The 60,609-nt window shown below is 49.5% G+C and overlaps 2 protein-coding genes across 2 annotated transcripts in view; one reads left to right on the top strand and one right to left on the bottom strand.

Moving 5' to 3' along the window:
- Positions 1 to 29,369: 29,369 nt before the first annotated feature.
- LOC143973743 (cyclic nucleotide-gated channel alpha-4-like) lies at positions 29,370 to 51,619 on the bottom strand. The gene is made up of 5 exons (XM_077474585.1): positions 51,373 to 51,619; positions 49,657 to 49,764; positions 45,394 to 45,500; positions 41,205 to 42,200; positions 29,370 to 29,936 (listed from the first exon to the last, which is right to left on the bottom strand). The coding sequence occupies exons 1-5, from the start codon at positions 51,489 to 51,491 to the stop codon at positions 29,545 to 29,547; spliced, it is 1,722 nt and encodes a 573-aa protein (XP_077330711.1). The 5' UTR covers positions 51,492 to 51,619; the 3' UTR covers positions 29,370 to 29,544.
- Positions 51,620 to 58,679: 7,060 nt separating this feature from the next.
- LOC143973738 (FHF complex subunit HOOK-interacting protein 1B-like) overlaps positions 58,680 to 60,609 on the top strand; it is a 111,153-nt gene continuing 109,223 nt past the window's right edge. The window contains exon 1 of the mRNA XM_077474574.1: positions 58,680 to 58,740. The gene's annotated coding sequence lies outside the window, so the exon portion shown is untranslated. The remainder of the gene's footprint in view (positions 58,741 to 60,609) is intronic.

Raw genomic sequence — 60,609 nt, 5'->3', positions numbered from 1 at the left:
GGAGATCTGGGCATCGGCGGGCACATCGGGTAGCATTTAGGATCAAGGCATCACTGGGCACATCAGGCAGAGCTGGGGATTGGGGCATCAGTGGTCACATTGGGTAGAGCTGGGGATTGGGGCATCAGTGGGCACATCGGGCAGCGTTGAGGATTGGGGCATCAGTGGGCACATCGGGCAGCGTTGAGGATTGGGGCATCAGTGGGAACATCGGGCAGCGTTGGGGATTGGGGCATCGGCAGGCACATTGGGCAGTGTTGGGGATCAGGGAATCAGCGGGCACATCAGGCAGCATTGGGGATCGGGGCATCGGCAGGCAGATCGGGCAGCGTTGGCTATCAGGGCATCGGCGGGCACTTCGGACAGCGTTGGGGATCGGTGGGCACATTGGGCAGCGTTGGGGATCGGGGCATCGGCAGACACTTTGGCAGCATTGGGGATCGGGACATCGGCAGGCACATTGGGCAGCATTGGGGATTGGGGCATCGGCGGGCACATTGGGCAGCATTGGGGATTGGCGCATCGGCGGGCACATTGGACAGCGTTGGGGATTGGGGCATCGGCAGACAGATTGGGCAGCGTTGGGGATTGGGGCATCGGCAGGCAGATCGGGCAGCGTTGGCGATCAGGGCATTGGCGGGCACATTGGGCAGCATTGGGGATCGGTGGGCACATCGGGCAGCGTTGGGAATCAGGGCATTGGCGGGCACGTTGGGCAGCGGCTCCTGTTTCTTCTCCTCCTCGCTTCCACCATGCATTTCCTCCCCTCCTCCTAGGCATTCAATAGCATCGCCTGTCCTTTCAGCCAATCTGGTGACGGGTATCAGATTCACTTCCCGATTGGCTGGGAGGAGAATCAGTGTTGCACAACAGCGAATATTCATTTGCCTTTGCAACACAACTGAATGGGCTCCAGACACAGTGCTCTGTTCCGCCTACTGCCCTTGGCCTATCGGTGCCTCTGCTCCGCCTACTGCCCTTGGCCTATCGGTGCCTCTGCTCCACCTACTGCCCTTGGCCTATTGGTGCCTCTGCTCCGCCTACTGCCCTTGGCCTATCGGTGCCTCTGCTCTGCCTACTGCCTTTGTACTATCGGTGCCTTTGCTCAGCCTACTGCCTTTGGCCTATCGGTGCCTCTGCTCTGCCTACTGCCTTTGGCCTATCGGTGCCTCTGCTCCGCCTACTGCCTTTGTACTATCGGTGCCTCTGCTCCACCTACTGCCCCTGGCCTATTGGTGCCTCTGCTCCGCCTACTGCCCTTGGCCTATCGGTGCCTCTGCTCCGCCTACTGCCCTTGGCCTATCGGTGCCTCTGCTCTGCCTACTGCCCTTGGCCTATTGGTGCCTCTGCTCCACCTACTGCCTTTGTACTATCGGTGCCTCTGCTCCGCCTACTGCCTTTGTACTATCGGTGCCTTTGCTCCACCTACTGCCTTTGGCCTATCGGTGGCTCTGCTCCGCCTACTGCCTTTGGCCTATCGGTGGCTCTGCTCTGCCTACTGCCTTTGGCCTATTGGTGCCTCTGCTCCGCCTGCTTCCTTTGGCCTATCGTGCCTCTGCTCCGCCTACTTTCTTTGGCCTATCGTGCCTCTGCTTTGCCTACTGCCTTTGGACTATCGGTGGTCAAAGGTCATATTATTGTATTCCACCCCCTGGAAGGCGGAGTCTATGCACCAGCTGGTCTTCCCCTAGAGCTCCTGATGGTGGAGATAGGCCGGGACCCTAATGGTCCCCAGAGCTCTATGCTGCAGGATAGTACCCCCAGGATCGGCCCACCAATGCATGAACCGAAACAGAAAGGCTGTACACTACAGAGTAGTCAGGTCCAGGCAGGAGGCAAATAAGAGAGTAGTCAGGTCCAAACAGGGGTGGAGGCAGGGGGCAATCAAGAGAGTAGTAATTTCCAGGCAGGGGACGAGGCAGGGGACAATCAAAAGAGTAGTCAGATCCAGTCAGTGGAGGGATTAGTGGAGAAGGGTGGAGGACACTGAGCAGAGGCCAGTAGAGGGATTGGCAAAGAGGATACTTAAATCAGGAAGGCTGGCAACTTGGATGCTCTTGAATAAAAGTACTTTATTAGTTACATGGGTACACGGGTACAGGCTATAAGCTGAAGTGTTTTTGGCCAAGAAGAAAGAGTTGGGGTAACAATTTGTTTCTCACTGGCAGAGAGGGGTGGAGGACATTGAGAGAAGGCCAGTCTAGCGAATGGCAGAGAGGGGTGGAGGACATTGAGAGAAGGCCAGTCTAGCGAATGGCAGAGAGGGGTGGAGGACACTGAATGGAGGACAGTGGAGGGATTGGTGGAGAGGGGTGGAAGACACTGAGTGGAGGCCAGTGTAGGGATTGGCGGAGAGGGGTGGAGGACGCTGAGTGGAGGGCAGTGGAGGGATTGGCAGAGGGGTGGAGGACACTGAGTGGAGGCCAGGGAGTGGAGGCCAGGGATTGGCAGAGCGGGGTGGAGGACACTGAGTGGAGGCCAGTGTAGCGATTGGCGGAGAGGGGTAGAGGCCAGGGAGTGGAGGCCAGGGATTGGCAGAGCGGGGTGGAGGTCACTGAGTGGAGGCCAGTGTAGGGATTGGCAGAGAGGGGTGGGGGACGCTGAGTGGAGGGCAGTGGAGGGATTGGCGGAGAGGGGTGGAGGTCACAGAATGGAGGGCAGTGGAGGGATTGGCAGAGAGGGGTGGAGGACACTGAGTGGAGGCCAGTGGAGGGATTGGTGGAGAGGGGTGAAGGACGCTGAGTGGGGGGGGGCAGTGGAGGACACTGAGCGGAGGACAGCGGAGGAATTGGCAGAGAGGGGTGGAGGACACTGAATGGAGGACAGTGGAGGGATTGGCAGCGAGAGGTGGAGGACACAGAGTGGAGGCCAGTAGAGGGCTTGGCAGAGAGAGGTGGAGGGCACCGAGTGGAGGCCAGTGGAGGGATTGGCAGAGAGGGGTGGAGGACACTGAATGGAGGACAGTGGAGAGATTGGTGGAGAGGGGTGGAGGACACTGAATGGAGGCCAGTGGAGGGATTGGTGGAGAGGGGTGGAAGACACTGAATGGAGGCCAGTGGAGGGATTGGTGGAGAGGGGTGGAGGGCACTGAATGTAGGCCAGTGGAGGGATTGGTGGAGAGGGGTGGAGGACACTGAATGGAGGCCAGTGTAGGAATTGGTGAAGAGTGGTGGAGGACACTGAATGAAGGCCAGTGTAGGGATTGGTGGAGAGGGGTGGAGGACCCTGAAAGGAGGCCAGTGGAGGGATTGGTGGAGAGGGGTGGAGGACCCTGAAAGGAGGCCAGTGGAGGAAATGGTGGAGAGGGGTGGAGGGCACTGAATGGATGCCAGTGGAGGGATTGGTGGAGAGGGGTGGAGGGCACTGAATGGAGGCCAGTGGAGGGATTGGTGGAGAGGGGTGGAGGACACTGAATGGAGGCCAGTGGAGGGATTGGTGGAGAGGGGTGGAGGACACTGAATGGAGGCCAGTGGAGGGATTGGTGGAGAGGGGTGGAGGTCACTGAATGGAGGGCAGTGGAGGAATTGGTGGAGAGGGGTGGAGGGCACTGAATGGAGGACAGTGGAGGGATTGGTGGAGAGGGGTGGAGGACCCTGAAAGGAGGCCAGTGGACGGATTGGCAGAGAGGGGTGGAGGGCACTGAATGGAGGCCAGTGTAGGGATTGGTGGAGAGGGGTGGAGGACCCTGAAAGGAGGCCAGTGGAGGGATTGGTGGAGAGGGGTGGAGGACACTGAATGGAGGCCAGCAGAGGGATTGGTGGAGAGGGGTGGAGGACACTGAATGGAGGCCAGTGTAGGGATTGGTGGAGAGGGGTGGAGGACCCTGAAAGGAGGCCAGTGGAGGGATTGGTGGAGAGGGGTGGAGGACACTGAATGGAGGCCAGCAGAGGGATTGGTGGAGAGGGGTGGAGGACACTGAATGGAGGCCAGTGTAGGGATTGGTGGAGAGGGGTGGAGGGCACTGAATGGAGGCCAGCGGAGGGATTGGTGGAGAGGGGTGGAGGGCACTGAATGGAGGCCAGCAGAGGGATTGGTGGAGAGGGGTGGAGGACCCTGAATGGAGGCCAGTGTAGGGATTGGTGGAGAACACTGAATGGAGGCCAGCGGAGGGATTGGTGGAGAGGGGTGGAGGACACTGAATGGAGGTCAGTGGAGGGATTGGTGGAGAGGGGTGGAGGGCACTGAATGGAGGTCAGTGGAGGGATTGGTGGAGAGGGGTGGAGGGCACTGAATGGAGGCCAGCAGAGGGATTGGGGGAGAGTGGTGGAGGACCCTGAATGGAGGCCAGTGTAGGGATTGGTGGAGAGGGGTGGAGGGCACTGAATGGAGGCCAGTGTAGGGATTGGTGGAGAGGGGTGGAGGGCACTGAATGGAGGCCAGTGTAGGGATTGGTGGAGAGGGGTGGAGGGCACTGAATGGAGGCCAGTGGAGGGATTGGTGGAGAGGGGTGGAGGACACTGAATGGAGGCCAGCAGAGGGATTGGTAGAGAGTGGTGGAGGACACTGAATGGAGGCCAGTGGAGGGATTGGTGGAGAGGGGTGGAGGACACTGAATGGTGGAGAGGGGTGGAGGGCACTGAATGGAGGCCAGTGGAGGGATTGGTGGAGAGGGGTGGAGGACACTGAATGGAGGCCAGCAGAGGGATTGGTAGAGAGTGGTGGAGGGCACTGAATGGAGGCCAGTGGAGGGATTGGTGGAGAGGGGTGGAGGACACTGAATGGTGGAGAGGGGTGGAGGGCACGGAATGGAGGCCAGTGGAGGGATTGGTGGAGAGGGGTGGAGGACACTGAATGGAGGCCAGCAGAGGGATTGGTAGAGAGTGGTGGAGGACACTGAATGGAGGCCAGTGGAGGGATTGGTGGAGAGGGGTGGAGGACACTGAATGGTGGAGAGGGGTGGAGGGCACTGAATGGAGGCCAGTGGAGGGATTGGTGGAGAGGGGTGGAGGACACTGAATGGAGGCCAGCAGAGGGATTGGTAGAGAGTGGTGGAGGGCACTGAATGGAGGCCAGTGGAGGGATTGGTGGAGAGGGGTGGAGGACACTGAATGGTGGAGAGGGGTGGAGGGCACTGAATGGAGGCCAGTGGAGGGATTGGTGGAGAGGGGTGGAGGACACTGAATGGTGGAGAGGGGTGGAGGGCACTGAATGGAGGCCAGTGGAGGGATTGGTGGAGAGGGGTGGAGGACACTGAATGGAGGCCAGTGGAGGGATTGGTGGAGAGGGGTGGAGGACACTGAATGGAGGCCAGCGGAGGGATTGGTGGAGAGGGGTGGAGGACAAGTAGATAAGTCTGGCAGCAGTGTTAATGATAGACTGGGGAGGAGCCCATGGAAAAGTCAGCCAATGAGAAGGGATTTACAATAGTCAAGGTGAGAGATAACGAGGGAGTGAATGAGGGTCAATGAAGGGGTGAATTTTAGAGATGTTACGGAGACGGAGGTTATATTATGTTGTAGGAAGATTGCATTTTTAGGACTAGGCAATGAGAGGACAAAGGTACCACCCCGATAGGTAAATGGTTTTCATTGAGGAAAAGCAAACGGGACTTTCAAAGGCACCAAATCATCAAATAAATGTGTTAAAAAGATAAAAGTTTCTTTTAAAATAACAATAAATGTTCACGAGAATGAGATATCATTCCGCATGTCATGTACAAACATTTCTTACTCTACATGTTTCGCTCAGTAGAGCTTCCTCTTTTGAAAGAGATTTTGAAAGTGTTGCATGAAGTATAAATACTACAAAAGAAACAAAAGTCATAAATAATTATATTTAAAAAAAAAAAACTGCCATAAGAAAATGTCACAAAATCACATAACATATCATAGATGATAAATATACACATTTTATATGGTGGGATGGTGAACTGAGGACGCATGCCTGGATTGGAAGGCTGAGTTTAAGGAAGTGATGTGACTTCCATGCCGATAGGATAGTTAGTAAGTTATTATTAGTAATGTGAGAGGAGATTGAAGGGTGAGGTGAGGAGTAGAGAGATAGATTTGTGTGTCATCAGCATTGAGGTGGTCCTGGAAGCCATAGGAGGCCATCAACTGACCAAAGGAGGAGGTGTAAATGGAGAAAAGGAGGGGTCTGAGGACAGAACCTCGGGGGACCCCTAAAGAAAGAGGAAGTGGAGAGCAGGAGACGGAGTTGTAGCCAACACTGAAGGAGCACTATGATAGGAGGAGGAACCAATATGAGTTGGAGTAGTGGATGTAATGATCAGGACCCTCATACCTCCTGTTCTCTATTAGATGTAATGATCGGGACCCTCATACCTCCTGTTCCCTATTAGATGTAATGATCAGGACCCTCATACCTCCTGTTCTCTATTAGATGTAATGATCAGGACCCTCATACCTCCTGTTCTCTATTATATGTAATGATCGGGACCCTCATACCTCCTGTTCCCTATTAGATGTAATGATCGGGACCCTCATACCTCCTGTTCTCTATTAGATGTAATGATCAGGACCCTCGTACCTCCTGTTCTCTATTAGATGTAATGATCAGGACCCTCATACCTCCTGTTCTCTATTATATGTAATGATCAGGACCCTCATACCTCCTGTTCCCTATTATATGTAATGATCGGGACCCTCATACCTCCTGTTCTCTATTAGATGTAATGATCGGGACCCTCATACCTCCTGTTCTCTATTAGATGTAATGATCGGGACCCTCATACCTCCTGTTCCTTATTAGATGTAATGATCGGGACCCTCATACCTCCTGTTCCCTATTAGATGTAATGATCGGGACCCTCATACCTCCTGTTCTCTATTATATGTAATGATCAGGACCCTCATACCTCCTGTTCTCTATTAGATGTAATGATCAGGACCCTCATACCTCCTGTTCTCTATTAGATGTAATGATCAGGACCCTCATACCTCCTGTTCTCTATTATATGTAATGATCAGGACCCTCATACCTCCTGTTCCCTATTATATGTAATGATCGGGACCCTCATACCTCCTGTTCTCTATTAGATGTAATGATCAGGACCCTCGTACCTCCTGTTCTCTATTAGATGTAATGATCGGGACCCTCATACCTCCTGTTCTCTATTATATGTAATGATCGGGACCCTCATTCCTCCTGTTCCCTATTAGATGTAATGATCAGGACCCTCATACCTCCTGTTCTCTATTAGATGTAATGATCGGGACCCTCATACCTCCTGTTCCCTATTAGATGTAATGATCAGGACCCTCATACCTCCTGTTCTCTATTAGATGTAATGATCAGGACCCTCATACCTCCTGTTCTCTATTATATGTAATGATCGGGACCCTCATACCTCCTGTTCCCTATTAGATGTAATGATCGGGACCCTCATACCTCCTGTTCTCTATTAGATGTAATGATCAGGACCCTCGTACCTCCTGTTCTCTATTAGATGTAATGATCAGGACCCTCATACCTCCTGTTCTCTATTATATGTAATGATCAGGACCCTCATACCTCCTGTTCCCTATTATATGTAATGATCGGGACCCTCATACCTCCTGTTCTCTATTAGATGTAATGATCGGGACCCTCATACCTCCTGTTCTCTATTAGATGTAATGATCGGGACCCTCATACCTCCTGTTCCTTATTAGATGTAATGATCGGGACCCTCATACCTCCTGTTCCCTATTAGATGTAATGATCGGGACCCTCATACCTCCTGTTCTCTATTATATGTAATGATCAGGACCCTCATACCTCCTGTTCTCTATTAGATGTAATGATCAGGACCCTCATACCTCCTGTTCTCTATTAGATGTAATGATCAGGACCCTCATACCTCCTGTTCTCTATTATATGTAATGATCAGGACCCTCATACCTCCTGTTCCCTATTATATGTAATGATCGGGACCCTCATACCTCCTGTTCTCTATTAGATGTAATGATCAGGACCCTCGTACCTCCTGTTCTCTATTAGATGTAATGATCGGGACCCTCATACCTCCTGTTCTCTATTATATGTAATGATCGGGACCCTCATTCCTCCTGTTCCCTATTAGATGTAATGATCGGGACCCTCATACCTCCTGTTCTCTATTATATGTAATGATCAGGACCCTCATACCTCCTGTTCTCTATTAGATGTAATGATCGGGACCCTCATTCCTCCTGTTCTCTATTATAGGAATGATCGGGACCCTCATACCTCCTGTTCCCTATTAGATGTAATGATCGGGACCCTCATACCTCCTGTTCTCTATTAGATGTAATGATCGGGACCCTCATACCTCCTGTTCTCTATTAGATGTAATGATCAGGACCCTCATACCTCCTGTTCTCTATTATATGTAATGATCAGGACCCTCATACCTCCTGTTCTCTATTAGATGTAATGATCGGGACCCTCATACCTCCTGTTCTCTATTAGATGTAATGATCAGGACCCTCATACCTCCTGTTCTCTATTAGATGTATTGATCGGGACCCTCATACCTCCTGTTCTCTATTAGATGTAATGATCAGGACCCTCATACCTCCTGTTCTCTATTAGATGTAATGATCAGGACCCTCATACCTCCTGTTCTCTATTAGATGTAATGATCGGGACCCTCATACCTCCTGTTCCCTATTAGATGTAATGATCGGGACCCTCATACCTCCTGTTCTCTATTAGATGTAATGATCGGGACCCTCATACCTCCTGTTCTCTATTAGATGTAATGATCAGGACCCTCATACCTCCTGTTCTCTATTAGATGTAATGATCGGGACCCTCATACCTCCTGTTCTCTATTAGATGTAATGATCGGGACCCTCATACCTCCTGTTCTCTATTAGATGTAATGATCAGGACCCTCATACCTCCTGTTCTCTATTAGATGTAATGATCAGGACCCTCATACCTCCTGTTCTCTATTAGATGTAATGATCAGGACCCTCATACCTCCTGTTCTCTATTAGATGTAATGATCGGGACCCTCATACCTCCTGTTCCCTATTAGATGTAATGATCGGGACCCTCATACCTCCTGTTCTCTATTAGATGTAATGATCGGGACCCTCATACCTCCTGTTCTCTATTAGATGTAATGATCAGGACCCTCATACCTCCTGTTCTCTATTAGATGTAATGATCGGGACCCTCATACCTCCTGTTCCCTATTAGATGTAATGATCGGGACCCTCATACCTCCTGTTCTCTATTAGATGTAATGATCGGGACCCTCATACCTCCTGTTCCCTATTAGATGTAATGATCGGGACCCTCATACCTCCTGTTCTCTATTAGATGTAATGATCGGGACCCTCATACCTCCTGTTCTCTATTATATGTAATGATCGGGACCCTCATACCTCCTGTTCTCTATTAGATGTAATGATCAGGACCCTCATACCTCCTGTTCTCTATTATATGTAATGATCGGGACCCTCATACCTCCTGTTCTCTATTAGATGTAATGATCAGGACCCTCATACCTCCTGTTCCCTATTAGATGTAATGATCAGGACCCTCATACCTCCTGTTCTCTATTATATGTAATGATCAGGACCCTCATACCTCCTGTTCTCTATTAGATGTAATGATCAGGACCCTCATACCTCCTGTTCCCTATTAGATGTAATGATCAGGACCCTCATACCTCCTGTTCTCTATTAGATGTAATGATCAGGACCCTCATACCTCCTGTTCTCTATTATATGTAATGATCGGGACCCTCATACCTCCTGTTCTCTATTATATGTAATGATCGGGACCCTCATTCCTCCTGTTCCCTATTAGATGTAATGATCGGGACCCTCATACCTCCTGTTCTCTATTATATGTAATGATCGGGACCCTCATTCCTCCTGTTCCCTATTAGATGTAATGATCAGGACCCTCATACCTCCTGTTCTCTATTAGATGTAATGATCAGGACCCTCATACCTCCTGTTCTCTATTATATGTAATGATCAGGACCCTCATACCTCCTGTTCTCTATTAGATGTAATGATCAGGACCCTCATTCCTCCTGTTCTCTATTATATGTAATGATCGGGACCCTCATACCTCCTGTTCCCTATTAGATGTAATGATCGGGACCCTCATACCTCCTGTTCTCTATTAGATGTAATGATCAGGACCCTCATACCTCCTGTTCTCTATTATATGTAATGATCGGGACCCTCATACCTCCTGTTCCCTATTAGATGTAATGATCAGGACCCTCATACCTCCTGTTCCCTATTAGATGTAATGATCGGGACCCTCATACCTCCTGTTCCCTATTAGATGTAATGATCAGGACCCTCATACCTCCTGTTCCTTATTAGATGTAATGATCAGGACCCTCATACCTCCTGTTCTCTATTAGATGTAATGATCAGGACCCTCATACCTCCTGTTCTCTATTAGATGTAATGATCGGGACCCTCATACCTCCTGTTCTCTATTATATGTAATGATCGGGACCCTCATACCTCCTGTTCTCTATTAGATGTAATGATCAGGACCCTCATACCTCCTGTTCTCTATTAGATGTAATGATCGGGACCCTCATACCTCCTGTTCTCTATTATATGTAATGATCGGGACCCTCATACCTCCTGTTCTCTATTATATGTAATGATCGGGACCCTCATACCTCCTGTTCTCTATTATATGTAATGATCGGGACCCTCATACCTCCTGTTCTCTATTATATGTAATGATCGGGACCCTCATACCTCCTGTTCTCTATTAGATGTAATGATCGGGACCCTCATACCTCCTGTTCTCTATTAGATGTAATGATCAGGACCCTCATACCTCCTGTTCTCTATTATATGTAATGATCGGGACCCTCATACCTCCTGTTCTCTATTAGATGTGATGATCAGGACCCTCATACCTCCTGTTCTCTATTAGATGTAATGATCAGGACCCTCATACCTCCTGTTCCCTATTAGATGTAATGATCAGGACCCTCATACCTCCTGTTCTCTATTAGATGTAATGATCGGGACCCTCATACCTCCTGTTCCCTATTAGATGTAATGATCAGGACCCTCATACCTCCTGTTCTCTATTAGATGTAATGATCGGGACCCTCATACCTCCTGTTCCCTATTAGATGTAATGATCAGGACCCTCATACCTCCTGTTCTCTATTATATGTAATGATCGGGACCCTCATACCTCCTGTTCTCTATTATATGTAATGATCGGGACCCTCATACCTCCTGTTCTCTATTATATGTAATGATCGGGACCCTCATACCTCCTGTTCTCTATTAGATGTAATGATCGGGACCCTCATACCTCCTGTTCTCTATTAGATGTAATGATCAGGACCCTCATACCTCCTGTTCTCTATTATATGTAATGATCGGGACCCTCATACCTCCTGTTCTCTATTAGATGTGATGATCAGGACCCTCATACCTCCTGTTCTCTATTAGATGTAATGATCAGGACCCTCATACCTCCTGTTCCCTATTAGATGTAATGATCAGGACCCTCATACCTCCTGTTCTCTATTAGATGTAATGATCGGGACCCTCATACCTCCTGTTCTCTATTAGATGTAATGATCGGGACCCTCATACCTCCTGTTCTCTATTAGATGTAATGATCGGGACCCTCATACCTCCTGTTCCCTATTAGATGTAATGATCAGGACCCTCATACCTCCTGTTCTCTATTAGATGTAATGATCGGGACCCTCATTCCTCCTGTTCCCTATTAGATGTAATGATCGGGACCCTCATACCTCCTGTTCTCTATTAGATGTAATGATCAGGACCCTCATACCTCCTGTTCTCTATTATATGTAATGATCGGGACCCTCATACCTCCTGTTCTCTATTAGATGTGATGATCAGGACCCTCATACCTCCTGTTCTCTATTAGATGTAATGATCAGGACCCTCATACCTCCTGTTCTCTATTAGATGTAATGATCAGGACCCTCATACCTCCTGTTCCCTATTAGATGTGATGATCAGGACCCTCATACCTCCTGTTCTCTATTAGATGTAATGATCAGGACCCTCATTCCTCCTGTTCCCTATTAGATGTAATGATCGGGACCCTCATACCTCCTGTTCTCTATTAGATGTAATGATCAGGACCCTCATACCTCCTGTTCTCTATTATATGTAATGATCGGGACCCTCATACCTCCTGTTCTCTATTAGATGTAATGATCGGGACCCTCATACCTCCTGTTCTCTATTAGATGTAATGATCGGGACCCTCATACCTCCTGTTCTCTATTAGATGTAATGATCGGGACCCTCATACCTCCTGTTCCCTATTAGATGTAATGATCAGGACCCTCATACCTCCTGTTCTCTATTAGATGTAATGATCGGGACCCTCATACCTCCTGTTCTCTATTAGATGTAATGATCAGGACCCTCATACCTCCTGTTCTCTATTAGATGTAATGATCAGGACCCTCATACCTCCTGTTCCCTATTAGATGTAATGATCAGGACCCTCATACCTCCTGTTCTCTATTAGATGTAATGATCGGGACCCTCATACCTCCTGTTCTCTATTAGATGTAATGATCAGGACCCTCATACCTCCTGTTCCCTATTAGATGTAATGATCAGGACCCTCATACCTCCTGTTCTCTATTAGATGTAATGATCGGGACCCTCATACCTCCTGTTCCCTATTAGATGTAATGATCAGGACCCTCATACCTCCTGTTCTCTATTATATGTAATGATCGGGACCCTCATACCTCCTGTTCTCTATTAGATGTAATGATCAGGACCCTCATACCTCCTGTTCTCTATTAGATGTAATGATCGGGACCCTCATACCTCCTGTTCTCTATTAGATGTAATGATCGGGACCCTCATACCTCCTGTTCTCTATTAGATGTAATGATCGGGACCCTCATACCTCCTGTTCCCTATTAGATGTAATGATCAGGACCCTCATACCTCCTGTTCTCTATTAGATGTAATGATCAGGACCCTCATACCTCCTGTTCCCTATTAGATGTAATGATCAGGACCCTCATACCTCCTGTTCTCTATTAGATGTAATGATCAGGACCCTCATACCTCCTGTTCTCTATTAGATGTAATGATCGGGACCCTCATACCTCCTGTTCTCTATTATATGTAATGATCGGGACCCTCATACCTCCTGTTCTCTATTATATGTAATGATCGGGACCCTCATACCTCCTGTTCTCTATTATATGTAATGATCGGGACCCTCATACCTCCTGTTCTCTATTAGATGTAATGATCGGGACCCTCATACCTCCTGTTCTCTATTATATGTAATGATCGGGACCCTCATTCCTCCTGTTCCCTATTAGATGTAATGATCGGGACCCTCATACCTCCTGTTCTCTATTATATGTAATGATCGGGACCCTCATACCTCCTGTTCTCTATTAGATGTAATGATCGGGACCCTCATACCTCCTGTTCCCTATTAGATGTAATGATCGGGACCCTCAGTATAGTAATATTGGAGGATGAATCCATTGTTAGGATCGGATGTGGCTCTGGGAGGATGTTTTATTATTTAGGGGGATCTATCTTGAAGTCATAGGGTCTCCCCTGTGATTTGTACCGTCCGTCTGTCAGAGAGTGGGGGAGGGGGAGATTTCACGGTGTAGATTGTGAGGTTTCCACTATTGCGGCCCCCAAAGTTGCGCGATTGACAGTGCGGCTTTTCAATGCGATTTTTGATGCGATGGCATGCGGCTGGTGAGAATCACGGGACAACCAGCCGCACCGACATCAGAACAAAGTAGCACAAAAACCTCTTTTGGAGTGGCACCAATTAGAACGGAGATCACTGAAATACATGAATTCTCATGTGTCAAGTCGCACAACAACAACTCGCAGTAGTGGGAACAGAGGAGGAGGAAGTGTCTGTGCAGAAAAAGGGAAGAGAGATGACAATGTGGGGGGAAGAAGATAAGGAACCATCTGCAGGGCTCCAGAAAGGGGAAGGAGGACGGGCACACGAGCACATAATCACACACATGTTGGTGTGAAAGTTTAATGCTTGTTTTTGTATAAAAAACATAAACATTCCTACCAGTCCATGGAGTCCAGAGTCTGCAGATCTACCCCATAGTGAAGGTCCACTTCATTCCCATTTCAGAAGATTAATCTTTTTATATTCACAGCTGTCATTATAATATAGTATGCCTGCAGTCTCTGATCATCTCCTGTACTATGTCTGCAGTCTCTGACCATCTCCTGTACCATGTCTGCAGTCTCTGATCATCTCCTGTACTATGTCTGCAGTCTCTGATCATCTCCTGTACTATGTCTGCAGTCTCTGACCATCTCCTGTACTATGTCTGCAGTCTCTGACCATCTCCTGTATTATGTCTGCAGTCTCTGATCATCTCCTGTATTATGTCTGCAGTCTCTGACCATCTCCTGTATAATGTCTGCAGTCTCTGATCATCTCCTGTACTATGTCTGCAGTCTCTGACCATCTCCTGTATTATGTCTGCAGTCTCTGATCATCTCCTGTACTATGCCTGCAGTCTCTGATCATCTCCTGTACTATGCCTGCAGTCTCTGATCATCTCCTGTACTATGCCTGCAGTCTCTGATCATCTCCTGTACTATGTCTGCAGTCTCTGATCATCTCCTGTTCTATGTCTGCAGTCTCTGACCATCTCCTGTATTATGTCTGCAGTCTCTGATCATCTCCTGTACTATGTCTGCAGTCTCTGACCATCTCCTGTATTATGTCTGCAGTCTCTGATCATCTCCTGTACTATGTCTGCAGTCTCTGACCATCTCCTGTATTATGTCTGCAGTCTCTGACCATCTCCTGTACTATGTCTGCAGTCTCTGACCATCTCCTGTATTATGTCTGCCGTCTCTGATCATCTCCTGTATTATGTCTGCAGTCTCTGACCATCTCCTGTATTATGTCTGCAGTCTCTGATCATCTCCTGTACTATGTCTGCAGTCTCTGACCATCTCCTGTATTATGTCTGCAGTCTCTGATCATCTCCTGTACTATGTCTGCAGTCTCTGATCATCTCCTGTACTATGCCTGCAGTCTCTGATCATCTCCTGTACTATGCCTGCAGTCTCTGATCATCTCCTGTACTATGTCTGCAGTCTCTGATCATCTCCTGTATTATGTCTGCAGTCTCTGACCATCTCCTGTATTATGTCTGCAGTCTCTGACCATCTCTTGCAGTATGTTACCAGCTTCTTTATTGAAATACAAACAACAAGATGGACTTGTGTCTTTTTTCAACCAGACTAACTATGTAACTCCCGGCCGTGATTTGTGTCAAAAGAACTTTGAAGCATTTCGCAACATCTCGCCATCTTATCTCAGGCAGGCAGCGGTAAATGCCATGTCTGGCCGGTCTGAAAATTAATTTTTAAAGTCTGGCGGAATTAAGCTGCGGACATGGTGCAGGAGGAGATGGTCAGAGGCTGCAGACATGGTGCATGAATGAATGAATGAATGAATGAAATACTTATATAGCGCACAATGCGAACTGAATCGCCTCTAGGCGCTGTGGCGAGCTTTGATCATCTGCTAAAAGAGGAAGGTCTTGAGTTTTTTCCTAAAAGCCAGGTGATTTTCTTCCAGGCGGATGTTGATTGGTAGAGCATTCCATAGCCGAGGCCCTTGGACAGCGAATCTCCGATCCCCTTGGATTTATACCGGGCTTTGAGCACGAGGAGGAGGTTTTTGTTGGCTGATGGAAGACTGCGGTTTGGTGTGTAATGATTTATTTTCTCCATTAGGTATTGCGGAGCTTCTCTATGCACGCATTTGTGGGTGAGGCAAAGGGTCTTGAACGTGATACGATTTTTTACGGTTAGCCAATGTAAGCTCCTCAGTGAAGGAGAGATGGATTCCCAGGGTTTTTTTCCTGTTATCAGCCTTGCCGCCGTGTTTTGGATCAGTTGTAATCGCGCAAGTTGATATTGTGGTAATCCTATGTAAAGCGAGTTTGCGTAGTCCAGTCGTGAATTAATGATTGGTCCAACTACCACTGCTTTGTCATTCTTTGGGATAAAAGGGATGAGTCTGCGAAGCATGCGCAGCAGATGGTGAGATCCACTGACTACAGATCCTATTTGCGCATCCATTGACATTTGTGCGTCTAAAATAACCCCGAGACTCTTCGCTTTGGTCTTTGGGGAGATAGTCTGCCCAAAGACGGTTGGTGGAGACCAGGAGGTTTTGGTTGCGGGCTTATGATTTGGGTGTAAGATAAGAAGCTCTGTCTTTGATTGGTTCAGCTGGAGGGAGTTGGTGGTCATCCAGTCCTCTATTGATTTGAGGCAGTTTTCAAGTTGTTGTTGGTGATCTTTTTTTCCATTGATCCGGAAATAAAGTTGCGTGTCGTCAGCGTAAGAGTGGAAGCAGAGATCTGAGCATCTGATGATTTGAAGGAGTGGGCGAATGTAAATGTTGAAGAGAACGGGTGACAACGGAGAGCCTTGAGGGACTCCGCAGGTGACTGCCCGAGTTTCGGAGAGGAATTTTCCTAGTTTTATTGTCTGTGACCGATTTCCTAGGAAGGACGCGAACCATTGGAGATCTATGTCTTGGACTCCGGCTACTTCTGTGAGGCGGACGAGTAGAGTATTGTGATCTACTGTATCAAACGCTGCACTTAGGTCTAGCAGTACGAGGAGACACGGCTCTCCGTCATCTGCTGCTTCGAGGGCGTCATCCCAAATCTTGAGGAGGAGATGTGAGAGGCTGCGGACATGATGCAGGAGGAGATGGTCAGAGGCTGCGGACATGATGCAGGAGGAGATGCTCAGAGGCTGCGGACATGGTGCAGGAGGAGATGGTCAGAGGCTGCGGACATGGTGCAGGAGGAGATGGTCAGAGGCTGTGGACATGATGCAGGAGGAGATGCTCAGAGGCTGCGGACATGGTGCAGGAGGAGATGGTCAGAGGCTGTGGACATGGTGCAGGAGGACATATCAAAGGCTACCTACATGGTGCAGGAGGAGATGCTCAGAGGCTGCAGACATGGTGCAGGAGGAGATGCTCAGAGGCTGCGGACATGGTGCAGGAGGAGATGGTCAGAGGCTGCGGACATGGTGCAGGAGGACATATCAAAGGCTACCTACATGGTGCAGGAGGAGATGCTCAGAGGCTGCAGACATGGTGCAGGAGGAGATGCTCAGAGGCTGCAGACATGGTGCAGGAGGAGATGGTCAGAGGCTGCGGACATGGTGCAGGAGGACATATCAGAGGCTACCTACATGGTGCAGGAGGAGATGCTCAGAGGCTGCAGACATGGTGCAGGAGGAGATGTCAGAGGCTGCAGACATGGTGCAGGAGGAGATGGTCAGAGGCTGCGGACATGGTGCACGAGGAGATGGTCAGAGGCTGCAGACATGGCGCAAGAGGACATGTCAGAGGCTGCGGACATGGTGCAGGAGGAGATGGTCAGAGGCTGCAGACATGGCGCAAGAGGACATGTCAGAGGCTGTGGACATGGTGCAGGAGGAGATGGTCAGAGGCTGCGGACATGGTGCAGGAGGAGATGGTCAGAGGCTGCGGACATGGTGCAGGAGGAGATGGTCAGAGGCTGCGGACATGGTGCAGGAGGAGATGGTCAGAGGCTGCGCACATGATGCACAAGGAGATGGTCAGAGGCTGCGGACATGGTGCAGGAGAATAACAGGAGGTAGTCAGAAGCTGCAGAGGGCTCTTCTCCGGCCATGACGCCACCTCCGAGACTACACATAGGTGACATTGCTGCTTTACATTTAAAAATGGCGCCATTACGTCACTGCACCTACCTACCCAAAAAGGGCCAAGCGTATACAGGCTTTTCTGAGCAGCGGTGGCGCATGCGCAGTTGACATGTATCCCGGTAGGCCAGTCTGGCCCTGACCACTGCACTCTGTAAGAGACTTGGGGCTATGGGCCCCAGAAGCCACCTCCTAGCGACGCCACTGCCTACTCCTATTGACCACCAACCCTGAGGTCATATTTATTCTCCCCCATGCCTGGCCTGTGACATTTTCTACCCCTGATGACCACAATCTGGCCCTCCTCAAGTCTGAAGGAAAATAATCTGGCCCTTTTACTTGAAAAGTTTGGAGACCCCTGCCTTAGAAAAACAGAAAAATATCTTCTTTGTTATATTTTCATTATGCCTTTGTCTTGCAGGTGTAGGTTAGGTTAGGTAGGTTATTTTTTTTTTATTATTATTTAAATGTGTTTACAACCACTTTAAAGCTGAGCTCCTGGCAGATTAAAGGTGAGATCTTATTGGTTGATATGAGCTACTGCAAACAATCACCCTGTATATGATTAACTGCCCCCCGGGGGGGAGGGGTGCTGAACAGACCTTCTTCCCTGGGAAATCTCGTACCTCCTTCTTTTAGGGCTCCATTCACACCACGCCGGTGCGATGGAGCGTGCATGCGATTCCTGAGGTGTAGGCAGTACCGGGGCACCCAGGGCAAGGATGCAGAATTGCAACCCCTTCCCTGCTGCTAATGAGTGCCCTGCGCCCATTCTGTGCCCCCCATTCTGCAGCCTATGGTTGGCATGGAGTGCGCACTGCACATTCAGAGCCAATTGCACTAAAATGCAATAAAAAAAAATTGTCATTTAAAATATATATATATTTTTTTTAAATGACCCTTTAAGAGCTATGGGCGGAAGTGAGGTTTTGACGTCGCTTCCGCCCTGCGGTGATATGGAGAAGGGTGGGGGGCCATCTTCCCCTCACTCGTCTCCATACCCAGGCAGGTGACAGACGCAGACGGCTCCGGGAAGAGGGGGAGGAGGTGGGGGCCCTCTCAGGCCTCCCATAAAAGTGATCTTGCGGCGAATCCGCCACAGAGACCACTTTTATCTTAAACAGGACCCCTCCCTGAAGAAGAGGATACCGGGGTTATAGCAGCTAGCTGCTGCGATAACAACGATACTCCTCCTTCAAAGTACCGACGTATAACGACGGTGGGAGCGGTCCGGAAGTGGTTAACCACTTGCCGACCAGCCGCCATCATTATACTGTGGCAGGTCGGCTCGTTCCTGCAAATCGTCGTAGGTGTAGGTCGGCTCCTTTAAGAGTCATAGCAGGTGCGCGCGCCCGCTGCACAGCGGGGGACCCGATGCGGGTGGTAAGGTTTCCACCTGTCCGGGATTCACCCGGACAGTCCAGGTTTTGACATCATGCGTCCGGGTTTCAGGCGGACTAAAACCCGGCTACATTATTCAGGCCAGGCTGGGGCTCCCTGAGTAACCAAGATAGTCACACTCAAATCTGTTTTCTTCTGGGAGCTGCAGGCGGCTATCTTGGGGCAGGTTTGCCATCTGTGGGGGGGGGGGGGGCAGGGTGGTGATGTCAACAAGGGCAGTGTGGCCACACCCGCGGTCTGCTCCGGCACCCTATGTGCACGCATTACCACTCTCCTTGGAGCACCCAAAGGTTGCTAAAGTGTTCAGGTTTGGTTTGAGGAAAAGGTGGCAACCCTAGCGCGTGGCCAGCGACCGCAATGTCCGCCGGCCACCCGCAATTAGGGTGCCCACATGTCCCGGATTGCCCGGGATCGTCCCTTAAAATAAAAAAAAAAATAAAAAAATAAGGAGTCAGTAGCTGCATGAAGAAGTACGTCATCTTGGCACAAGGACGTAACGCGTAGAGGGGGGCATTAAACCGACTGGTCACCCAGCACACAGCTAGCTGGCTCGGATGAAAAACTGCTGCTTCAATTAACTGGCAGCATTTGCAGATTTTCTTTTTAAGAAAAAATAAATAAAAAATAAGGAGTCAGTAGCTGCATGAAGAAGTACGTCATGTTGGCACAAGGACGTAACGCGTAGAGGGGGGGCATTAAAGTGATGGGTCACCCAGCACACAGCTAGCTGGCTCTGGTGAAATGCTGCTGCTTCAGCATTTCTTAATTTTCTTATTAACAATAAGGGAGTCAGTAGTTGCACATGGAACTAAAAATTAAATTGGGGTCTGTGCTTGTTTTTTTTTGGGGGGGGGGGGGGGGGAGGTGCTCTGCTTGGACATCCCGACATCCAGCACTCACATTATGTCTGCAGGACGTCAACCAGCCTGTAAAACTGAGGACATCTAGTGGCAGAAAGCAAGAACTGCACAAGGACCTTAAGCCTGTAGTATTATTATTATTATTATTATACAGGATTTATATAGCGCCAACAGTTTGCACAGCGCTTTACAACATGGGGGCAGACATTACAGTTACAATACAAATCAATACAGGAGGGATCAGATGGGATTTAATAAAGAATTCCTCCTTTTGTAATAAATAAATGCAATAATAGCACAAAAAGCAAAGATTTACCTTTATTATCATTTTTTTTTTTATATATATATATATTGGTGTCTGGAAAGCATTGAAAAAAAATTGTGATTGGAGGATGACGGGTGTAACGCTCAGTGTCCTGCAGATTTTTCTTCCGGCTCAGGTCTGTATTACATTTCGGACCTTCAGCTTCGGGGCTAGAGGATATGTGGTGAGGTCGTTGGACTTGGAATGGAGCTCCAATGGAGGAGCACGAGTCCCGGAGGAGGAGAGGACACAAAGCATTTAAATAGGATAGGAGCTGGTTGGGAAATGGGGAGAATGGGGGGGGGGCAGACTGTGATCCTATAAATGGGGGGGCAGACTGTGACCCTATAAATGGGGGGCAGACTGTGACCCTATAAATGGGGGGGGCAGGCTGTGACCCTATAAATGGGGGTAGACTGTGACCCTATAAATGGGGGGCAGACTGTGACCCTATAAATGGGGGGTGGCTGTGACCTTATAAATGGGGGGCAGGCTGTGACCCTATACATTGGGGGCAGACTGTGACCCTATAAATGAGGGGGGCAGGCTGTGACCCTATAAATGGGGGCAGACTGTGGCCCTATAAATGGGGGGGGGGCAGACTGTGACCCTATAAATGGGAGGAGGCAGGCTGTGACCCTATAAATGGGGGGGTAGACTGTGACCCTATAAATGGGAGGAGGCAGGCTGTGACCCTATAAATGGGGGGGGCAGACTGTGACCCTATTAATGGGGGGAGCAGACTGTGACCCTATAAATGGGGGGCAGACTGTGGCCCTATAAATGGGGGGCAGACTGTGACCCTATAAATGGGGGGGGCAGACTGTGACCTTATAAATGGGGGGCAGGCTGTGACCCTATAAATGGGGGGGGCAGGCTGTGACCCTATAAATGGGGGGGCAGGCTGTGACCCTATAAATGAGGGGGGCAGGCTGTGACCCTATAAATGGGGGTAGACTGTGACCCTATAAATGGGGGGGCAGACTGTGACCCTATAAATGGGGGGGCAGACTGTGGCCCTATAAATGGGGGGAGCAGACTGTGACCCTATAAATGGGGGGAGCAGACTGTGACCCTATAAATGGGGGGCAGACTGTGACCCTATAAATGGGGGGGCAGACTGTGACCTTATAAATGGGGGGCAGGCTGTGACCCTATAAATGGGGGGGCAGGCTGTGACCCTATAAATGGGGGGGCAGGCTGTGACCCTATAAATGAGGGGGGCAGGCTGTGACCCTATAAATGGGGGTAGACTGTGACCCTATAAATGGGGGGGCAGACTGTGACCCTATAAATGGGGGGGCAGACTGTGGCCCTATAAATGGGGGGGGCAGACTGTGACCCTATAAATGGGGGGGCAGACTATGACCCTATAAATGGGAGGAGGCAGGCTGTGACCCTATAAATGGGGGGGGGGCAGACTGTGACCCTATAAATGGGGGGAGCAGACTGTGACCCTATAAATGGGGGGCAGACTGTGGCCCTATAAATGGGGGGCAGACTGTGGCCCTATAAATGGGGGGGCAGACTGTGACCCTATAAATGGGGGGCGGCTGTGACCTTATAAATGGGGGGCAGGCTGTGACCCTATAAATGGGAGGAGGCAGGCTGTGACCCTATAAATGGGAGGAGGCAGGCTGTGACCCTATAAATGGGGGGGCAGGCTGTGACCCTATAAATGAGGGGCAGTGTGTGACCCTATAAATGAGGGGGGCAGGCTGTGACCCTATAAATGGGGGGGCAGACTGTGACCCTATAAATGGGGGGCAGCTGTGACCTTATAAATGGGGGGCAGGCTGTGACCCTATAAATGAGGGGGGCAGGCTGTGACCCTATAAATGAGGGGGCAGACTGTGACCCTATAAATGGGGGGCAGACTGTGACCCTATAAATGGGGGGGCAGACTGTGACCCTATAAATGGGGGGCGGCTGTGACCTTATAAATGGGGGGCAGAGTGTGACCCTATAAATGGGGGGGCAGGCTGTGACCCTATAAATGAGGGGCAGACTGTGACCCTATAAATGAGGGGGGCAGGCTGTGACCCTATAAATGGGGGGGCAGGCTGTGACCCTATAAATGAGGGGCAGACTGTGATCCTATAAATGGGGGGGGCAGACTGTGACCCTATAAATGTGAGGAGGCAGGCTGTGACCCTATAAATGGGGGGGGGCAGACTGTGACCCTATAAATGGGAGGAGGCAGGCTGTGACCCTATAAATGGGGGGGCAGACTGTGACCCTATAAATGGGGGGAGCAGACTGTGACCCTATAAATGGGGGGCAGACTGTGGCCCTATAAATGGGGGGCAGACTGTGGCCCTATAAATGGGGGGCAGACTGTGACCCTATAAATGGGGGGGCAGGCTGTGACCCTATAAATGAGGGGCAGACTGTGACCCTATAAATGAGGGGGGCAGGCTGTGACCCTATAAATGGGGGGGCAGGCTGTGACCCTATAAATGAGGGGCAGACTGTGACCCTATAAATGAGGGGGGCAGACTGTGTACCTATAAATGGGGGGCAGACTGTGACCCTTTAAATGAGGGGGCAGACTGTGACCCTATAAATGGGGGGCAGACTGTGACCCTATAAATGGGGGGCAGACTGTGACCCTATAAATGGGGGGCGGCTGTGACCTTATAAATGGGGGGCAGGCAGTGACCCTATAAATGAGGGGGGCAGGCTGTGACCCTATAAATGAGGGGGCAGACTGTGACCCTATAAATGGGGGGGCAGACTGTGACCCTATAAATGGGGGGCGGCTGTGACCTTATAAATGGGGGGCAGGCTGTGACCCTATAAATGAGGGGGGCAGGCTGTGACACTATAAATGAGGGGGCTGACTGTGACCCTATAAATGAGGGGGCAGACTGTGACCCTATAAATGAGGGGGCAGACTGTGACCCTATAAATGAGGGGGGCAGGCTGTGACCCTATAAATGGGGGGGCAGACTGTGACCCTATAAATGAGGGGCAGACTGTGACCCTATAAATGAGGGTGGCAGGCTGTGACCCTATAAATGGGGGGGGCAGGCTGTGACCCTATAAATGAGGGGCAGACTGTGACCCTATAAATGAGGGGGGCAGGCTGTGACCCTATAAATGAGGGGGCAGACTGTGACCCTATAAATGAGGGGCAGACTGTGACCCTATAAATGAGGGGGGCAGGCTGTGACCCTATAAATGGGGGGCAGACTGTGACCCTATAAATGGGGGGCAGACTGTGACCCTATAAATGAGGGGGCAGACTGTGACCCTATAAATGGGGGGCGGCTGTGACCTTATAAATGGGGGGCAGGCTGTGACCCTATAAATGAGGGGGCAGACTGTGACCCTATAAATGGGGGGGCAGACTGTGACCCTATAAATGGGGGGCGGCTGTGACCTTATAAATGGGGGGCAGGCTGTGACCCTATAAATGAGGGGGGCAGGCTGTGACGCTATAAATGGGGGGCAGCTGTGACCTTATAAATGGGGGGCAGGCTGTGACCCTATAAATGAGGGGGCAGACTGTGACCCTATAAATGGGGGGCGGGTGTGACCTTATAAATGGGGGGCAGGCTGTGACCCTATAAATGGGGGGCAGACTGTGACGCTATAAATGGGGGGGGGCAGACTGTGACCCTATAAATGGGAGGGGCACAAATCGTGGCCAGGAAGATGGAGTTTGCTTTTGGGTACTGCTACATCAATGTCAGTATAACCAAGCAGACTATATTATACTATATAACATATATTTACTTATTAATAATATATATACTGTACATATCTTTATATATATATATACGCCTGCTGGGCAATAAATACATATTGTACAAAATGTATAACAAAAAAAACACGATATATACACTATACCTGGTGATCATCCATCTGTACAGCACTATAGAATATGTTAGAGCTATATAAATGTATAATAATAATAATAATAATAATAATAATAATAATAATAATGATGATGATAACAGTGTGTGATTGTTGGGGGAGGGGAGATTAGAGTGTAAGCTCCTCTGGTACAGAGACTGATGTGACTGGGGGGGGGGGCGGATATTAGAGTGTAAGCTCCTCTGGTACAGAGACTGATATGACTGGCTCAGTGTTATCTGTACAGCACTGCGGTATATGTCAGAGCTATATAAATGTATAATAATAATAATAGTGTGCGACTGTGGGGGAGGGGATATTAGAGTGTAAGGTCCTCTGTACAGAGACTGATGTGTCTGTGGGGGAGGGGAGATTAGAGTGTAAGCTCCTCTGGTACAGAGACTGATGTGACTGTGGGGGGAGGGGACATTAGAGTGTAAGCTCCTCTGGTACAGAGACTGATGTGACTGTGGGGGGAGGGGACATTAGAGTGTAAGCTCCTCTGTACAGAGACTGATGTGACTGTGGGGGAGGGGACATTAGAGTGTAAGCTCCTCTGGTACAGAGACTGATGTGACTGTGGGGGAGGGGACATTAGAGTGTAAGCTCCTCTGGTACAGAGACTGATGTGACTGTGGGGGAGGGGACATTAGAGTGTAAGCTCCTCTGTACAGAGACTGATGTGACTGTGGGGGGAGGGGACATTAGAGTGTAAGCTCCTCTTGTACAGAGTCTGATGTGACTGTGGGGGAGGGGACATTAGAGTGTAAGCTCCTCTGTACAGAGACTGATGTGTCTGTGGGGGAGGGGACATTAGAGTGTAAGCTCCTCTGGTAGAGAGTCTGATGTGACTGTGGGGGAGGGGACATTAGAGTGTAAGCTCCTCTGGTACAGAGTCTGATGTGACTGTGGGGGAGGGGACATTAGAGTGTAAGCTCCTCTGTACAGAGACTGATGTGACTCTGGGGGGAGGGGACATTAGAGTGTAAGCTCCTCTGTACAGAGACTGATGTGTCTGTGGGGGAGGGGACATTAGAGTGTAAGCTCCTCTGGTAGAGAGTCTGATGTGACTGTGGGGGAGGGGACATTAGAGTGTAAGCTCCTCTGGTACAGAGTCTGATGTGTCTGTGGGGGAGGGGATATTAGAGTGTAAGCTCCTCTGTACAGAGTCTGATGTGTCTGTGGGGGAGGGGATATTAGAGTGTAAGCTCCTCTGTACAGAGTCTGATGTGTCTGTGGGGGAGGGGATATTAGAGTGTAAGCTCCTCTGTACAGAGTCTGATGTGTCTGTGGGGGAGGGGATATTAGAGTGTAAGCTCCTCTGTACAGAGTCTGATGTGACTGTGGGGGAGGGGACATTAGTGTGTAAGCTCCTCTGGTACAGAGACTGATGTGACTGTGGGGGGAGGGGACATTAGAGTGTAAGCTCCTCTGTACAGAGACTGATGTGACTGTGGGGGGAGGGGACATTAGAGTGTAAGCTCCTCTGTACAGAGACTGATGTGACTGTGGGGGGAGGAGACATTAGAGTGTAAGCTCCTCTGTACAGAGACTGATGTGACTGTGGGGGGGGGGGGGGGGACATTAGAGTGTAAGCTCCTCTGGTACAGAGACTGATGTGACTGGGGGGGGGCGGATATTAGAGTGTAAGCTCCTCTGGTACAGAGACTGATATGACTGGCTCAGTGTTATCTGTACAGCACTGCGGTATATGTCAGAGCTATATAAATGTATAATAATAATAATAGTGTGTGACTGTGGGGGAGGGGATATTAGAGTGTAAGCTCCTCTGTACAGAGACTGATGTGTCTGTGGGGGGAGGGGACATTAGAGTGTAAGCTCCTCTGGTACAGAGACTGATGTGACTGTGGGGGGAGGGGACATTAGAGTGTAAGCTCCTCTGTACAGAGACTGATGTGACTGTGGGGGAGGGGACATTAGAGTGTAAGCTCCTCTGGTACAGAGACTGATGTGACTGTGGGGGAGGGGACATTAGAGTGTAAGCTCCTCTGGTACAGAGACTGATGTGACTGTGGGGGAGGGGACATTAGAGTGTAAGCTCCTCTGTACAGAGACTGATGTGACTGTGGGGGGAGGGGACATTAGAGTGTAAGCTCCTCTTGTACAGAGTCTGATGTGACTGTGGGGGAGGGGACATTAGAGTGTAAGCTCCTCTGTACAGAGACTGATGTGTCTGTGGGGGAGGGGACATTAGAGTGTAAGCTCCTCTGGTAGAGAGTCTGATGTGACTGTGGGGGAGGGGACATTAGAGTGTAAGCTCCTCTGGTACAGAGTCTGATGTGACTGTGGGGGAGGGGACATTAGAGTGTAAGCTCCTCTGTACAGAGACTGATGTGACTCTGGGGGGAGGGGACATTAGAGTGTAAGCTCCTCTGTACAGAGTCTGATGTGTCTGTGGGGGAGGGGATATTAGAGTGTAAGCTCCTCTGTACAGAGTCTGATGTGTCTGTGGGGGAGGGGATATTAGAGTGTAAGCTCCTCTGTACAGAGTCTGATGTGTCTGTGGGGGAGGGGATATTAGAGTGTAAGCTCCTCTGTACAGAGTCTGATGTGTCTGTGGGGGAGGGGATATTAGAGTGTAAGCTCCTCTGTACAGAGTCTGATGTGACTGTGGGGGAGGGGACATTAGTGTGTAAGCTCCTCTGGTACAGAGACTGATGTGACTGTGGGGGGAGGGGACATTAGAGTGTAAGCTCCTCTGTACAGAGACTGATGTGACTGTGGGGGGAGGGGACATTAGAGTGTAAGCTCCTCTGTACAGAGACTGATGTGACTGTGGGGGGAGGAGACATTAGAGTGTAAGCTCCTCTGTACAGAGACTGATGTGACTGTGGGGGGGGGGGGGGGACATTAGAGTGTAAGCTCCTCTGGTACAGAGACTGATGTGACTGGGGGGGGGCGGATATTAGAGTGTAAGCTCCTCTGGTACAGAGACTGATATGACTGGCTCAGTGTTATCTGTACAGCACTGCGGTATATGTCAGAGCTATATAAATGTATAATAATAATAATAGTGTGTGACTGTGGGGGAGGGGATATTAGAGTGTAAGCTCCTCTGTACAGAGACTGATGTGTCTGTGGGGGGAGGGGACATTAGAGTGTAAGCTCCTCTGGTACAGAGACTGATGTGACTGTGGGGGAGGGGACATTAGAGTGTAAGCTCCTCTGGTACAGAGACTGATGTGACTGTGGGGGAGGGGACATTAGAGTGTAAGCTCCTCTGGTACAGAGTCTGATGTGACTGTGGGGGAGGGGACATTAGAGTGTAAGCTCCTCTGTACAGAGACTGATGTGACTGTGGGGGGAGGGGACATTAGAGTGTAAGCTCCTCTGTACAGAGTCTGATGTGTCTGTGGGGGAGGGGATATTAGAGTGTAAGCTCCTCTGTACAGAGTCTGATGTGTCTGTGGGGGGAGGGGACATTAGTGTGTAAGCTCCTCTGTACAGAGTCTGATGTGTCTGTGGGGGAGGGGATATTAGAGTGTAAGCTCCTCTGTACAGAGTCTGATGTGACTGTGGGGGAGGGGACATTAGTGTGTAAGCTCCTCTGGTACAGAGACTGATGTGACTGTGGGGGGGGGGGGGACATTAGAGTGTAAGCTCCTCTGGTACAGAGACTGATGTGTCTGTGGGGGAGGGGACATTAGAGTGTAAGCTCCTCTGTACAGAGACTGATGTGACTGTGGGGGGAGGGGACATTAGAGTGTAAGCTCCTCTGTACAGAGACTGATGTGACTGTGGGGGAGGGGACATTAGAGTGTAAGCTCCTCTGTACAGAGACTGATGTGACTGTGGGGGGAGGGGACATTAGAGTGTAAGCTCCTCTGTACAGAGACTGATGTGACTGTGGGGGAGCGGATATTAGAGTGTAAGCTCCTCTGGTACGGAGTCTGATGTGAACGGCTCAGTGATCTCTGTACAGCACTGCGGTATATGTCAGAGCTATTAAAAAAAAATAGTATAATAATAATGATAGTATGTGACATTAGAGTGTAAGTTCCTCTGCCTTGCTCAGTGTTCTCTGTACAGCACTGCGGTATGTGAGCCGTCCCCACCGTATTCCTCTGGCTTCCTCTCACAGACAGGGTCCTGTCCATTCTATAGTCCTGTGACCTGTTAATATTATATATTACATATATCTTTTTCATCGTTTAATAGCCTCCACAGACATTATCTCTCCTGAAGAAGCTCCGCCGAGCGAAACATGTTGAGAAAGTGGTAGCAACTATGTATAATCTGCAGTGAATTATTGACTATTTTTTTTTTTTTTTTACAGTTATTGTTTTTATGTACAGTGTAATTTCTCTATATTCATTTATGTATATACTTTTTTTTTTTTTGTAAAATAAAAATGATATTTGTGTTTTTACTATACCACTTTGGTACTACTATTCCTTTGACATAGACACCTTTTAAAGTCCAGAGGTATGTGGCCTCCGGTCCTTTTCTTTTTTTCAGTTTAATTGGGGGATGTGGTGTCTTGTTTTGACTCCTCTTTTGTAAAAATTGTTTTACCTGTGGGAGCAGACCCACCAAGACCTATCTGACAATTAAATTACGTGTCAATTAATGTGTCAATTAAATGACAAGGGTGTACTGGGTTGTGTAAAAATTAAAGGGGTTGTAAAGGTTTGTTTTTTTATTTTCTAAATAGGTTCCTTTAAGTTAGTGCATTGTTGGTTCACTTACCTTTTCCTTCGATTTCCCTTCTAAATTTATTTTTTTCTTTGTCTGAATTTCTCACTTCCTGTTCCTCCCTCAGTAAGCTGTTCTGGCTGACTAAACACCGCTCAGATGATGGTGTGAAGTTTACTGAGGAGAAACAGGAAGTGAGAAATTCAGACAAAGAAAAAAAAAAAACATTTAGAAGGGAAATCGAAGGAAAAGGTAAGTGAACCAACAATGCACTAGCTTAAAGGAACCTATTTAGAAAATAAAAAAACAAACCTTTACAACCCCTTTAAGATGAAGAGGTCTATTTATAATTAAAAAAAAAAAAAAATTCTTGCGCGAAGGCCTTATTCACGCAAGCAAATAATCTCCATAATGTGTCTAAAAATGCCTCTTCTCATCAGCTCCATCTAGTGGCACGATGTGGTATTGTCCCGATTGCATTTTTTTCAGGAAAATTCCCCATTAGGGCCACTAGATGGAGCCGAGGATTATAGAAAATAAACATATTAAACACATTACAGGGAAAAATTTTTGAATTTTTTTTTTTTTTACTAATGGACCCTTCGAATCATTAAGTTGACTTGCTAACTTCCTATTGATATCAGAATCTCCTGGATTTAGTAGTTCCTATCCAGTGGCTCCTTGGAAGTCTTGTAGAGCGGTCATATTACTCCCTCACCCCCCCAGGTTAGTCTTCCACAGGGATGGAGGCCCACCACCTGGGTTTCTAGTGTCTTCCATCATTGGGTCACTCTTCGTCAGCGGGTTTGTCCTCCGTCGGCTCCTCCTCCCACAGGCTGATCTCCCACTCCATGCGTTTAATGCGTTGGAGGATCTTCCCAGCGCTGGACTCCAGCTCGGCCAGGAGCCGGGCCAGCTTGGTCTGCATGGACTCCAGGTTGGCCTCCAGCCTCAGCACCTTCTCCTCCATCTCCTGCTGCTTGGCCTCCAGGTCGGCCGCCAGCTTCTCGTCCAGCTTCTTCATCTTGAGTAGGATCTCCCGCCCCTTCTCCTCCAGGATGGCTTTGGCGTCGGGGTACACGGTGAGGACTTCCTTCAGGTCCTCCTTCGAGAGGCAGAAGAGGTCGGAGTAGCCGATGCTTTTTATATTGGCCGTCCTGCGGTTCCCGGAGGTGTTGCCTGGATCAAATGAGCACAGGAGGGACATCGCTGGTTAGTGCATCTCTAAGGGGTTGGGGGAGGGGGGGAGGGGCAGTTTGTCTTTTCATTAACGCTAATCTGCTTATATTTATCTTGACTGCCCTGGTTCCCCCCTCCCCCCCTCGTCAACATGTTAAGGACTTTTTCATTACATACCATATATTAGAGAATCACAAAGGCCCAGTCATAGGTCTATGTAATGAAGTAATGAAGGTGTCACGTCATGTTCGGCTACCCATCACATTTTGCTACCCACTGGAGTGCGCATGCGCATGCGCACCGCCGCCATATGCGTTCCAATGCAGGGCCGCGCGGCATGACTATAATCAAACTCTATGTCCACTTGGATGGTGGGGCTTGAGGGGTGGAATGCATATGGTGGCTTTGCGCATGTGCAGTCCAGTGGGTAGCCAAATACGATGGGTTGCCATAAGTGACGAAACACCGGCAGATCATGGCTGGGGGAGGGGGGGGAGGAGCTGGCAGGATGCTGTACATACCGTCCTAAAAACCATCACAGCCCCCTTCCTGAATGCTCCCTTTAAGAGCCCTCAGTCCCGATGCAGGCAGTGGGCTGGCTCGTGGGAGGAGTTATGCAAATTCAAATGCCTTGATGGTAGACATGTGCACTGACAAAAAATTAGTTCATTTTCGTTTCATTCGTTTTTTGACTTTTTCAGAAATTCAGAAAATCGAAAATTCGGAAATTTCGGGAACTTTCACATTTCAATTTTTCCGATTTCCGAATTTCAAATTTCCGAATTTCCAAAAAATCAAAAAAATATATTTTTTTGTTTTTCTGATTTTCCGAATTATAGATTTTCCAACATTTTTCACTTTTCTGATTTTTTGATTTTCGAAATTTCGGATTTTTGGAATTCCGAATTTTCAGATTTTAATATTTTTGGACTTTCACATCTTTGAATTCCTGAATTCCGAAAATCCGTAAATTCGGAGTTCCGAAAATACGAATTTCAAATTTCCGAATTTCCAAAAAAAAAAAAAAATTTTTTTGGTTTTTCTGATTTTCCGAATTTCTGATTTTCCAAAATTTTTTGTTTTTTTGATTTTCCGAATTTCTGATTTTCCAAAAATTTTTGTTTCCTGACAGACTCCATGGCAGCAACGTGTGGCTTAAGTCCCGCCTCCACTACCCATAGGACACCACTCCCATAAATCTTTGCTCCCTGCCCCTGTCCGTGTTCTTTTTTTGTCCTCCTCCAAAGGACCCAGAGGTGGTCTTTCTACCTGAAGATTTATCATCCCCACGATCGAGGTCGGCCGGTCTGCGACTCTGGGTCTGGAAAGTCGCATTACTCCGCTAAGCCCTAGCTATTAGCAGGGTATGGAGTGGGCAGTGGAAGAGGCGCTGTGAAGAAGCCCATGTCCTGGCCACTGGCAGGGCAGGCTGCGCATTGGTCGGATAGCCAGCTATTAGCAGGTGACCTGTTTTGCCCCCTGGAAAGTCCGGTGTCATCTTACCTTATCTTCGGCCGAGTGATCGATCGTGGTGGGAGTGGTGAGAGGTTCTAAAAGTTCTTATGGCAGCAGTTTTTGTTTTTTTTATCTGTCTTCGTTTGTTTCTGTTTGTTTGTATGTGCAGGCATGGCGGCTGGTTCTTCCGCGTTCCAGCCGCCGTTCTACTTCCGGGTTTGCGTTTTCGGCCGCACTGCGCATGCGCGAACGCGGTTGAGATCGAGGCTTGGTTTCGCGCATGCGCGATAGCGGCAAATTGCCGCTGTTTCACGCATGCGCACAGGCACGGCGGTGACATCACAGGGGCGGGCTATTTAAACGGGGAATTTGTCTGCAAGCTTTGGGAATGCTTGCGGGCTGTTGCGGTGACTTCCCCCTGCCTCTGTGTTGCATCTACTGGTAAGTGGCATTCTGGGACAGGGTGGCTATCCCTTCCCTGTCCCTTGCACTGATCCCTTGTCATCTTTTCAGCGCGTATGGATATCGCTGAGGACATGGATTCCTTACCGCCTGCTTGTGGCCAGCCCTCTCATAAAAGGTATTTCTAATGATCACCTGAAGGTCTGGTGGGGGAGGGGTATTTATCTGTTAGCTCTGTCCTGATGTCTTGTCTCTTGTGGTTTCTTGTCTTGTTCCTGTCTCAGCCCTTCCAGGTCAGAACAGCATCGCAGCTCTCATAGAGGGAGCGACTCCTCCAAGTCGCATCACCGGCACTCCTCTTCCAAATCTAAACATTATGGTTCCTCCTCAAGATCAGGACACCGTGGTGAGGAACGGTCGCACTCCTCGAGGACTCAATCTAGTCACTCAGCTAGTGCCTGTTGGGGGTGCAGAGCTCTTGTACCGGCAGGAAAATCTTTATGCGATCCTTGCTACGCCAAGGCTTCCAATGAAAGGGGTGACGCGGATCAACAACTTAAAACCCTGGTGGAAAAAGTTGTTAAGGAGTCCCTCAGAAATATTGAGGGCCAGTCCTATGTTCCCCCGGCAGAGCCGCCACTTTCTCCAGGAAGGGAGACTCAGTTGCAGGATACTTGGGAATCCTCTGCGCATAGCCACCCCTCAGCTGCCATATCTGACAGTGACTCTGATGAAAGTGATCCCTGTGTGGGCTTTGATTTCGCTCTACTGCCTCCTCTGGTCAGAGCTGTTAGAGAGACACTGAACTGGGAAGATTCTGTGGCTGCTCCTTCCAAACAAAGGAAATTCTTTAAGCAATTAAGGAAGGATCGGATTAATTTTCCTTTTATCTCTGAGCTAGGTGAGATTATCACAGATGAATGGGGCAAGGTGGAGAAGAAAAATTCCATGCTATCAAAGGTTTCGAAACTCTATCCTTTCAATGAAGAAGAGGTGAAGCATTTGGAGTCAGCGCCGTTGGTAGACGCAGCAGTCATGAGGCTGGTGAAACATGTCACACTTCCCTTAGAGGATACCGTGTCTTTTAAGGACGTTCTGGACAGACGAATTGATGCTGATTTGAAGAGAGTGTATCTCACAGCAGGAATGGCCTGTAAGCCAGCGTTGGCTCTGGCCGCTATGTCCAAAGCAATGGAGATATGGACAGATAGTGTAGATGAGACACTTAGAAATATCTCTGAAGATACAGCTAAGAGCTCGCCTATCCAAGAGCTTAGGCTGGCTTCCGCCTTTCTTGGGGAGGCCTCTATCGTCATCATACGCCTGGTGGCTCGGGTGATGCTTTCTTCTGTTACGGCTAAACGGGCTCTTTGGCTCCGCCCTTGGCTGGCAGACCCAGCCTCAAAACAAGTATGGTGCCGCATCCCCTTTGAAGGGTCCTCCCTTTTCGGCAATAAGTTGGATGAGGCTATTACCCGAGCCACTGGTGGGAAGTCGGGGTTCCTCCCCCAGGACCGGCGTTTGCAAGCCCAGAGAAGGTCTTTTCCAAAGAGACAGTACCAGGAACGAGCCAGGGAAGCTCACAGTTACAGACCAGGCCGTGAATTTTCCAGGTCCTGGAAATCAAGACAATCCTCTTTTAAAAAATCTACAAAAAGTGATTTGAAGGGAGAGAGGGAACCAACTAAATCCTTTTGAGGTTGGGCCCGCTCAGACAGGGCAGGTGGGGGGCTCGTCTTTTCCACTTTCGCCATGTCTGGGTGGCCTCGATCCAAGACTTCTGGACCATCAAGACCGTCTCCTCAGGTCATGTTTGGACCTTCAAGGAATCTCCCAGACTCAGATGGGTCCCCACCTCTCTCCCGGCCTCAGACGAAAAAAGGCTAATTCTACTAGCCTACGTGGAATCTTTGTTGGCTCAAGCGCCATTATCCATGTTCCAGTCATTCAGCGAGGCATGGGAATCTACTCTCCTTTGTTTATGGTCCGGAAAAAGAGCGGGGCCTGGAGGCCGGTCATAGATCTAACCCACTTGAACAGTTTTATCAAAAAAGAAAAATTCAAGATGGAGTCATTATCCACAATCTGTCCAAGCAGGGGACTGGATGGTCTCCATAGACCTCAAGGACGCCTATTTTCATGTCCCAGTTGCAGAAAATTACCAGCAGTATCTCCGCTTCTCCGTGGGCGAAAGCCATTTTCAATTTACTTGCCTTCCCTTCGGGCTATCAACTTCTCCTCGTGTTTTTTCAAAAGTACTGTTGGCAGTGGTAGCTCTTCTGAGAACCAAAGGGATTCGTCTACATCACTACCTAGACGACCTTCTGTTGTTGGCTCAAGACAAGGATCAACTTCTGGTACACAGAAAGCAGGTCATCTCCACCCTACAGGAATTCGGGTGGATCTTGAACTTGGAGAAGAGCCAGCTGGTCCCATCTCAGCGGCTGGTGTTCTTAGGGGCCCTATTCAACACTGTCAGAGGCACCATCTCATTACCAGAAGAGAAGTTGTCAGTGGTCAGGGACAGAATCCGTCCAGCCCTCTCTGCCTCTCATCTCCAGGCTCTCCAGTGCCTGAAAATTATAGGCACTATGGTAGCGACAATTCCGATGGTGAGGTGGGCACGGTGGAGGATGAGGCCCTTTCAGAAGGGTTTCCTTCATCAATGGTCAGGCAGCAAAACCCAGCTGATTCGGATCACCTTATCCATGAGGAATTCCCTTCTGTGGTGGCTCCAACGGGAAAATCTCTGCAACTGCCATTCCATTCTCCCCATCTCATGGGTCACCATAACAACAGATGCCAGCAACAGGGGTTGGGGCGCCCACTGTCTGGCGGAAGTGGCTCAGGGCACCTGGATTCTCCCCTCCAGAGGGACGGTGTCGAACATCCTGGAGTTAAGGGCAGCCTTTCAAGCTCTGCTAGCCTTTCGGCATCTGATTTCAGGAGCCTCGGTCTCACTCAGGCTAGACAATACCACAGCAGTGGCGTACATAAGAAGGCAAGGGGGTACCCGAAGTCTATCCCTTCTCCAGGAGGTGGAATCATGACCTGGGCTCAGAGGAACCTGAAGGATCTGACAGCATCCTATGTCCCAGGGATTCAGAACGTTCAGGCAGACTTTCTTTCCCGGATACTTCTGGACAACAACGAGTGGTCTCTCCACGAGGAAGTGTTCAGCTGGATCCTGACAATGGGGCTCTCCCCAGAAGTCGACCTGTTTGCCTCCCCTTGCAACAAAAAACTGGAGAGGTACTATTCAAGGTACAGGGATCCTCAAGCCTACGGGGTGGATGCCTTGACAGAGAAATGGTGGTTCCACAAGGCCTATGCCTTTCCCCCAACTCCTATTATTCATCAGTTCCTGAGGAGACTCAGGTCAGAGACAGCAGAAGTGATAGCCATAATCCCTTATTGGCCCAACAGACCCTGGTTTCCGCTTCTGATGCTCCTCAGTGTCAGGGATCCAATACCTTTACCATCCAGGCCAGACCTTCTGTCTCAAGGGTCGAGATTACATCCTTGCCCGGATCACCTGCGCCTAAAGGCTTGGTTTTTGAAAGGGGACGGTTGAAGGCTTTAGGCTGTCCTGAAGAAGTCATTCCCACTCTTCTTAGTGCTCGAAGAAGCAGTACTAACCGGGTATATGAGAGAATTTGGGCGAAGTTTGCAGATCACTTGTCTTCAAGGTCCAGTTCCTGTAATACCCTGACAGTCCGGGACGTTTTAAGCTTTTTGCAATCAGGATTGGATATCTCCCTTTCGGTTAGTTCTCTCCGGGTCCAGGTTTCGGCAATTTCAGCTTTTTCTGGAGTCGCATGGGCCAATCATCCCTTGGTCCAACAATTCTTCAAAGGAGCAGTCAGGCTTAGGCCACAAAGGAAGCCTAGATTCCCCAAATGGGACCTTCCATTGGTTCTAGATTTCTTCTCTCAACTTGACAAAACGCTCTCAATCAGAGAATTAACCCTTAAAACCTCTTTTCTGGTAGCCATAACTTCAGCGAAGAGAATCTCCGAAATTCAGTCTCTAGGCGCAAAGGAACCTTTTCTCACCTTCTTTCCAGATAGGGTAGTCCTAATTCCGATGTTGGGGACAAATCCCAAGGTAACCAGGAAATCACTCTTCCTACCTTCAATTCTGCTGGAAGTCAGGATACACATCCACTCGATTTGGGAGTTGCTCTAAAACAATATCTGGATATTACAGCTTCTTTTCGTCAATCTGACTTCCTCTTCGTGCTATTTAACGGGAAAAGTAGAGGCGCCAAGGCCTCCGTTAGATCCATCGCTGCTTGGGTGGTCCAGGCAATTCAATGGGCTTATAGAGAGAAGGGCTTGGCTCCTCCTGAGGCGGTTACAGCTCACTCTACCAGAAGTCTCTCAACCTCATGGGCGGCTTCGCGTCACGTTGCACCTGATGTAATCTGCAGAGCGGCCTCCTGGTCTTCTATTCATACTTTCATGTCTCACTATTGTGTTGAGCCAGCATCTTTATCCTCTGTTGATTTTGGTTTGAAAGTCCTGTCGGCCGACAGTGTTAAATAAATTTTTGTTCAGCATTTTGCCCACCCGGGTGTGTTTGGCGAGTTATTTCCCACACGTTGCTGCCATGGAGTCTGTCAGGAAAATGGAAAATTCCTATCAAAATACTTACCGTAATTTTCCTTTCCTGATGGACTCCATGGCAGCAGGAGTTCCCTCCCGTGTGGGTTAAGTCCCGCCTCCACTACCCATAGGACACTACTCCCATAAATCTTTGCTCCCTGCCCCTGGCCGTGTTCGGTAACTATCCTACTCCAGCCATTTGGGAGGGAACTCCTGCTGCCATGGAGTCCATCAGGAAAGGAAAATTACGGTAAGTATTTTGATAGGAATTTTCCATTTTTTCTGATTTCCCGAATTTCAGATTTTCCAAAAATTTTGGTTTTTCTGATTTTCCGAATTTCTGATTTTCCAAAATTTTTAGTTTTTCTGATTTTTCGAATTTCAAAATTTCGGATTTTCGGAATTCCGAATTTTCTGAATTCCGAATTTTCAGATTTTAACATTTTGGACTTTCACATCTTTGAATTCCTAAATTCTGAAAATCCGAAAATTCGGAGTTCCAAAAATAAGGAATACCGAATTTTCGGATTTTCGGAATTCAGGAATTCAAAGATTTGAAAGTCCAAAAATTTTAAAATCTGAAAAAAAAAGAAAGAAAATCAGTTTAATTAATAACTAACTATTAAATTAACGAGTACGAATTTATCCGAAGTTACGAATTATCTGAAATAACGAATGCCGCATCTAAACAAATGAAACGGAACAAATTAATAATAAACAATTCATAATAAATAATAATAATAAAACTTTTTTATTATTATTATTAGAACGTTATGTTCCATTTGGTTAGATGCGGCATTTCCAATTTTGGAAATTGAAAAATTTTGAAATTCGGAATTAACGTTTATTCGTTAAAAAAATTAATTTGGAACCAAACAAATTGCACATGTCTACTTGATGGCTGGGTGTCAGCCCGGAGGAGTGGACGCTGCATTTGCAATTTGACCATTCTAGGTAACACCCACATGTAGTGCTGAGCCTCCGTGATCAGAAAAACTGAAAGCCAATGAAAGAAAGGGGGCGGGGACAGACAGGCAGGGGAGGAAAGGGTTAGATGATGCTGGACAGGGCCATCTTTAAATATTGATTGGACCCCAGGCAAACGTTTTCTTGGGCCCTACCCAGTGGAGTCGGCGGGGGGGGCAGGGCTAACGGTGGCCCCCGAACGCTGCCGCCAGCTAGCGGGGACCGATCTGACCCTAGCGAGGCCGAGTGTAATAGCAGGTCCCGTCTTCTGGAGCCTGCAGTGCTGATGGACGGCCCACTGGGGTCCAATGCGGGGACCGCGGGACGTGTGACGTCCATCAGAGGCGCTGCAGGCTCCAGAAGGCAGGAATTACAATGCGGTCGCCGCGCCACTGTGAGAAGATCCCGACCACCACTTGGCATTCGGCTCTCCTCTCCTCATCATGGCTCTGGTTGCCTGGAGTCTACTCTACTGTGTGATGGGCTGAGCTGCAGGAGGACACCTGAAGTCTGGTCAGGTAGGTCAGTGTATGTGTCTCAGGTAGGTCAGTGTACGTGTCTCAGGTAGGTCAGTGTATACGTCAGGTAGGTCAGTGTGCGTGTCTCAGGTAGGTCAGTGTATACGTCAGGTAGGTCAGTGTATACGTCAGGTAGGTCAGTGTGCATGTCTCAGGTAGGTCAGTGTATACGTCAGGTAGGTCAGTGTGCGTGTCTCAGGTAGGTCAGTGTATACGTCAGGTAGGTCAGTGTACGTGTCCCAGGTAGGTCAGTGTATACGTCAGGTAGGTCAGTGTGTGTGTGTGTGTGTGTGTATGTCAGGTAGGTACTATCCCCCCCCCCACCCCACTTGGCTCTCCTCTCCTCATCATGGCTCTGGCTGATTGGAGTCTACTCTACTGTGTGGGGGGTGCGCTGCTGAGCTGCAGGAGGACACCTGAAGTCTGGTCAGGTAGGTCAATGTCTGTGTGTGTCTCAGGTAGGTCAGTGTGTCTCAGGTAGGTCAGTGTGCGTGCCTCAGGTAGGTCAGTGTGCGTGCCTCAGGTAGGTCAGTGTATATGTCAGGTAGGTCAGTGTGCGTGCCTCAGGTAGCTCAGTGTGTGTGTCTCAGGTAGGTCAGTGTGCATGCCTCAGGTAGCTCAGTGTGTGTGTCTCAGGTAGGTCAGTGTGCATGCCTCAGGTAGGTCAGTGTGCGTGTCTCAGGTAGGTCAGTGTGCGTGCCTCAGGTAGCTCAGTGTGTGTGTCTCAGGTAGGTCAGTGTGCATGCCTCAGGTAGGTCAGTGTGTGTGTCTCAGGTAGGTCAGTGTGCATGCCTCAGGTAGGTCAGTGTGTGTGCCTCAGGTAGGTCAGTGTATACGTCAGGTAGGTCAGTGTGTGTGTCTCAGGTAGGTCAGTGTGCATGCCTCAGGTAGGTCAGTGTGTGTGTCTCAGGTAGGTCAGTGTGCGTGTCTCAGGTAGGTCCGTGTATACATGAGGTAGGTCATTGTGTGTATGTCAGGTAGGTCAGTGTCAAGTAGGTACTATTCCCCCCCCTTCCCCCCTGCGCTGGGCTCGGACTTCGGGCTGAGGCCCCTGTTTTTTTGCCACCTAGCAATGCCCCTGGCCCTCCAGAATACACCTATTAACTATGTGCGGGCTCAAGAGGCAGCTGCTTTGGGCCCCACAACAATTACTGGGCCCGGGGCAGCTGCCCCTTTTGCCTCAAGTACAAGATGGCCCCCGATGCTGGACGTTCTCCAGCCAGGAAATGAGCTCCATCTGAGCAGTTACAGGTGCGGGGGGGGGGGGGGATCAAGCTGTATTGTGCTGAGGTTCTGGACCGGGCAGGCATGCCGAGATCACAGAATGAGTCACAAGAAGCCAATCAGGCATGTTGCAGATCTAAGAGCACGCTGATAGGAGGAGGAGAGAGCAGAGAGATGAGCTCATCAGTCTGCCGCTTCTCATTTTAACTAATTCCAGCCCAGGCCAATTCTGACGTTTCTCTCCTACATAGAAAAGTGACGGCAGAAAAAGACCGGAGTCCATCAAGTCTGTTTTTTTGTTTTGTTTTTTTACTTTTTTTGTCTGATGCAAAAAAAAATAAAAAAAATTTTGTTAGAAAGTTACTCGGAGCCCCCAAACATTTATATTGTAAGCCCTAGAGAAAAATGGTTGCAATTTTTGTTTGTCACGCGGTATTTGCACAGCGATTTTTTTATTTTATTTTTTTTTATTTTCAAAAATTTAATGGACTTTAAGGCAAAAACCACGCAAAATCAAACCCAGTTTCTGATAAAATGTGAAAGACGATGTTACGCCGAGTAAATAGATACCCAACACGTCACGCTTTAAAATGGCGCGCGCTCATGGAATGGTCGCCAAACTAAAGCGCTTAAAAATCTCCATAGGCGACGCTTTAAAAAAAATTTCTACAGGTTACCAGTTTAGAGTTACAAAGGAGGTCTAACGCTAGAATTATCGCTTTCGCTATAATGTTCGCGGCGATACCTCACATGTGAGGTGCCAACACCGTTTAAATACGCGCGTGCGACTTACGCATGCGTTCGCTTTTGCGCGCAAAAACGAGGGGGTAGGGGCTTTAAAAAAAATAAAAAAATTCTTTTTTTTTTTTACACTATTTATTTATAAAATCACTTTTATTCCTATTACAAGAAATGTAAACTCCCCTTGTGATAAAAAAAAAATAAGACATGACAGGTCCTCTTTATGGAGACATCTGGAGTCTAGAAGACCCCACATCTCTCCTCTACCCTGGAAACGGTGAGATAAAAAAAAACAAAAAAAACATTGATCTCTACTTTCCAGGAAAAAAAATGGCGGTGTTTACATCTGCCAGAGCCGGAAGTGATGAATCATGACATCACTTCCGGGCCTCTCAGGATCATAGAGCTGGCCAGAGACCACCCAGTCCTCGGCCAGCTCTATGGCAAGCCGGCAGGGCTGGACTGGGACAAAAATTTGGCCCCAGACTTCTTGATGGCCATCCCACTTTAATTTTGAGTGTCTCCATCAACACTTCCCCTTACATCAGAGTGTCCTTCCTCTCCTCCCCCTCCCACCTGTACTCACAGTTTTGAAGGCAGCTTCTCGTTCCTCTCTCCAGTCATGTGATAAGTGACAAGTGATAAGGGGAGAGAGGATGGAAAGTTTGCCAGCTGTCTATCTCCCTCTTCAGGCTGGAGGGAGCAGAAAGCCTAATGCCTAAGTGACGGCGGCTGTTCCTCCTAACGGGAGTGAAATTGCGATCACTCACTGTCAGAGAGGAGCGGCTCCAGGACTGCACCTGACCAGCCCACTGAGCCATCGGCCCACCGGGAAACTCCCTGTAGTCCCAATGGCCAGTACATGCCTGCAAGCCGGCGTCTCCACCAGATCGGATCCTGGACTCCCTGATTGCTCGGGAGAGCCCAGAGAAGCGACCAGTTGGGGGCGGCGGGAGGGAGGCGGAATGTCCCCTTCCACTGCCTGTAAAAAGCAATCCTGTAGCTAATCAGCCACTAGGATGGCTTCGACATTTTAGGAAATCGCCCGGTTGAAAAAAATAAAATAAATAACGGGATGATGTCTGTAGCTGCAGGCATCAATTCCGATATCTCCACTTCCAAGTCCAGAATTTCATATGATGTCCTAAAGGTGGGAAGTGGTTAAAAATCCAATCACAGGCTTGGGGGGAGGGGAGGGATCTGAAGTGTTAGAGAGAAATAACTCAGGTCTCCTGCTCTGGATGCCAGAGCTGTGTAAAGCTCAGAACTGGATGGACAGGTATATGTTCTGGAAACCCCATCAAAGACCTTTCCTTGGGGTACAATTTTGCTACCGAAATGAAGTCCCGACCTACCTTTGATGTTGAGGATGCTTATCTCTCCGAAGTAGTTTCCTTCCCCGAGGACAGCGAACTGCGTCACTCCATCGTCTGCCACCACCGCCAGCTTCCCCTCCTTGATGATGTACATCTCGCGCCCGATGTCGCCCTTCTTACACACGTACTCCCCGGGGCTGTAGACCTGCGGCTTCAGCCTCAGCACCAGTTCCTCCAGCAGGCCCTTCTCGCAGTTTTGGAAGATCTGCACTTTGCTCAGCGTGGACATGTGGACGCTGACGGCCACCTCCACCCTCAGCTTCTCTGGCAGGTTCATCAAGATCTGGTTCTCGTTGGTCATCTTTTTGTTGATCTGAAGGTGCTGATGCCAGGCGGTGACCTTCTTCCTCACGCTTTTGTTGACCTTGTACATCTTCATGTACTGCTTGATCTGGTCGTAATCCGGGTAGAAGGCTTTATCCGCGTCGTTCACGTTGGCCACCACGGAGCTGATGCTCCCCAAGATGGTGGCAAACCCCAGGACGGCAATGAGGAAGTCCGCCGTCATGAAAAGGTATTCCTCCTCCTGCATGGGCGCGGGGACGTCCCCCACGGTGGTGAGGATGAGGGTGGAGAAGTAAAAGCTGTAGAGATATTGACGCCCCAGCCTGGCAAAGTCCGGGTCGGAGATGTTGGGGTACACCCACTGGTCCTTGCCGAACCCGATATAGCTGGACAGGGCAAAATAAACGCAGCTGTTCCAGTGGATGACCACAAAGATGTAGGCCATCAGTTTGCAGATCCGGAAAACGTTGGGGTATGGGATGCGAGTCTCCGTGCGGTCGAAGGCCTCGAAGAGGGCATGTACGTGAAGGAAGCGATTAATCCGTACGGCGGGAGTATGGATGCCAAACTTGAAGTAAAGGAAGTCAGTTGGAAGCACGGAAAGGATATCCCAACCGAACTTGGAGGAGCTCAGATACACCCGAGCAATCTGCTTCTTGTCCCTCACCAGGATCCCTTCTTTCAAAAACCCTAAAGAAGATGAAAGGAGCGCCTTGTTAGAAAAGTATTTTGGGGACTGTTTAAATATCTCTGAATATCTAAAGTCCACCTCCGAGCAAAAAAAAAAAAACTCTCCCTTCCTCCCATGCTTGGAGTTCAGCTCTACTTTTGTTACACGCAGATTATCTAAAATGCATTGAGCTATAATACGACAAATATATTCTTACTTATATAAAATTGAGCAGATGTGCGTTCTCCCAAATCCTCCTGAGGAAGTGGGCTTCTGTCCCGTGAAACGCGTTGATTCCAAAGGGGCTGAGCCACTGAGAGCAGGACACCAAGTGTACCCAATCCATACAGCACTCTATATAGCACTGATTCCAAACCTAGACTGCTGCTGTAACAACCCTACACCCCATTATACCAAACCTTTACCGCATCTGAACCACATCTACCCTGCACCTGTGCCGAGACAATACCATACCTATACTGCATGCAGGTTAAATGGGAATGTCATTAGGCGCATAAAACGCTCTCTAAAAGGCCCCAACAGTGGCTGGCAGAAGAACATCTCAAAGATCCTGCCACTCCCATAATCATTTTACAAGCCCCCTGCCCCCTCTGCTATCATCCTTCAGTCTAGGACTGGCACCGCCAGATGTTGATTGTCCAAGACTATAGAGGGGAGGGAGGTGAGAAAATTGTGTAATACCCTGTTCTAGCTACATACATTTATCCTTGGTGCATAGGTGACAAACCTTCTAGTGACTGAAGATGTAAATTGTCAAATCGCCAAGGTAGTGATTTTAAAAATGGCATTTTATGTGGATTATAGATGATGCTGAAGGTGTCCGCCCATGTTCAGGTATGAAAAACAAGCTCTGGACTGCAGCACTCTTCAGAAGACCACTTTCTTTTATTGGAAAATCACATCACAGCTCAACAAACAAGGAAAAATTGCTGACGTTTCGCACTAGCTGTAGTGCTATAAGCACTACAGCTAGTGCGAAACGTCAGCAATTTTTTCCTTGTTCGCTGTGTTTGTTGAGCTGTGATGTGATTTTCCAATAAAAGAAAGAAGTCTTCTGAAGAGTGCTGCAGTCCAGAGCTTGTTTTTCGTCTGTTGCTAGTGGTAATAGCCGGCACCTGTGGCTTCCCAGCCGAAGAGAACAGTTTACAGCCTGCATGTGGTGCTCCTGGAGTGGTGAGATCCCTTCTCCCCCATGTTCAGATATGGTTGTTTGAGGTTTACGTATCATGGTATGGGATTATGTGACCAGAACAGGGTGGTTCCACAACTTTGACACCTCTCATCCCCAGATTAGGAAAAGAAAGGGGTTTCCCCTAGGTGGGCTTTAAAAGGACACAATAGTATATATTGTGTATATCTCATCCTGATCTTGGACAATCGGCATCTGCCTTGACATATTCCATGGTGATTGGATTAAGGTGGCAGTGCTATATGTTTGGATATAAATGTCAGGGTATGTTCCTGAGAAAATTTGAGTACTGTCCATGATACTTTTTTTTACTTGCACTAACATACAATTTTTCAGGACAAGCTTTCGTGGTATGTCCCCTTCTTCAAGGTCCAAGCAATTCTTGGACCTTGAAGAAAGGGACATACCCCGAAAGCTTGTCCCGGAAAACTGTATGTCCCCTTCTTCAAGGTCCAAGAAGTTCTTGGACCTTGAAGAAAGGGACATACCCCAAAAACATTGTCCCGGAAAAATGTATGTCCCATTGTTCAAGGTCCAAGCAATGCTTGGACCTTGAAGAAGGGGACATACCCCGAAAGCTTGTCCCGGAAAATTGTATGTCTCCTTCTTCAAGGTCCAAGCAATTCTTGGACCTTGAAGAAAGGGACATACCCCGAAAGCTTGTCCTGGAAAATTGTATGTCCCCTTCTTCAAGGTCCAAGCATTGCTCCGAAAGCTTGTCCTGAAAAATTGTATGTTAGTGCAAATAAAAAAAGTATCACAGACAGAGACGAGTGTGGTCCAAACCCATACCCTGTAGCTTGACGTACACAAAGGGGTGGGGATGCTCCTGACATCATTGACCTAATTATGGCCACGTAGAATGCCCTGGCCGCAGCTGTCAGGGCCCTCAGCTTCAGGGTCAAACCCTAGCTTATCCCTACTCTTCGTCTTCAACATTACAGAACAAATCCAGTTGAAAGTGACCAACTGCTACGAGATGTACCATGACATGGATCAACAAGAACCTTCATAGGTAAATCTAACTTGACTTTTTATTAGATATAAGATATATTTTCGTTAATTCTGGAAAAATTGACTTTTTTGTAAGATTTGCAAAACTTCTACACTCCACATAAATATTTAAGGAACCTTTTACTGGTGAAGATCACTAAAAACATTTAGAGAACATCCAAAACCTGTCTCCACGTGTCAATCTTGCATTGACTGCTTGAGCGAGTTGTTGTTGCCCCCGTCCACCCTATGTGACAAAACTTCCCCAATAAAGAGGTACTGTACGTTCTTTAATTAGAACAGCGTCTAAAGCAGGGCTGGACTGGGACAAAAATTTGGCCCTGGACTTCATCTAGACCGGCCCACTTTAATTTGGCAAACACACAAAAAACAGTATATAAACTGTACGCAATTGGGCAAAAAAGCCCCTAGAGAGCTCCCCTTACATCAGGTTCCCCAGAGAGCCCCTCCTTACATCAGGGTCACCAGAAAGAGGGCAGGTAGTGGGCCGGGACCCTGTGGTTGGGGACTCCTGGACTGACTCTGGGCTATGGGCCCCAGATTCGGGGCTATAGCCCCAAAAGTTCCCCCCCCCAGCGATGCCTCTGGCTGTCACTGAAAGCGGCCCACTGAGCCATCGGCCCACCGGGAAACTCCCTATAGTCCCTATGACCAGTACATGCCTGGTCTAAAGTATGCTGATGGCACAATGGGCAAGGATTCTTTCCCCCATTGATTTTCAAAGTAGGATACCCATTAGATCTCCCGATTTACTTGGTCACTGAAGTCAACCGGGTTCCGCATTGATGTCCGGGTTGGCTGCTCCAACCCGGAGCGGACTGGCAACATGAACTGCAAATGTTGACTTGCCCGACTCAATTTTTTCCCATAAGTAGGAGCACTTCTAGCCTATGTTTCCTTCCCGGGTCACCCTTAGACAATCTGGGAGTTTTTGTTTATGGAGCACAGGCAGAACATTAAACCAATAGACACTGTCACAGCGCTCAGACCTGTATGGAAGTTGATGATGATGTCCAGGATGTAGAGGATATCACACAGGTAGTCCAGGCTCAGCCAGATGCTCAGGTAGTCATACTGCAGCTCTGTGAAACAGGACCTGGCGGGAGAAGTACAGAGCGATAGGTATCAGGACCACTGCAAGGCTACTAAGAAAGTACTTGCTGCTTTTATTTTTAGACAACACAACACAGGCATGAAAGAGACCTTTAAAACTCTATATGGTCACACCTTCATAGACACCCGACCATCACACATCTGTAAGCTTGTTGGCCATCCCATTATAAAACCACGGACATTAATATGGGGTGGCCTCCCTCCATTGCAGCTATAAGAGCCTCCACTCTTCTGACTCTTACCACAAGATTTTAGAGGTTGTCTTTGGGAATTTGTGCCCATTTACGAGGTCAGGTACTGGTGTTGGATGAGAAGACCTGGATCGCCATGGGCATTCCAATTCATCCCGAAGGTGTTCAATAGGGTTGAGGTTGGGGGCTCTGAAGGCCACTCAAGTTCTTCCACATCAACCTGGTCACACCAGATCTTTATGGAGCTGGCTTTGTACGAAGGGCACAGTCATGGTGGAACAGGAAATGGTCTTCACCAAACTGTTACCACAAGGTTGCAAGAGTACTATTGCCTTACAATGTCTTTGTATATTGTAGTAGTAACAGTCCACTTCACTGGTTTATAGTGCCTTGAGAAAGGTATTCATGCCCTTTGAAATGTAACACTTCTGACTCTTACCACAAGATTTTAGAGGGTGTCTTTGGGAATTTGTGCCCATTTACGAGGTCAGGTACTGGTGTTGGATGAGAAGACCTGGATCGCCATGGGCATTCCAATTCATCCCGAAGGTGTTCAGTAGGGTTGAGGTCGGGGGCTCTGAAGGCCACTCAAGTTCCTCCACATCAACCTGGTTATACCAGATCTTTAGCTGGCTTTGTACGAAGGGCACAGTCATGGTGGAACAGGAAATGGTCTTCACCAAACTGTTACCACAAGGTTGCAAGAGTACCATTGCCTTACAATGTCTTTGTATATTGTAGTAGTAACAGTCCACTTCACTGGTTTATAGTGCCTTGAGAAAGGTATTCATGCCCCTTGAAATTTCACACTTCTGACTCTTACCACAAGATTTTAGAGGGTGTCTTTGGGAATTTGTGCCCATTTACGAGGTCAGGTACTGGTGTAGGATGAGAAGACCTGGATCGCCATGGGCATTCCAATTCATCCCGAAGGTGTTCAGTAGGGTTGAGGTCGGGGGCTCTGAAGGCCACTCAAGTTCCTCCAAATCAACCTGGTCACACCAGATCTTTAGCTGGCTTTGTACGAAGGGCACAGTCATGGTGGAACAGAAAATGGTCTTCACCAAACTGTTACCACAAAGTTGCAAGAGCACCATAGCCTACAATGTCTTTGTATATTGTAGTAGTAACAGTCCACTTCACTGGTTTATAGTGCCTTGAGAAAGGTATTCATGCCCCTTGAAATTTCACACTTCTGAATCTTGCCACAAGATTTTAGAGGGTGTCTTTGGCAATTTGTGCCCATTTACGAGGTCAGGTACTGGTGTAGGATGAGAAGACCTGGATCGCCATGGGCATTCCAATTCATCCCGAAGGTGTTCAGTAGGGTTGAGGTCGGGGTTCTCCGATAGGTAATGGTGGGCTGGAAACCTGTCAGGTTCCATGTTTGGAGTACCCTGAAGGGCTGGCTGATTGTAGAAAGGTAAAAATGAAAAAAAAAAAGAAGTTTAAAAGCAGAGGACCGCCCCCTCCCGTCACAATAAATAACGCCCCTTTCTCAAGTTACGTTTCATCTTGGGGTCAGTGCCCTGAAAGTTTGTCATCCACCTCCACCTGTACCTCCTTTTTTGCATGGTGCCGCCCAGCTTTTATATACAGCATCATTAACTCCTGAGCTTAGACCAGTGGCTCCATGTTTAGTGGAATCAGGATTTACGGGATGGCTGTCTTTCAGTTCATTATTTTTATTGTAGCGGCCATAACCCGTTGCAGGGCGGCCTTGACTTAATGGGCTTACCGGATACCTTCTCTTGTCTGGTTCTTCCACTTCTAGGGGATCCCAGGGTTGATACCCAACGACTTGTACTCTGACACAGATGAAGTCCTTTTAACCACTAGAGACCCGCGCTATAGCCAAATGACGGCTACAGCGCGGACCTCCTTTGCCGGGACGACGTCTATTGCCCTGAGAGGCGCGCGCAGCACGCTCTGTGATCAGCGAGTCTATGAGACTCGCCTGATCACGGAATCCGAGCAAGGGGTCAATCCAGACCCATTACCACATGATCAGCTGTCAGCCAATGACAGCTGATCATGTGACACAACAGAGCCGGTAATCAGCTATTTTTCCTCCTCGCGCTGACAGCGGGAGGAGAAAAAAAAAGAGCCGATCGCCCGCGGCCGTGATCGGGACATTAGTCCCGATCACGGCCAGCTTACCAGTGCCCACCTGCCCCCTGCCAGTGCCACCTCAGGAATAAATAAGTGCCCCCCGTCAGTGCAACCCAGCAGTGCCAACAGTGCCACACATCAGTGCCACACATCAGTGCCCACAGTGCCACCCATCAGTGCCCACAATCTGCCTCAACAATGGTGCTGCACCCCAGTGCCACATATCCGTGCCCATCAGTGTCATCTACCAGTGCCCATAAGTGCTGCCCATCAGTGCCACCTATCAGAGCCACCTATCAGTGCCCATCAGTCCCATCTATCAGTGGTACCTATCAGTGCCACCCATCTGTGCCACCCATCCATGCCATCTTATCTGTGCCCATCTTTGCCCATAAGTGCCTCCTTATCTGTGTCCATCAGTACTGCCTTATCTGTGCCTATCGGTGCCACCTTATCTGTGCCTATTAGTGCCGCCTCAACTATGCCTATCAGTGGCCACCAGTGCAGCCTATCAGTGCCCACCAATGCCGCCTCATCAGCGCACTTCAATGAAGGAGAAAAATGACCTGTTTGCAAAATGTTATAACAAACTATTAAACATGATTTTTTTTTTTTTTTTGCATCTTTTTTTGTTTGTTTAGCAAAAAATAAAACTCCCAGCTGTAATTAAATACCACCAAAAGAAAGCTCTATTTGTGGGAAAAAAATGATAAAAATGTCATTTGGGTACAGTGTTGTATGACCGCGCAATTGTCATTCAAAGTGCATCAGCGCTGAAAGCTGAAAATTGGTCTGGGCAGGAGGGGGGTTTAAGTGCCCAGTAAGCAAGTGGTTAAAAAGGTTTTATTTTGCAGTAGAAATTTCAATGAACACAGTCTCTTGGGGGAACAGAGGGCACGGGGTGAAGAACTCAGGCACCTTGAACTGCAGGTCTAGCAAAGTCTCTATTTCCACCCAGAGAGTAGCCACTCACAGCTGGGTACTTCAAGGCTGAACAGACCTCTAGTCAGAGGTCATGGCAGTCAGCACATTGACTCAAAACTTGAACAATCAACTGAGGGTGAACCTTTTTCCTCAGTACCTGGAACATTTCCCATCTCCTCAATGATACTGGAAAAGTGTGGATTCGTCAATGTCCTTCCCAACTCAGTAACCAGGCACTTCTCAGGATGCCACTTGCCGGCCCTCCTCTGAAGAGTCCTCCCCCGGTCACTTTTACGAGCTGTGGTGCCTCTCTAAGCCGGGAGCACACCCGGACACTTTGAATCCTCCCTCAGTTACTGCGCCTCGGACCAGCCGGTTCCGAGACTCGGGAACAGACGGATCCCAACCCCAGACCAGGCGGGTCTATTGGGGGTAACTAACAAGAACATGTTGCGAGGTGTTGAACACCCTGTGACCGGGACCCCTCGCGGGGCTACCCCGGTCCTGGAACCAGAACAGACCACATGGGTCTCACAAATTCCTCTCCCTAAACACGTGACCCACACCGCTTAAGTACCCCCCTCCCAGAATCCTCAGCGGGCCCCAGCACTCCCACTGATTGGCTCCGAGAAGGCCGATACCCAAACACCCAACCAGACCTGGTTCTGGCCTGTCGTGTGCAACTCACCGTCCACATGACCAGGCAGAACTTCCACACACAGCCTGGCCAGACTGGTGTTAAGGCCACCTACCTACACAATTACCCCTCAGAACCCCACTACTGTTCTGAGGCAAAAACTAAACTTACATGCGTGTGACACGTGATCCCAAATGTCATCCGCTACATTATATTTTGGCAAAGCCCCTGAAAATGTCGGGTGGCCATTGGCTCTGCAATGAGCTTGTCATTACCTGCAAATGATGATGACCCAGTTGTAGGTGACCGGAAAGACCATGATGTTGAGCCAGGCATAGTACAAGTCTCTGGAAGGGTCCAGAATAAAGGAGCGCTCCTTGGTGCTGGAGGGAAAACAGAGAAGGTCAGTGATTTCCCCCATATATGGTACAAATACCCCACCCTTCCCCCATAATTGCCACAGACAGGAGTATGTACCCGCTGAGAGAAGACAATCCAGGAGATCCCAGGAGCATACTCATGGAAGAGAGGAACCAGAAGGTACTGCCAATGAAGAGAGGCAGACAAGTTAGGAGCATGTCAGAGGTTGGGCACAGGGTGCCCTAGGAGTCCTCAGGATGCGCTAAAATCACAAGTTGCCCCAGGATGCTCTGGAGGGTACCGGAGTCAGGGGATGACGGGGGTGCATGAGGCTCTGAGATGCACTGGAGTCACGAGATGACATAGAATGAATGCTTCAATGTGAACTGGAAAGAGACACTAGATGACACAGGGTGCTCTGGGGTTCACAGGGTGCTCTGGGGTTCACAGGGGCCACTAGATGACACAGGGTGCTCTGGGGTTCACAGGGGCCACTAGATGACACAGGGTGCTCTGGGGTTCACAGGGGCCACTAGATGACACAGGGTGCTCTGGGGTTCACAGGGGCCACTAGATGACACAGGGTGCTCTGGGGTTCACAGGGGCCACTAGATGACACAGGGTGCTCTGGGGTTCACAGGGTGCTCTGGGGTTCACAGGGGCCACTAGATGACACAGGGTGCTCTGGGGTTCACAGGGGCCACTAGATGACACAGGGTGCTCTGGGGTTCACAGGGGCCACTAGATGACACAGGGTGCTCTGGGGTTCACAGGGGCCACTAGATGACACAGGGTGCTCTGGGGTTCACAGGGGCCACTAGATGACACAGGGTGCTCTGGGGTTCACAGGGTGCTCTGGGGTTCACAGGGGCCACTAGATGACACAGGGTGCTCTGGGGTTCACAGGGGCCACTAGATGACACAGGGTGCTCTGGGGTTCACAGGGGCCACTAGATGACACAGGGTGCTCTGGGGTTCACAGGGGCCACTAGATGACACAGGGTGCTCTGGGGTTCACAGGGGCCACTAGATGACACAGGGTGCTCTGGGGTTCACAGGGGCCACTAGATGACACAGGGTGCTCAGGGGTTCACAGGGGCCACTAGATGACACAGGGTGCTCTGGGGTTCACAGGGGCCACTAGATGACACAGGGTGCTCTGGGATACACAGGGTGCTCTGGGGTTCACAGGGGCCACTAGATGACACAGGGTGCTCTGGGATACACAGGGTGCTCTGGGGTACACAGGGGCCACTAGATGACACAGGGTGCTCTGGGGTACACAGGGTGCTCTGGGGTGGTCAGGGGCCACTAGATGACACAGGGTGCTCTGGGGTACACAGGGGCCACTAGATGACGGGGTGCTCTGAGCTCACAAGGTGACACAGGCTGCTCAGGGCTACAGGGCCAGTACAATGGGGGGCAGAAGGGTCACATGCCCCAGGCGCAGTGCTTCATTCTGGAGGTGGAGAACACACCAAACATTTGAACGTGTCACTAAACTTGTACTGAGACACAGCAATTCACTTTAGGGCACTGCAGCAACTCAGAAATATAAATGGGCCCCCGGGGGCCACCTCTTGAATGACATTGGTACATTATTGGTGAAGGACTGTTCCCGGCCTCCATACCTGGGATTCTCGGTGTTCTCCAGAGGTTTGGTCCAGGCTGTGATCTCCTCCTTCTCCATTTTGGCCTCTTTTTTCATCCTCTCCCCTCGGTGGGACATCATCTGTGTCAGAGTGTTCATGGTGGCGGTAAGTCCCTCCGACCCCCCAACACAGCTGTAGATGATATCTCAGGCCTGCGATACCTGCGTGTGTCTCTCTAATCCTTGGAAACCGAATCCGTCTGAGAGTCAGCCGACCCCCCCGGGACATGAGATGCACACCTGATACCGGAAACATGCTGATTATCAGAGCCCCGCCCCCTCACCTGCTCATCAACACCTCAACACTGAAATATAGAACATTAATACCTGAACACCTGGAGACATTGTATCCGATCCGAAATATGGAACATCAATACCTGAACACTGCACACCTGGAGACATTGTATCCAATCTGAAATATGGAACATCAATACCTGAACACTGCTCACCTGGAGACATTGTATCCAATCTGAAATATGGAACATCAATACCTGAACACTACACACCTGGAGACATTGTATCCAATCTGAAATATGGAACATCAATACCTGAACACTGCTCACCTGGAGATATTGTATCCAATCTGAAATATGGAACATCAATACCTGAACACTGCACACCTGGAGACATTGTATCCGATCTGAAATATGGAACATCAATACCTGAACACTGCACACCTGGAGACATTGTATCCAATCTGAAATATGGAACATCAATACCTGAACACTGCTCACCTGGAGACATTGTATCCAATCTGAAATATGGAACATCAATACCTGAACACTGCTCACCTGGAGACATTGTATCCGATCCGAAATATGGAACATCAAAACCTGAACACTGCACACCTGGAGACATCTAGACCTGATCTACCCGTCAGCTATACCTAGACCTGATCTACCCGTCAGCTATACCTAGACCTGATCTACCCGTCAGCTATACCTAGACCTGATCTACCCGTCAGCTATACCTAGACCTGATCTACCCGTCAGCTATACCTAGACCTGATCTACCCGTCAGCTATACCTAGACCTGATCTACCCGTCAGCTAGACCTAAACCTGATCTACCCGTCAGCTATACCTAGACCTGATCTACCCCACAGCTAGACCTAAACCTGATCTACCCGTCAGCTAGACCTAGACCTGATCTACCCCACAGCTAGACCTAGACCTGATCTACCCCACAGCTAGACCTAAACCTGTTCTACCCGTCAGCTAGACCTAGACCTGATCTACCCCACAGCTAGACCTAGACCTGATCTACCCGTCAGCTAGACCTAGACCTGATCTACCTCCCAGCTAGACCTAAACCTGATCTACCCCCCAGCTAGACCTAAACCTGATCTACCCCCCAGCTAGACCTAGACCTGATCTACCCGTCAGCTAGACCTAAACCTGATCTACCCGTCAGCTATACCTAGACCTGATCTACCCCACAGCTAGACCTAGACCTGATCTACCCGTCAGCTAGACCTAGACCTGATCTACCCGTCAGCTAGACCTAAACCTGATCTACCCGTCAGCTATACCTAGACCTGATCTACCCATCAGCTATACCTAAACCTGATCTACCTCCCAGCTAGACCTAGACATGATCTACCCGTCAGCTAGACCTAGACCTGATCTACCCGTCAGCTAGACCTAAACCTGATCTACCTCCCAGCTAGACCTAGACCTGTTCTACCCGTCAGCTAGACCTAGACCTGATTTACCCCTCAGCTAGACCTAGACCTGATCTACCCATCAGCTAGACCTAGACCTGATCTACCCATCAGCTAGACCTAAACCTGATCTACCCGTCAGCTAGACCTAGACCTGATCTACCCATCAGCTAGACCTAAACCTGATCTACCCGTCAGCTAGACCTAGACCTGATCTACCCCACAGCTAGACCTAGACCTGATCTACCCGTCAGCTAGACCTAGACCTGATCTACCCATCAGCTAGACCTAGACCTGATCTACCCATCAGCTAGACCTAAACCTGATCTACCCGTCAGCTAGACCTAGACCTGATCTACCCGTCAGCTAGACCTAAACCTGATCTACCCGTCAGCTAGACCTAGACCTGATCTACCCGTCAGCTATACCTAGACCTGATCTACCCATCAGCTATACCTAAACCTGATCTACCTCCCAGCTAGACCTAGACATGATCTACCCGTCAGCTAGACCTAGACCTGATCTACCCGTCAGCTAGACCTAAACCTGATCTACCTCCCAGCTAGACCTAGACCTGTTCTACCCGTCAGCTAGACCTAGACCTGATTTACCCCTCAGCTAGACCTAGACCTGATCTACCCATCAGCTAGACCTAGACCTGATCTACCCATCAGCTAGACCTAAACCTGATCTACCCGTCAGCTAGACCTAGACCTGATCTACCCATCAGCTAGACCTAAACCTGATCTACCCGTCAGCTAGACCTAGACCTGATCTACCCCACAGCTAGACCTAGACCTGATCTACCCCACAGCTAGACCTAGACCTGATCTACCCGTCAGCTAGACCTAGACCTGATCTACCCATCAGCTAGACCTAGACCTGATCTACCCATCAGCTAGACCTAAACCTGATCTACCCGTCAGCTAGACCTAGACCTGATCTACCCGTCAGCTAGACCTAGACCTGATCTACCCGTCAGCTAGACCTAAACCTGATCTACCCGTCAGCTAGACCTAGACCTGATCTACCCGTCAGCTATACCTAGACCTGATCTACCCATCAGCTATACCTAAACCTGATCTACCTCCCAGCTAGACCTAGACATGATCTACCCGTCAGCTAGACCTAGACCTGATCTACCCGTCAGCTAGACCTAAACCTGATCTACCTCCCAGCTAGACCTAGACCTGTTCTACCCGTCAGCTAGACCTAGACCTGATTTACCCCTCAGCTAGACCTAGACCTGATCTACCCATCAGCTAGACCTAGACCTGATCTACCCATCAGCTAGACCTAAACCTGATCTACCCGTCAGCTAGACCTAGACCTGATCTACCCATCAGCTAGACCTAAACCTGATCTACCCGTCAGCTAGACCTAGACCTGATCTACCCCACAGCTAGACCTAGACCTGATCTACCCCACAGCTAGACCTAGACCTGATCTACCCGTCAGCTAGACCTAGACCTGATCTACCCATCAGCTAGACCTAGACCTGATCTACCCATCAGCTAGACCTAAACCTGATCTACCCGTCAGCTAGACCTAGACCTGATCTACCCGTCAGCTAGACCTAGACCTGATCTACCCGTCAGCTAGACCTAAACCTGATCTACCCGTCAGCTAGACCTAGACCTGATCTACCCGTCAGCTATACCTAGACCTGATCTACCCATCAGCTATACCTAAACCTGATCTACCTCCCAGCTAGACCTAGACATGATCTACCCGTCAGCTAGACCTAGACCTGATCTACCCGTCAGCTAGACCTAAACCTGATCTACCTCCCAGCTAGACCTAGACCTGTTCTACCCGTCAGCTAGACCTAGACCTGATTTACCCCTCAGCTAGACCTAGACCTGATCTACCCATCAGCTAGACCTAGACCTGATCTACCCATCAGCTAGACCTAAACCTGATCTACCCGTCAGCTAGACCTAGACCTGATCTACCCATCAGCTAGACCTAAACCTGATCTACCCGTCAGCTAGACCTAGACCTGATCTACCCCACAGCTAGACCTAGACCTGATCTACCCCACAGCTAGACCTAGACCTGATCTACCCGTCAGCTAGACCTAGACCTGATCTACCCATCAGCTAGACCTAGACCTGATCTACCCATCAGCTAGACCTAAACCTGATCTACCCGTCAGCTAGACCTAGACCTGATCTACCCGTCAGCTAGACCTAGACCTGATCTACCCGTCAGCTAGACCTAAACCTGATCTACCCGTCAGCTAGACCTAGACCTGATCTACCCGTCAGCTATACCTAGACCTGATCTACCCATCAGCTATACCTAAACCTGATCTACCTCCCAGCTAGACCTAGACATGATCTACCCGTCAGCTAGACCTAGACCTGATCTACCCGTCAGCTAGACCTAAACCTGATCTACCTCCCAGCTAGACCTAGACCTGTTCTACCCGTCAGCTAGACCTAGACCTGATTTACCCCTCAGCTAGACCTAGACCTGATCTACCCATCAGCTAGACCTAGACCTGATCTACCCATCAGCTAGACCTAAACCTGATCTACCCGTCAGCTAGACCTAGACCTGATCTACCCATCAGCTAGACCTAAACCTGATCTACCCGTCAGCTAGACCTAGACCTGATCTACCCCACAGCTAGACCTAGACCTGATCTACCCCACAGCTAGACCTAGACCTGATCTACCCGTCAGCTAGACCTAGACCTGATCTACCCATCAGCTAGACCTAGACCTGATCTACCCATCAGCTAGACCTAAACCTGATCTACCCGTCAGCTAGACCTAGACCTGATCTACCCGTCAGCTAGACCTAGACCTGATCTACCCGTCAGCTAGACCTAAACCTGATCTACCCGTCAGCTAGACCTAGACCTGATCTACCCGTCAGCTATACCTAGACCTGATCTACCCATCAGCTATACCTAAACCTGATCTACCTCCCAGCTAGACCTAGACATGATCTACCCGTCAGCTAGACCTAGACCTGATCTACCCGTCAGCTAGACCTAAACCTGATCTACCTCCCAGCTAGACCTAGACCTGTTCTACCCGTCAGCTAGACCTAGACCTGATTTACCCCTCAGCTAGACCTAGACCTGATCTACCCATCAGCTAGACCTAGACCTGATCTACCCATCAGCTAGACCTAAACCTGATCTACCCGTCAGCTAGACCTAGACCTGATCTACCCATCAGCTAGACCTAAACCTGATCTACCCGTCAGCTAGACCTAGACCTGATCTACCCCACAGCTAGACCTAGACCTGATCTACCCCACAGCTAGACCTAGACCTGATCTACCCGTCAGCTAGACCTAGACCTGATCTACCCATCAGCTAGACCTAGACCTGATCTACCCATCAGCTAGACCTAAACCTGATCTACCCGTCAGCTAGACCTAGACCTGATCTACCCGTCAGCTAGACCTAGACCTGATCTACCCGTCAGCTAGACCTAAACCTGATCTACCCGTCAGCTAGACCTAGACCTGATCTACCCGTCAGCTATACCTAGACCTGATCTACCCATCAGCTATACCTAAACCTGATCTACCTCCCAGCTAGACCTAGACATGATCTACCCGTCAGCTAGACCTAGACCTGATCTACCCGTCAGCTAGACCTAAACCTGATCTACCTCCCAGCTAGACCTAGACCTGTTCTACCCGTCAGCTAGACCTAGACCTGATTTACCCCTCAGCTAGACCTAGACCTGATCTACCTCCCAGCTAGACCTAGACCTGATCTACCCATCAGCTAGACCTAAACCTGATCTACCCGTCAGCTAGACCTAGACCTGATCTACCCCACAGCTAGACCTAGACCTGATCTACCCCACAGCTAGACCTAGACCTGATCTACCCGTCAGCTAGACCTAGACCTGATCTACCCATCAGCTAGACCTAGACCTGATCTACCCATCAGCTAGACCTAAACCTGATCTACCCGTCAGCTAGACCTAGACCTGATCTACCCGTCAGCTAGACCTAGACCTGATCTACCCGTCAGCTAGACCTAAACCTGATCTACCCGTCAGCTAGACCTAGACCTGATCTACCCGTCAGCTATACCTAGACCTGATCTACCCATCAGCTATACCTAAACCTGATCTACCTCCCAGCTAGACCTAGACATGATCTACCCGTCAGCTAGACCTAGACCTGATCTACCCGTCAGCTAGACCTAAACCTGATCTACCTCCCAGCTAGACCTAGACCTGTTCTACCCGTCAGCTAGACCTAGACCTGATTTACCCCTCAGCTAGACCTAGACCTGATCTACCCGTCAGCTAGACCTAGACCTGATCTACCCATCAGCTAGACCTAAACCTGATCTACCCGTCAGCTAGACCTAGACCTGATCTACCCATCAGCTAGACCTAAACCTGATCTACCCGTCAGCTAGACCTAGACCTGATCTACCCCACAGCTAGACCTAGACCTGATCTACCCCACAGCTAGACCTAGACCTGATCTACCCGTCAGCTAGACCTAGACCTGATCTACCCATCAGCTAGACCTAGACCTGATCTACCCATCAGCTAGACCTAAACCTGATCTACCCGTCAGCTAGACCTAGACCTGATCTACCCGTCAGCTAGACCTAGACCTGATCTACCCGTCAGCTAGACCTAAACCTGATCTACCCGTCAGCTAGACCTAGACCTGTTCTACCCGTCAGCTAGACCTAGACCTGATTTACCCCTCAGCTAGACCTAGACCTGATCTACCCATCAGCTAGACCTAGACCTGATCTACCCGTCAGCTAGACCTAGACCTGATCTACCCATCAGCTAGACCTAGACCTGATCTACCCGTCAGCTAGACCTAGACCTGATCTACCCCACAGCTAGACCTAAACCTGATCTACCCGTCAGCTAGACCTAGACCTGATCTACCCGTCAGCTAGCTGTGACTGACAGGTAGATCGAAGCGGAAGCTGTCATGGGGCCCCCTACTGGCAATGCCTGAATGGTCAGGTGGCTGCTGGTGTAGCACCTCCCACACAACTCACATACTTCAAAGTCTTGCAGGACGCGGCTGCTAATGGGAACGGAGTTCCTGTTGTGGAAAAAGTACAGGAACTCCGTTCCCATGCGTTCCCACAGGACTTGAGCCCTGCCCCCGATGCATCTGAGAAATAGAACAAAGTATGGAATCGGATCTTTTAGGACACATAGAGCTGATGTCTGCCTCCATTTTTTGGTTTTGTGCGGTTTCTAAGCTCTTGGGGATACTTTTATTTTTTTTATAATTTTTTTTCTAAAACTTTATTTGAATCACAAAAAGGACCATATACTCTTCGGTGTCGGGTTCTCTTTAATGAAACATCAGCCGCCAATTAGATCCCCGAAGGGTTAAAACGTCTCCTCAGACGCCAAGGACATTTTTAAGGACATTATTATATATATATTACTGGGATTATATATATATATATGTTTCCAGGGACAATGTGAGGGACATTGGGAATGGGAGGACAATGACCTTTCAGGGATATTCTGGGATAGCGGAGCGCTCCGGCTTGTTGCAGGTCCTCTTTCCTGCCGAAAGGTGTCGCCCAAGGACCGTCCCTCTCCACGTTGTGCCCCCGGACTACATCTCCCGGCATTCCGAGCGGGAAAAGGGGGCGGGGCCTGAGAGGTGCAGCAACACGGCGGAGAAAGATGGCGGCCGGGAGCCGAAGAGACAGGTGAGAGAGCGGGGGAGGGGAGCGCCCCGAGGTGTACCCCCATATTATCCTATACACCCCTCCCCCACCACCTTCTGTATATACATCTCATTGTACACCGCCCCCTCCCCCGCTACCGCCATACCCGGCTCATATCCTATCCGATCCCATCATACCTGTACATCTGGGGTCCCCTCACCCCCCCCCCCCCATACATCAATTACACCCTCCATGTACCCGCACCCCAATATGTACCCACACCCCAATCATCACCCCAGTATATACCCACACCCCAATCATCACCCCAGTATATACCCACACCCCAATCATCACCCCAGTATATACCCACACCCCAATCATCACCCCAGTATATACCCACACCCCAATCATCACCCCAGTATATACCCACACCCCAATCATCACCCCAGTATATACCCACACCCCAATCATCACCCCAGTATATACCCACACCCCAATCATCACCCCAGTATATACCCACACCCCAATCATTATTATTATTTATTATGTGTGCAGGTGAGAAGAAATCTCCCCCCCCTCCTGTATACATCTCCCCTCCCCCTTCTGTATACATCTCCCCTCCCCCTTCTGTATACATCTCCCCTCCCCCTTCTGTATACATCTCCCCTCCCCCTTCTGTATACATCTCCCCTCCCCCCTCCTGTATACATCTCCCCATCTCCCCTCCCCCTTCTGCATACATCTCCCCTCCCCCTTCTGCATACATCTCCCCTCCCCCCTCCTGTATACATCTCCCCATCTCCCCTCCCCCTTCTGCATACATCTCCCCTCCCCCTTCTGCATACATCTCCCCTCCCCCCTCCTGTATACATCTCCCCATCTCCCCTCCCCCTTCTGCATACATCTCCCCTCCCCCTTCTGCATACATCTCCCCTCACCCCCTCTGTATACATCTCCCCTCTGTATACATCTCCCCTCCCCCCTCCTGTATACATCTCCCCTCCCCCCTCTATACATCTCCCCTCCTCCTGTATACATCTCCCCCCTCCTGTATACATCTCCCCTCCCCCTCCTGTATACATCCCCCTCCAACCCCTCCTGTATACATCCCCCCTCCCCCCTCCTGTATACATCCCCCCTCCCCCCTCCTGTATACATCCCCCCTCCCCCCTCCTGTATACATCCCCCTCCCCCCTCCTGTATACATCTCCCCTCCCCCCTCTATACATCCCCCCTCCTGTATACATCTCCCCTCCCCCTTCTGTATACATCTCCCCTCCCCCTTCTGTATACATCTCCCCTCCCCCCTCTATACATCCCCCCTCCTGTATACATCCCCCTCCCCCCTCCTGTATACATCCCCCCTCCTGTATACATCCCCCCTCCCCCCTCCTGTATACATCCCCCCTCCCCCCTCCTGTATACATCCCCCCTCCTGTATACATCTCCCCTCCCCCCTCCTGTATACATCCCCCCTCCCCCCTCCTGTATACATCTCCCCTCCCCCTTCTGTATACATCCCCCCCCCCTGTATACATCCCCCTCCCCCTCCCCCTCCTGTATACATCCCCCTCCCCCCCTCCTGTATACATCCCCCTCCCCCCTCCTGTATACATCCCCCCTCCCCCCTCCGGTATACATCCCCCCCTTCTGTATACATCTCCCCTCCCCCCTCTGTATACATCTCCCCTCCTGTATACATCCCCCCTCCTGTATACACCCCCCCTCCCCCTCCTGTATACATCTCCCCTCCCCCCTCCTGTATACATCTCCCCTCCCCCCTCCTGTATACATCTCCCCATCTCCCCTCCCCCTTCTGCATACATCTCCCCTCCCCCTTCTGCATACATCTCCCCTCCCCCTTCTGCATACATCTCCCCTCCCCCTTCTGCATACATCTCCCCTCACCCC

Source organism: Lithobates pipiens, unplaced genomic scaffold (genome assembly GCF_037356315.1).
Source record: "Lithobates pipiens isolate NorthernLeopardFrog02 unplaced genomic scaffold, aLitPip1_a1.2 Scaffold_94, whole genome shotgun sequence".
NCBI classification, from domain to species: Eukaryota; Metazoa; Chordata; class Amphibia; order Anura; family Ranidae; genus Lithobates; species Lithobates pipiens.
The sequence above is the reverse complement of the archived record's forward strand: the minus strand, read 5'-3'. Positions and strand labels throughout refer to the sequence as shown.

Bases quoted from the DNA above. Each gene is read 5' to 3' on its own strand.
- LOC143973743 (XM_077474585.1), bottom strand. From the start codon at position 51,491: ATGAACACTCTGACACAGATGATGTCCCACCGAGGGGAGAGGATGAAA. The intron at 49,765-51,372 runs GTATGGAGGCCG...TTTTCCCTCCAG, and splicing joins GAGAACACCGAGAATCCCAG to CACCAAGGAGCGCTCCTTTA. The intron at 45,501-49,656 runs GTAATGACAAGC...TTCTCCCGCCAG, and splicing joins TGGGTCATCATCATTTGCAG to GTCCTGTTTCACAGAGCTGC.